A 69,984-nucleotide genomic window follows, 5' to 3' on the forward strand; every position below is an offset into this window, starting at 1 on the left:
GCACGGGATCACGCGCTGTGTGCTTGGCAAGGACACGAACGTGCATGAGGGTGCTCTTGTTCTGTCAAGGCTTTGTTTGGAGAGTGGGCTGACAACAGCAGTGTACAACTGGGATCAAGTACTAGTAAAATGTATTTAATGTTTTAAAAACTGCTTTCCTCTAAACATTCTCAACTATTGTATAAACTACCTGCACAAACAATAATTTTGCTTTCCAGCCCTGTTCTCGAGCTGTCCTTGCTAAGAAGGGGATTCTGAGTCACACTGTCTGGCAAGTGTTTCATCAGTATTCTAAGAGTTTTTTACTTCAAGATGATGTTGAGCTGCGTTAATGTAGAAATTGGCTTTAAAGTTACGTCAGCAGCAGTTAGAGAAACTCAGACTTCTTTCTGATGAGAAAGCACGTATTTTCAGTGGCCTTTTGGTAAGGCAGTTTAACAATTAAATGTCAGGGTAGAGGCCATAATCTTATTGAGTTTTGTTTCTAATAAAAGAATTCCTGTGCATAAGACTTAATGTAATTTAAGACTGGCAGAAAAAGCTTGAAGCAGTGCTTTTGACAGTACATGATTTTTTTTTTTTTTTGAGCTATTGTTACAATGGGTGAAAAGGTCACTCTATGTAGTAATACTTACTTAATCAGAATTACAGATATTGGGGTCTCATCCTGATCCATGTAAATCAGTCACATAGCTGTGGTCCTAGATTTCATCATTTTTGAGTTCTAAAGAGGAGGAAATGTATGTCTGCCTACAATGTTTCTGATAGACTTTTTTTTTGATTTCAGGTGAGAAGTTACATCTGTGGAACACCACTAGTGATGTAATAGAAGTTTAATGGCTGTAGTTGCTATGACTGCTACAACTTGCTTACTTAAGAAGCAAGCAATTGGTAAAATTTTGAAATTAAGGAGCCTTATTACTAAAATAACTTCCTTACATTACTAGGGCAGTGCGGGGAAGGCTTTCTCTATGGTGAGTATTACAGATGCTGTCTGCAACTAGCCTGACTTGTCTTGACTGAAGCAGCAATCTTCCCCCAGCTCTGAAGATGCCTGCACTGTGGGATGAGGTAGTAGGTTGTATAGTTTTAGGGTCATACCCACCACTGGGAGATAACTATACAATCTACTGTCTTTCCTAAAGCAGCAGATAATCAACAATGGAAGCTTCTCAGTTTAAGCTCAATGTCAGATTTTGCTGAACTTCTGTACCTGTAGTGCTTATTATAGGACAAAAGACTTGTGTAATAGCTGTGGGAATTGTGTTTAGATTTTTCTAGTTCTTGGAAAAGCTAGGTATCATTCTGCATTAATTTTTCTGCTCTAATGAATAAAAAAAGAGAGATAGATTATTCCTGTATGTGTATGGAGGGGTAATCAAATACAAAGTACTGGTGTTCCTCTTGTTGGGGTGTTTAACTTTGCTCAGTGACATATCAAACATCCTTCAGAATGAAACTGGGGTTGGCTGTGTGAGCTCTTTGCTGAAGTGTGTGCTTCTCTGTCAGAGTGAGGTAGTAGATTGTATAGTTGTAGGGTAGTTATTTTACCCTGTTCAGGAGATAACTATACAATCTATTGCCTTCCCTGAGGAGTAAAACAAACTGCGCTCCCTGCAGTCAGTCGTGGGCTAAAAATACTCATGGAGTGAAAACAGATAAATCAGGGTTGTAAAGCATCAGTGCCAGAATGTACAGGACTGGCAGTCAGTGTGAACGCTGCAACCCCCACAGGGTATATTTGACTTAACATGACTTGTCTCCCAAGGTGAGTGGCACAGTGCTGGCTGGAGATGGAAAATGCCCGTGTTCTAGGTAGGGAGTGGAACACTGCAGAGGGGAAGTTATTCCAAGCCAGTCAGGAGAGTGTAAAATACAGGTAGCTCAAGCTTGTACATTGTGACTTGAACTGTTTTGACACTCCAATTTCCATAATGTATTAAAATTCCATGACTCCCAACTGCTTGGTGAAAGTTGGAGGGAAAACTTAAAATTATCCTTTGTTAATAAGTCTGCACATTTTTTCTCCAGCTTTTCCAGATTCAATGCAAAATTTAAGTGTTGGCCAATTTTGGCCAAAACTGACCTCTCACCTTTCTGGGGGGTGTGAAGCTATGGAGTTTTGAGCATCCAAGAGCCAGCACTTTCCTCTGAGGTAGTATTGTTTCTGTAAAAGACTTTTTAAGCTTATTGCATTCTCTTTTCTTGCTGTCCTTGGTGTACCCAGTCTGTAACTGGTTCTGTGCTAGCATGCCCAGCAAGCAGCTTGCTGTAGTAACAAAAATCCCATGGAAATAGATGCTTTTTGGGATGGCAAGTTTAGCTTAGCCAGAGTGAAAATGGAGCCATTCACAAGTGTTACAAGGAGTGAGCCACTGTTAGTAAGTGCTGACAGTGTCCCCTTGGAGTGTGTGCCCAGCCAGGGCAGAAGACCCAGAGCAGCTGGTGAGCTAAAGTCCTCCAGAGAGTGAAGAACTGCACAGAGGAAGCATTGGGCTCCTAGGAAGAGGTAGTAGGTTGCATAGTTTTAGGGCAGGGATTTTGCTCACAAGGAGGTAACTATACAACCTGCTGCCTTTCTTAGGGCTTTATTATAACACCAGGACCATTTTGGCTTCAGCCTACAAACCTCTGCAGCTTTGGTACATGGAGAGAAAGGACTTTCTAAGCATGTTGAGGCTTAATGAAAGCTGTGTCTTGGCAGATTTGGTCCCAAATGGAAGTGCAGGAATGCTAGCTGGAATCCAGCATGGTGACATTGGGGGCTGCCACTTTGGGGACACTGGGCTGTGGTCTCCTTGGGCTGTGTAAGTCAGAGGCTGTGTTGGGAGGGCAGCTCCTCCCAGAGTAAGCTGGAGGCCCCTGAGGTTAGGATGGAGGTGGTGTGAACTTGTTAACATCAAGGTACTGGTACTGTGTGCTCACAGGGAGCTAAAATACATCTGCCTTTCAGGGGGAAAAACTCCAATTTTCCTTCCCCAAGAGAATCAGATTCCAGCTCCCCTGAAATCTGGTGCTTTTTCACCAGGCATGGGCACTCCAAGTGAAACAAGCTCTCAGTGGTGCCTTAGAGTCTTGCAGGAGGAAAGTTCCCAGTTAAAGATGGTGGTGTGGTTTCTCATGGAATTGTTGGAATGAGTCCATGTTTTCTGATGTAATTGCACTGCACCACAGCAGTAGTTGTGGTAGGGCTCCAGCTGGACACTGTTCTGTGGGGTACAGAGACTTCTTTGCTGAGCACCTTGTAGCATTAATATGCTGTGCTTACGCCAGCCACTGTTCAAACTGCAAATCAGACACAATCCTAGATCATAAACATGTTAAGTATTCCTTATGTTGAACATTTTTGTATGAATTTACTGTACTTTTTTTTGTTTAGTTAATAAAATACAGCATTTTATGCAACTGATGGTGAAATTGCCTTTACTTCTCCAAAATGAGGACATGAGTTTTAAGGAAAACAGTGCCCACATTGAAACAACTCGAGGCCATGTTTGGTCTTCACTATAATTCTATCACTAATTATAGTGTTAACTAGAATCAGTGTTAATTATTCTAGTGTTAACTAGAAATTACTCTGGCGTTAACTTCTGTTTAAGATCTTTGGTACGAGACTTCACTGTGGGTGGGGAATAAGTATTTACTGGCTGAGTGTGCAGGAACTCTGCTTACTCCAGGCCTGGTTCTGAACCATGAGTTCAAATTGCTGCACAAAAATCTAGACTTCAGTTTTAACATAGATGCAGCTGGTAAGGTATCTACAGGTGAGGCTCGGGGCAGAGAAACACCAGTGAGTTTGATTTTGGCAGTACCAAATGCCTTAAAAGCCTCCAATATACCTAAACATTTATAACTATAAGGGGTATGCTTCCAAAAGGTTTGAATGATCTGTGGCCAACCCGCTGCAGCTGCTGGTTTAGCAGTCTTGTCTCACCAGGTAGTTTTCTCACCTTGACTTCTCTCTGGATTCCACCCAGTAAATAGGATCTGCTCAGTGAGGCACAGGGTTGCTTTGCCTTTTCCAGGTGTGTATTCCGAGGGGTCCAAGGATGAGGGTGGCAGCATGGCAAGAATGCTTGTAATAAAGAGTGGTTAAAGAATGCACAGCCAGCAGTGCAGGAAGGTTTGCAGTAGCAGTAGAGACTTGTTTACCACCCATAGTGCAGTGATAGTGTCATGGTGGTCTTGGAAACATTCCAGTGTTGCTCCAAAAACAGAATACACGGCTCCAGCACAGCTCCACATCCCAGGAGGATTATTTGTGTGCTGTGCCCTTCCATGCAGAAAGGTGTGCTCTGCAATCTCCCTGTGGTGTGAAAGCTGAGACCTGTTGGGCTTTTCCATGAGAGACACCACTGCTAATAAACATCCCTGTGCTTCCAGAGGGGCTCGGGGTGCTTGTGCCATGGTCATGGGTAGGTGAACTTGGTGCATTAAAAATTCTCTCCCTTGTGTTGAGAAACTTGGGTCACGTCAGCTGAGAGCTCCCCTCTACTGTGTCCAGCTCTGGGATCTCCAATATAGGAAAGATGTGGAGCTGCTGGAGCCAGTCCAGAGGAGGCCATGGAGCTGCTCCAGGGCTGGAGCCCCTCTGCTCTGGAGCCAGGCTGGGAGAGCTGGGAATGTTCCCCTGGAGAAGAGAAGGCTCCAGGCAAACCCCAGAGCCCCTTGCAGGGCCTAAAGGGGCTCCAGGAGAGCTGCAGAGGGACTGGGGACAAGGCCTGGAGGGACAGGACCCAGGGAATGGCTTCCACTGCCAGAGGGCAGGGATGGATGGGAGGTTAGTGGCAGTGCTGGGTTAATGGTTGGATTCTATCTAAAGGGCCTTTACCAACCTGAAAGATTCTGTGATGTCTTTATGCCCAAAAGCCCTTCTTGCCTCTGTCCCCTGGTAAGCAGCAGGCTGGACTCAGTAATAGGTGCAGACAGCTTTTGCTTTACAAGACAAATGATAAAGTACCTGATACATGCAAAGGGAAAAAACCCCTTGAGAGAGAGGGAGACAAGTCTCAGATACACTGGTCAAGAGACCAGTGAGACAAGTCCAGCTGAGATTATTGCCTTCAGCTGAGCCTCCCAAAAGACCTGACATCCCTCAGTTCTAGAGACATTAGGGCATGGTGTGGCCTTCAGCCCTCGAGCTGAAGCTGTGTCTTTAATGTCATAGTTCTGTAAAGATGAGCCCTGGCAGGAGCTACTGGAGGCATCAGATGTCAGTGTGTGTGTTGTTGCAACACGAGAAATCAGATTTGTTCTTATTTGTTCTGTTGGTTGCAGTGGAATTGGATTTTTAGGCTGGTTTGTTTCAGATACTTAAAACCACTCCAAGTGAAGAGGCATTGGAAAATCAGACACTGTTCTCTTCCAGCCTGTTGTATTAAAGCAATCTTCAAAATAAAGCTATTACAAACCACATAATGCTACTAAGGACTGTATTTTTGGAGATTGAAATAGTCCTTTCTGAAATAGGAGAATGTTTCTGAAAAAATACTCCTTTGACATTAAAACTCTCCTATACAGATGATGTCAAGCTGATTAGTTAAACCCAGCACAGGATAAAAGCGGGGAGAAGGGTCAAGTCATGGAAGTCCCAGTTCTGTGAGGGAGTTTTCTACTCCCTGTGTACCTCACCTTATATATTATACACCCCTTAGTACACTCCCAGGAACTCTGTGTAAATTGGGGGAAAGGAGCAAGCAGTGGTCAATCAATGCCAGTGTCCCAAAATGCTGCCACACGTCAAACCCGATTCTCAGCTGGAAGTGGCTTCTCCTGCAGTAGCTCCCTAAAATGAGGAGGGATAAGGAAGAAAAGGAGAGGTGTAGTTTGAACTTCCCAACTCCTGCAACAGTAAATTTGTCCCTGGCTCACACTGTGCCTGGGGAAGCTGTGGCTGGTGCTGTTGGGTCCTGGTACAGAGCAACGCTGAAGGGTCTGACTGCAAAAGAGCAGCCAGAGCCTTTCCTCGATGTTTATTTTACAGAGAGTAAGGCTGGGGCTGTTTTTAGAGCCTGATGTAATTCCTGATGGGTTCTTCATCAGCTGCCCAACACTGCCCCGACTGCCTTTTCCTACGTGCTGCAAGGAAGGGGGATGCACAGAAACCAGGGGATGCACGCACAACACAGCAGATCTTCCTCGGCTTAGGGCACACCTCATCAGCCCAATGGAAAAAACCTACAGGTAAGTGAAATAGGTGGAACGTGAGGCCTGAGAATAACTAAGGAGTGTGAAATAAGCAGAGTACATGAGTATCTGAAGGATGCAAAGGCAGGAAATAGGATTCTTGTTAAAGGCTGTTAAAAAATTTCAGCTGACTGTCACAAAAATGTGCAGTGAAATATGTAAAACTACCGTGCAGAGAGTTGAAATGGGTGCAGTGCCAACGAGCAGCTCTGCAAAGCTGTCCTTTGACAGGAACAGACGTGTTTAAACCCGGGTTCAGCTGAGTCAAGGGAAATCCTTCCCTTAATCTCAGGACAGGATTTCACTTTGAACTCAGAATAATTCACAGAATCTTGAATATCCCAAGTTGGAAAGGACCCACGTGGATTATTGAGTCCTACTCCTGGCCCTGCACAGGAGACCCCCAAGGATGTCACCGTGTCCCTGAGGGTATTGTTCAAATGCTTGATTGAAATAAAGTGAACAATTAACACCTTATTACATTAGCATATTAAGAGAAGTCTTAGCTAAGATACTAATTATTATGCATTCTTAATTATATTAACATAGTATAAATTAAAATATTTTAAAATAAAATTATTAGAATTGTTAAGTTTCACATTTCAGCCCTAGCAAAACCTGTGTTCCCACTGGATTGCCATGACTCAGTGAACTCCATTGTGTTGCAGAAATTCTGAAACGTGGCCAAGAAATTCCAAGATTACCTTCTTAAAGAAAAAATACCCACTACTGCTTGTCCTTCAAATCCCATTCAGTGACTGCAGTGTTGTATTTCAAGCAGGGCCAACATAGGAGTTTTCCTTTCAACTGCTCTTAAAACATAGGAACTAAAAATCACAGAATATCCTGAGTTGGAAGGGACCCATGAGGATCACTGAGTCAACTCCTGGCCCTGCTTGGGATGCCCCAACAATCCCACCCTCCCTAGTTCCCCTCTATCTGCTTCCCTTTGGTTTTGGGAGCAGCCCTGTGTTCCTGTGAATCTCGGAGCCCGTGTCTGGATCCAGATGCAGCACAGCTGTACACAAAGTTTTCTGCCTTCTCTGCCCATCCATGCCCCTGCTGGCTCACAGAGGGACATCCCAGGTATTTGAAGACTCCACGGAGATGCAGCTCTGACAGTAGCCAAATCTAAGCTGCTCTGGAACTGTGTTAATTGGTTTTAGGGTGACTGGTGGGAGTGCAAGTGCTCAGGAATTAATCTCCAAAAATAAAGGTCTGAAGTGGCGATCAATGAATTTGGTACTGAACAGGGTGCTGCACTCAGTGGACAACAGCACTGAGCTGGTCACTGGGTAATCCCTCTCCAAACACAGCTCCCTCCATCAAAATGGGCAACAGAAAACAGTCCAGTGCTGCTTTTACATTTACAAATTCTGTGACTGGATGACAACAAAGCATCTTCCGTGCACCTCTGCTCTGGAGCCAGGCTGGGAGAGCTGGGGGTGCTCACCTGGAGAAGAGAAGGCTCCAGGGAGAGCTCAGAGCCCCTTGCAGGGCCTAAAGGGGCTCCAGGAGAGCTGGAGAGGGACTGGGGACAAGGGCTGGAGGGCCAGGATGCAGGAATAGATGGATATTGGGAAGGAATTGTGCCCTGTGAGGGTGGTGAGGCCCTGGCACAGGTTCAGATGTTCATTTCCAGCACCAAACATGTTCACCGTCAGACAGATAAGCCATGGCAAGTGTTTTTCCTACAATAAAATAACAGATCATGAAATAGAGCTGGCAGGTCTGGGTCTCCACGAGCTCTGCTCAAGCAGTGTTTGAAGCTGTGGAGCTCAGTGCTCCGGGAGAACACCCCTGCTGCCCTTTGGCCAGCGCAGTTCTGAGCACTGCTAATGACTGCACGCGGGAGGGTTTCCCTGTCAGTGCTGCCTTACAGGTGATAAACAACTCAGATTTTACTGCACGTCCCACAGACAGATTTGCACTATTAAGGTAACAGATTGCTGTGCAGATAATGCCCCAAAACATTTCCTCGAGTTGGTTCATGGCCAGGGAAGATGGCAAAGACACTTTGAAAATGAAGCGTTTCTTGCCCACCATCGATGACCTAATGAGACACAGTCATGAGATAAGGGTTTGCGTCACCATCTTTTATGTAAATTCTTTTTTAGGGCTGGTAAGGGAGTGTTACAGTTGGCCACTTCATAAAGGAAAACAAACAGATGGAGCTCTATTTTTACTCTTCTGAGAATATAACTCATAAATGCCATTTTTCCAGAGGTGATTTGTTGACTTTCCACAATTCCGCTTATGGTCAGCAGAGCTTTTAACAAGGATTTGCATGTTAAATTCATGTGACAGTTCCATCAAACCTTTGGAAGTGTTGCTTCTGATACCTAACAGAAAATACACAGGTATTTTCTTATTATCTTCTGACCTGCATCTTTGAGAGCTTCATCAAACTCGGTCAATTCCAACTAAGCATTTTGAAAACTGTTAACTACAAATAGGGTGAGCAACCAAACCAAACTCTATTTTCTCTACTACCTAAACCGTGGTGAATATAACCCTCCCTCATATTTTTAGATTCCTTACTGGACATGTTTAGTGGATCTTTTATTGCTTGGATAGTTTGGGTGGGTATTTTCCTTGTACAATAAAATCCCAAGCAAATCTTTACCAGGTGTACCTGCACAGCATTAGTGTTTTTAGCACTGTTTACCCAAATAAAAGTGATTTTGATATTTTAGGCATTGGCAGCAGCTTTACTGCCCAGGTAGCTGCTCTCAGCAGTGTTGTTCCAGAACTCTTGTGCCAGGAAAAGAAAATTTAAAAATAGGATATTAGACATGGTGAAGCCAATTCAAAGCATTTAATGCTCAAGGAAGCAGTAGCAGATTGAATCTCTCTTCTGCCATGACAGCCCCAGGTCTCTGAGGCATTGGTGTTATACATTCAAAGAAACTGTAAATGTAAGTGTAGGCTGCTGGGAGAGTTTTCAAAACAAACCAGTGTAGTCATGGTGTATGTTAACTTCTTCGAAGTCACTAGAACATTCCATTTGTGTTTTTTCTCATGAAACAGGTCAGAACTACGTACCACACAGGGAGGGGTTGTGGGACTACCATCATGTATAAAATCAGTTTGGTGTTAAAAACAGTAACATCAGTCAGGAACATCACCAGGAGCTACTCCTGGCCCAAGAGCAGCCCGTGAGCTGCCCTCTGGTCAGCAGTCCAGCACCTCACATGGCAGGCTGGGGCTGTTCCTGCCTCCCACCTTTGCTGGCCAGCAGTGCCTGAGGAGAGCTGCTCGGGCTGCGTGTCCCCAGCCTGGTGCCGGTGCAGGTTTCCCTCGGTGTGTGTCAGCACTGGGCGTGCTGGCTGCTGTTCCTCCATAGCCAAAGTGATTCCCTGAGTTTGCAGGTGGGTGTCCTGCTCCGCCTGTGTGAGACAGGGTCACAGCAGGAGCCTGCTGCCAGTGCTGTGCTGCCGTGGGGACCTTAAAACACTGCCAGCTCTCCCGGTGAAGGTGGTGAATCCAATCCAGTCCAACCTGGGGTGTTCCTGACTCCCTGGGACATTGCTCCCTCCCGCTGTGTCACACCATTGGGGAGGGCCAGACCAGCTGTGAGCCATGAGCTCACCCCTCTAGCACAAACGCCAAAGTGAAAGTGGGGGAAAAAGCTCCCAAGCAAACCCAAACCAAGCTTCTGATCCACCTTTCTGGTGCCATCTCTGGGTTTGATGCTGGTTCTGTATGTTGAGGCATACATGTGCCTGCTACAAGCCGTGGTGGGGAGCACAGGATGTACGGACAGACCCGGACAAGCACGCTGGCAGGGAAAGCAGAGCCCAGCTCTCCCAGGTGGTAATCCTGCCTGCCGGGCATATTCCCTCCCCCGTGGCCTCTGGGCCATGAAGAGAGCATGCCAAAGCCTGCCCAGGTTATATTTTTCATGTTCAGTAAAATTCGAGTCAATTTGTGCCAAAAACTTTCAGGATTCTCCCTCCCCTGTCCTCCATGAGTTATGCTTCCTTGAAAAACCACAGCCCTCTCTAAGTACCTTAGAAATGCACCATAAGCATTAAGCCAACACTGGATGATAATAAATGAGGCCAAATTACATGCCAGGATGTGCTGGTGATAATGTTTTCCACTGAAGACAGGAGCAGTGAAATTTTCCAGCACAACAACAGAGGCACTGCCCCCCACCCCACACGAGTGACCTTTACCTGACCACCCCGTGCCCATCCAGCCCCAATCCTTCCCCATGTCACGACATCCCCACAGGTGGCACACGGAGCAGCCGGGGCAGTGCCGAGGGTGGCCAGCCCAGCGCTGGCTGACCTTTAAATCCATCTTGTCTTGTTTGCATGCCCAAGAGGAAATCACATGTGTGGCACGAGCCTGACCCAGAAATATTGCAGGGAGTAGGATATTTTGTGCGAATAAGGAAGGGCAGGGTCTGCAAGATGAATCACCAAAACAATAATTATCCTGAGGAAAAACCTTGGAGGGTGGATTAGCCGTGATAACTGCCCTTTCAAGGTAACAACAATGAGAGCCGTCAGCTCTTCGCGGTGGCGAGGGACACGAAATGCTATAGCACAAAGCTTAAAAATAAAAATGATGGAAGTTCATGAGAAGAGATTGCCCAAGGAGGCATCCTTCACTTCCCAACTGCTCCAGCTTCAGCCTGCGATTGTTATACAATCTGCCACAAGAATTGCTCCAAAAAATATTTTTAGCACACCAGCAGCTTTCAGTGAAAATAAATAAAGGGCCAGACAGTTGCTATAAAGACAGGAAATAAACTTTAGAAACTCTTTAACTTTTGGCTAAGCCCAGCAACTGAATTACACAGTTCCTGAGCGTGCATGATTGTCTCAGATAAGATGAGCTCTGATAGTTTTCTCTTCTCTTTCCGATCAGCCCAGTTATAACATCACGGTCAGTGCTTTGTGACCAGGCACACCTGGAGCCAACGCCAAGGCCGGGAGTCTCGGGGTGCTGCAGTCTCTGGCGTGTATTTCCCATGGCTGTGCCATGCAGGCGCAGGGCTCACAGCCAGCACCTCCCATGGGCAGTGCTGTGCCCATTCCCAGCCCCTGGAGGGGTTTGGCCACAGCACATTCCCAGAGCAGTGCCCCTCCTGCCCAGCCCACCCCGCCTGGCTCGGGCACAGGAGCAGCGCTGCCTCCTGAAGAGGCTGGGACAGCTCTGCTTGCCTGGAACTTAAACTGCTCCCAGGAGCTTCAGGCGCCCCAAAGATGGGCAGAGCCCCGGTGGCAGCGAGGGCGACGGGACCTGGGCCCCAGCAGAGCTGGGAAGGGGCAGCAGCACCTCCAGCCCCTGCAGAGCCCACCGCGGGCAGTGCCCCTGCCCAGGCTGCCCATTAATGAGCGGCTGCTAATCAACATCGCGCTGGAGCAGCAGTGAGGGGAGGCCTGACTGGCTCCCAAGCGGAGCAATCTCGTTCTTGCGGCTGAGCCAGTCCTGTGCCCAGCCTGCGCTGCCCCGGCTCCGCGCCCCACCCTGGGCAGCCGGGACAGATGTTATACTGAGAGGTGTTATACTGGGAGATGACAAGATTTTGCTGCCTTTCAGTTGTACGCCCAGTTACCTGCCTCAAGTCTGCTTTGGGCAGCAGAGGGGCCACAGCCTTGTCCGTGCTTCACCCCATCCGCCCCCAGGGCTGGGGCGAGTGCCGGCGTTCCTCCTGCTGCCGGGCACGGGCGCTTCCCAGGGCGAGAGCTGAGTGAAAAATCCTACCTGGGGTCGCTCAGGCTCTGTCCGGCACCTGAACAGGAAAGTTCTCTGCGGTGACAGCGCTCGGGGCTGGGAGCTGGCAAACGGAACCGCCAGCAAGGTGCGCCCTGCTGCCGGGGCCGGGGCTGCTGCGCTCCGAGCATCCCCTGCCCGGCGCATCGCTCACCAGGCACGGCACAGGCTCCACCTCGCACACAGCTGGGCAGGGATGTGCTGCCAGACGTGGTCCAAGGAAAGGCTCTTCCTGCTCCTCTCCGAGACAGCTGAACCCCGGCCAGCAGCCAGCACAGGGACAGACACGGGAAGCGAAACCCCAGCAGGGCCACGGAGAAGCTGCAGAAGGCACTTCCCGGGTACTGCTCCTTCCCTCAGGCTCACAGCCCCTACAACATCCTTGTGCCCTTTGCGATCTGTGGAGGAACTTTAATAACAACAAGAAAATGAATAAAAGCATTTCCCTGCTCCCGTGGCATGTGGATCCCTTTCCCTCTTGCAGCTCCTGACTTATTACAAGGAGTAGGTAGATGGTCTCAATTTACCATTCCCAAGCCTGTTAACAGCTTCATGTGCCTCTGCCAGCTCCACTTCATCCTGAACTGGGCTGCCAGCACTCTCCAGTTACTCCCCACTAGCCTCCCCTGAACATTTGGATGTCTGCTGACTGGAATCAGGTCCCTCAGCGCTTGAAGGGTGGCCTGGGGGCAAGCTGAGGTCAAACCACTTAAACATCCTCATGTTTTATTTGCTTGCTTAGCTGTACACGGAGTTCCCTTTGGCTGCAGTAACATCCCTCCCTTCTGTTTTTAATTTAAGGTCTAACAAAATTATTTTCATATTTTTATGTCCCCAAAACATAAAAAACCCCACCTTCAGCCACAGCCCTTCAGCTTGGACTCAGCCATGCCTCCCTCAGTGACAGAATGAGAGTAAAACACCTTATCAATTCGGACAGATCAGTTTCCTTTATGGTGGAGCTGTTTTCAGCGTGCTGTGATGTGTATTACGAAAGCCAAAGATATAAATGATCAACTGGAAGCTTGGATTAATTTTTCCTTGTGTCTAAATTAGGAGAGTGAGTAATTGCTGCAGTAATCGCGGGCAGAGCCTGTTTATCAATGCCAGTGAATAATTGGCTATCAAACAATAGTGCACTTTGCCTTTGAAAATTCACAACACTCCAACAGGAAGCACACCGCCAGTTCTGTGCTCGCCTGCTGATTGATGAGAGGAGTGGCAGGATTACAAACGCAGTTTGGGGAAAAGCTTTCTGACGTGTCTCCCCCCAAAGCATCCCTATGCCACAGGAGTTATCCTTGCTGCAAGGATAAGCACACAGCAGCCTTAGATTACAGCATCTGAAGTCACAGGGCCAAAATAGCAGCAGCCTAATTCTGTAATCAATCACTTCTGGTCACAGGCAGAAGTGCTGTACCTGGAAACCACAGGCAGGAGCTGCCTCCTGTTTTCTGATGTTGTACACGCGCCCGTCTGCCGTGGCTCTGACCTCACCCTTGGTCCATCACAGCACCTGGCACTCTTATCTTCCTTAGGCCCTCCCATTTTCCGTGCCAAGCCTATCCTCTTCCCACCGTGCTCCTCATCCCTTCCTCTGACGGCTCTGGGTTGTGTCCCTGTCCCTGTCCTTGTCCTGCCGAGGTGCCACCCCCTCTGCCCAGCTGCACCGGCCCCTCTCCTCCACCGGCCCTCCGGTGCCACCACCCCTCCTTTTCTCTCCCCTCCCGGCTGTTGATGGACTCTGTGCTCACCCAGGCACCCACAGCTCCTCCAGCTCTCAGGGCCTCACCTGTGCTCTCTTCCTCCTCCAAGCACCTTCCTTTCCCTGAGCTTTCTGGATCAGGAGCAGAGCTGGTGCAAACGGTCGGGGATCTCTCCTGTTCCCGCTGCTTCCGAGCCCCTTCTCTTGCCCAGCCTCTCCCCATCCTTCTCCATGCTTGATCCAAGGCTCTTCCTTCTCCTCCCAGATTCCCACACGCACTCTTGGTGCTGTCAGGTCCTGGAGTGACAACACAACCAGCTTCTCACATTGGCATCTCCTCACTCCTTCAGTTGAGCTGCAGCTCCTGTTTGACCCTCCTGGGCACTCTGAAATGGTTAATCTGCAATATTCTGCTCTTAGCACTGCTCTTCCTCACCTCTCTGCTGTGCAAATTGTGATGTGCAGTGTGTTCTGCTCAGTGCTCAGCCAGGTAATTCAATTAGTTTTCCTCTCCTCCTGTTTGCAGGCCTCTCCTCCCTGTCCTTTTCTCAATTTGAAAATTGCTCATTTGCTTTCAAGCTTCATTTCAGTCCAGTCTATCCTGCTCTCCCAGAGTCTGGCCTACTGACTGAATTTCACTTCTTTTTTTCCCCTGGAGCTTTCAACACAGCAGAAAATTCATTCTCTCTACCTCTGTACCATTACCTTTCCAACTACAGAGCTGTAAGATCCAGCTGAATCTGAGGAAATGTACCTGCAGCTCCATCTGATGCGATTCCTCACTCGTGGCTCCCTCCTGGCTCCCCTGTTCTCCCAGGAAATAGGAGCTGACTGGTTTTCCTCATTTCTCTAGTAGGGCACTGGTCTGTTCTCCCTTCCAACAGCATCTCTGTAACATCTCACTGGCTTTCAACCTTCTTTCATCCCTTTTAATTATGCTTAGCTCTTCTCATTTAACCTTGAATTCTGCAATTTCCCCTTCACTAACATACTTTAGCATCTCCTGCTTAAGATGTATCAAATGTATTAAAAGGCCTTTGATTTCCCTCTTGTCCTTCCACATCCTGCTCCATCCCATAGCTCACTGTTTTTTGTAGAATCCTGGTGTTCCTCCAGGAGTTTCCACCCCTCACATCTTATGGAAAATTCTCTGGTGGAGATCTCTCATTTCTTCTTCTGACCATGATTTCAGTCAGCCACTTCCTTCTATCTCTGGTTCACAAGGAATTAATTTCACAATGAACAGACTTCAGCAGTGTCCAAAGGGTTCGTGTGTGCACCTACCCCCCCTTGCCACAGTTCCCTAATGCTCCCAGGAATGCTCCAGCAAAGGCTGAATTTCTGGGTGTCCCTCTGGGCTTTCCCCTCTGAGGAGCAGCACAGCAAACTGCAGCACTCCCTCAAACCAGGCCACCAGAACGTGGCTGGAGAGCTGCTCTCAGCCGAGGCAGAGCCCGCTGAGGGCACGGCTGAGAGTCCCTCCAGGCACAGAGAGCAGACACTGAACGCCTCGCTTATCCTCGGTCACTGTATGAGAGTGCGGGACCAGCACCTGGAGCTCGTCAGAAAAAGGACCAGTTTTGGCAGATGGACACTTGGAGCTGTGATTAAACTTCTGAGTGTCCTCACCTGGCCATCAGAGAGGTGGCCCCAGCTCTGGCTCCAGCCTGGGTGGCACCTGCATGGCCTCCTGCAGCAGGAGGGCAGGACAGCACTTCCAAGGCACCGCGGAGGTTTGAGTTTTCTGCCCCCAGCTCTGCTCAGGGGACCTGAGCCAGCAGAGTCTGCTCAGCCAGCCCTGGCCACCCAACCCAGCAGCCCCCCAGCAGCCCTCGTGGCCAGTTCTGATCTGCCTCCATTCCCATCCCCTCAGCTGCACGAGGAACAGGCTCGGACTTGAGTGCCACCTTTTCTGTATGGCTGGAGCCCCAGCAGTTCCAGCTGTATGTTTAATACCTGTGGAGTATTTACTCCACAGTTACTGGGGGAAATGTGTAACTGGAGACCTGCGTGGCTGGAGACACCGGGCCCGTGCTCACAGACGTGCTGGAAGTGTCTGCACAGGCAACCTTTCCAAAACCAGGAATCAGCTCGGCCAGGCGTTTTCCATGAAGGTGTTTTTGACAGATCAGTTAATACTGGTTACATGATTTAGAACTAAATGTTGAGTGCTGTTCTGCCCTTCATCTTGACATAAAATATATCTCTGCACAGGTAGATAGGGAAATGTTCCTGGCTTTACAAGGAGATAGGAAATTATTGATAAGAGCCCTGACATCTGCAATACAAGTCACTTTCCGAGGGTTCGCAGAATTGCCCCAAAGCTCTGCTATTAGCAAACGCTGTTTGAACAAACTTGGCTGGAAAACAAAATCCAGTTCAGTACTTTTCCTTTTTTTTTTTTTTTTTAACCTGCAGTGCTATTTTAAGATGAGTTTTATGGTTCCAGTTTAGGCAATGGCCAAAACGGAAGGGAAAAAAATGACAGTATTTCATACAGTTTACGTGCCTTGCTCGTGACTCTCTCACACCATGATATCACCATGGCCTCGTGCATTTCTAGTGACATCTTGACATCAAGCTTGTAAAAGTGCATCTCAAATCTTTGAATAGATGGAAAGGGAAGTTTTATTTTGGAAAAAGACATGGTTTGAGTTCTGTCATTTTAATTATAGTTATATAAAGATACTAATCTAGTCATAGTCTCAAAATGTCTTCTGCTGATTGTCAGATTTGTAAATACGCATTAGCTCAAGGTCAGACTTCGTCACAACAGAAAGTGGACCTGTGTCTTTCTGTGCCCTCCTCCCCATCATTCCACTTTCTCCACCCTTTCTCTCCTTCCTGCCATGAACATGAGTTTGCTTCCCCTCATCTCCACATGATTTCCTCATGCTATTTGTTACCCCTTCCACACCAGACTGTGCGACTCCGCCCTGCCCATGGCCAGGGAATGGACACCACCCTTGTTGTCCAGGCTGGTCCCCACCCAGCCACACGTGCTGGGCACATCACCCGGCCAGCCTGGCCAGCCAGGAGCAGCTCAGGCCACTGCAGTGACCAGTGTCCAGCACAGCTGTGCAGCTCAGGGTGCTGCAGTGACCAGTGTCCAGCACAGCTGTGCAGCTCAGGGTGCCCCTGCAGTGACCAGTGTCCAGCACAGCTGTGCAGCTCAGGGTGCCCCTGCAGTGACCTGTGTCCAGCACAGCTGTGCAGCTCAGGGTGCCCCTGCAGTGACCAGTGTCCAGCACAGCTGTGTGGCTCCCTGTGCCCCTGCAGTGACCAATGTCCAGCACAGCTGTGCAGCTCAGGGTGCTGCAGTGACCAGTGTCCAGCACAGCTGTGTGGCTCCCTGTGCCCCTGCAGTGACCTGTGTCCAGCACAGCTGTGCAGCTCAGGGTGCTCCTGCAGTGATCAGTGTCCAGCACAGCTCTGCCTCCTCCTTCTCCTCTCCCACTGCCCCCATGCTGGAGCAACTGCCAGAGCTCAGCTTTCTCCAGGGCCAGTCCCTGGTTCCCAGCAGGTTTTGTCACCAAAAGGCTCCTGCAGGATTTCAGGGCCAACACCAGCTGGCCACAGGCAGCACAGATGCACATCCACATCCAGTTTTGCAGCCCAGCTCCCTTCCCTCCATACGTGCCATTGCTGCTCCACCTCTCTGTAGCCTTGGGAGACGCTGATGGCTTTGGAACCTTCTTCTGACAGCATCCACAGCTCCATGGTTCTTACACTGCCTGCAAGACTGTCATGTTTTCTGGATCGGATCCACGATGTTTAAGACCTTTCTTTGGCAGTGAATAATCTGCTTTGACAGTTCATCTTTTCACCTCTGTGTCCATCAACAAATGTGTAAAGGAAATGTCACGTCTTTTTTTAAAAAAAAAAGCAAAAATAGTGTTTGTCAAAGTGCCTGTTGTGATAACGAAGGAATATTATTTTTTTTACAAATACAACATATTCCCCAGTGTGTTTGCAACAAGTAACACGTTATGGGGTGGGATCAGGAAAGTCTCCCAGAGCAGCTGTGCAGGAAATGAATAATTAAAAAAAGTCTGGATGAGCAGCATCCCTGTGAACAAATAGCTGTGTTTGTGCTTGTCAGGGAATAAAAGGTAAACAGAAAGAAAGAAATGAGCCCCTGTAGGTCTGGAAGTCACTTCATGACATGCAGTGGGCACCTGGTGACACTTCCACGTTGCTTGAGGGAACAGACAATGCAGTGGGGTTCACATGCTTGGTTAAAGATGACTGGCAGAAAGAGGTTTATTTCTCCAATTCTTCTGCTGACCTTAAATATTACTGCTGGAGGGAGAATTTTCTTCATGTATATTAATGATTAGCCCCTCCTCTGGTGTCTGAACAAGGCACTCCAGGTGGTACCCAGGGAGGGGGCACAGCCTGCAGGGTAGCAGGGCTGATCCCAATGCCAGTTTGGAATCCAGCCCCAGCCGCAGCCCAGGCTGTGCCTGGATGTGCCACAGGAGCCAGGGCATCCACTCGGTGCAGCCACAGCTGCTCCCAGAGACAGCACAGGGAAAGAGCGAGGGATTTGCAGAGCAGCGCAGCAACAGCCTCCAGGTTCTCCAGTGCTTTTCAGAATTGTTGCTCATGTCTTCATACAGAGAGGCACCTTCAGCTCTCAGGCACAACCAAATGAACTTGCCTGAGAAACCAGGCTGGACGGAGCTCAGGAGCTCAGGCTCGCAGCAGCTTCACCACCGTTACTTTGGTTCGGATGTAAAATATTCCTTTATTTGTACTTGGATTAAAAAGTCTGAGCAAACTCAAGCCCAGAGAAACCCTGGGCCCACAGACCATGTTTTCAGGAGCTTCTGAGGCCGTGTCCATCTCCAAAAGCCGTGAGATGTGTTGGAGGCTGTGGCAGAGGAGAGCCTGTGCTCACACACAGACGCAGCTCTGCACCACAAACCAGCTGCATCTCCCACATCACTGAACAGCCAGTAAAATCCTAAATGCTCCAACCAGAGCACCTCTTTTCTCATCGCAAACCTTCTACTGCCTTCTGATCATCCATCCCCCTGGTCATCAGGCCCCCACAGCCCTCTGAGCCCATCAGTTAGTCATTAGATGCAGTGGCAGGTAATTGGGTCCCAGGCACCTGTGCTTGCCCAAACTGCTTCTGCTGCCTGGATGCATTAACTGTGCCTGGAGCTCTCCTGGGTGGGACTGGGGATCAGAGTTCCCCTTTCAGGGGGTGCCACCCTCCCCTGGGTGTCTCTGACCCTGGCCTGAGCTTGCCAGACCCCTGTTTGTGTCACCAAATCAATTGACTGGGAGGTGATTGATCACAACAGGGCACGAGTCACCTTTTGTTACCACAAGGGTCCCAAGCCCGCCGGGGCTGGCCCTGGGGAGGTGCTGTGGTCAGTCCTGCCAGGCAGGGCAGGCTCTCACCCTGCCTGGCTCTGCCCCTCACGGAATTCACCGAGGGAGCAGCTCTGCAGCAGCGTTTTTATTGCTCCTTCTGCAGCGCCAGGAATACAGCTGTAAACTGAGAAGCCACCGTGGCTGCTGATGGTACGATGTATCAGGAATGGGCTGACAAGAGCCCAGGAAACTGCCTGGGTTTGTGGATGTTATTTATTTATTTGTTTATTTATTTATTGTATCTTTTTTTCCACGTGCTTTTAGGAGGTAGGAGATTCTTAATACAGGCAGAGTTGGGATATTGACCTCATGTTTTTGCTACTGAAAGGACTCTCTGGTCTGACTTCCACAGGAGATGTTTTGACAACAAAACAGTGCAGCTATGATTAGCCTGATAAAAGGGAGCCAGAGTTGGAGTATTGATGGTATGTGCATATAGGATCTAGTTACAAAATGGGCTTTTAACCACATTTTCCCTTGTGAGTTCCTGTTATCAGAGGCCATCTTAAAAGAAAAAAAAAAAGAAAAAAGAAAAAAAAGGCAGGCAACCTTTCTTTTTCATTTAGACAAGTTTCTTGTATTTCTTTATGCTTATGAAAAGTGAGCCATTAATAACCCTGGCCAGAACCCCACACTGAGCCTCGTGTGCTGGGCAGGTCTCCTCACTCAGCTCTGTGCTGGGAGCAGAGCAGCCCTGAACCTCGGGAGCTCCTGGATCCAGCTGCGGTTTGGTGAGGCAGCTCAGCACTCCCAAAGGATTGTACTGAGACCAGCAGACTTTTCAAGCTTCTTCTTTTTTTTTTTATTTTTGATCTAATTTATTTTGAGAATACATTTTCAGAGCTGATTAGCTGCCCTACTAAATCACTGCACTGCCTAACCCCGAAAAGCTGCTCTGACAAACAATTAACAATGGAAACACCATTGTGGCAACAAGTGATGGATGGCCCCAGGGTGTAGCTTGGGCCTAGGCTTTGTTCAGAAGAAAGTTGCTGCTGCTAAATAAAGACCTGGGCAATAAAAGGTGAGAGCAGAGAGATTGTATCGGGAATAAAACTATTTGCTCTGCTTGGGGTGTGTTTCTCACAGCACGGAGCATCTCAGGAGAGGCAGGAGAGCCCCGTGGCTCAGATCACGAGCCAGAAATTGCCAGGGAATCATGGAATGGTTTGGGTGGGAAGGGACCTTAATGCCCATCCAATCCCACACCTTCCACTGTCCCAGGCTGCTCCAGCCTGGCCTTGGGCACTGCCAGGGACCCTGGGGCAGCCACAGCTGCTCTGGGCACTCTGTGCCAGGGCCTGCCCACCCTCACAGCCAAGAATTTCTTCCCAAAATCCCACCTAAAGCTTGCCTCCTTCAGCTTCAGGCCATTCCCCCTTGTCCTGTCACCCCACACCCTTGTGAAAAGTCCCCCTCCCTTCTTGTAGTCCCATTTAGGCGCTGGGGGGATCAGCAGAGCAAACCTCCTCCTGCCACAAGCTCTGGGATTGCTTTTAAATCCTTTTAAGAGCGTGATTTTGAGTTAATTTCTCTTGCCACGGGCAATTTCCTGATTCCTACTGTTCTGTCATTAATCGTTGTTCTAAGTTTTGTTAATTTACCAGCTTGCCTGTAAGTTTTTACCCTACTCCAAAGAGAAGTAAAATAATTTATCATAATGCTCATGTTACTTATCATAATGCCTCATGTTGATTTTATTATGCAGATATTAGAATCTATTTATTAGAAGTAATAAATATAAAGATATAGTGTAGAAAAGGAAGCTGGATATGCATACCCTGTAATGGTAGGTAAGGATTAGTTACTACAGACCACTCAAAAGACATCGTGGTTGAAAGGATAATTTAAAGCCTACAGCATTTTAAAAAATTATTAAAAAGCCCAAGAAACTTTGCCAAACAAGACAAACTACCTCCTGTAATCTGCACAGGAATGTTATTTTATGTATGCTTCAAATGCATCTAGGTCACAACTTCTTTAGGAATGAACAGAGCAAGAGAAAGTCATTGATTAGTTCAGTAAATTATTTTCTCAGGAAGGTTTGCTATTTTCCAGTCTTCCTGAACCCCAAGACGATAATTTGGTCATCCTTGACCTATCCCATACCCATGTGCTGTGTTAAACAGCTGAGGTTGAATTATACTGATCATCACTAGCTTCAGCATCAGAAATAAATTTTAAAAATCTCAAAAATAAAGCATAAAAGTCTCCTTTATGTGCCAGATCACCACAGTGGGGAATATGGACTGAAACTCTGAAGCAAATTTAAAATGACCTCCCAGTTATTTCACTGTTCAAAGGGTAGATTTGCTCTTTGGAAAGGAAGTTTAGTTTCAGGATGAGGCTCCTGAGACGTTTTGTGCCCATTTCTGCTCAAGGACAATTGAACCAACGTGACCAGTTGTACTGAGGGCAACAAAAAAAGCCACAACCCCCACCTGCCTTCTGTGTCCTCTTCAGGCCTCTCACCTGCAGGATTCTGGAGGATGTTTGGGATTGCCCTGGCCCTCAGGAGCCCCAGTGATGGCCCAGGACATCACTGTCCTGCGGTAAATGCGGAGCAGAAAGGAGCCCTTCCCTCAGGGATCTGCACAGGCAGAACAGGGGCTCTGGTGCCCGGCTCTGGGTCACTTCTGCTGCTCTGCAACTGCTCCGTGTGCACAGAGAGAGAACCGGGCACATCCTCATCCTTGCAGGGCTGATCAAACTGCTGTCACCTGCTGTCCACAGCCCCGATGTTCGGGGCAGGGCCGTGTTTGGGGAGCAGGACCATCCCACCTGGCCCAGACCGCTGCCAGGTCACCTCTGGGGCAAGGCAGAAGCCGTGGATGTGTTTGCTGGAGGAGCCTGTGCTGTGCGGGCAGGGCAGCGCTCCCAAATTCCCAAACCCTCTGGTCGTTGCACGCCTGACCCTGTTGCCCCCTGCATGTGGCACTGGAGGAGAGCACCAGCAGCGTGTTCCTTGCTGGTACCGGGGGTGATGGACAGCTGCAGACTGGAACACGGCCTTTCTGCTGCCTCTTAACGGCCCTTTCCTCTGCTGGGAGGTTTCCCCGCCCGAAGAGGATCTCCTTAAGCCTTGAATTTATTCTCATCGATACCTGCTGCCCTCTACGCACACCTATCGGCTCTGGCCCATCCCCTTGTCCCTGGAGCTGGGCGTGCTCCAGGGCTGGGAGCCTTTATTGCGCTGGAGGCTGCAAAAGCCGTGGGGCAGCTGCTCCCACCGCCCCAAATGCCCCGTGGGTGCTGAGGGCTGCCCCGCTCCCGCGCTGCCCCGCTCCCGGTCCCCCTCTCCCCCGCTCCCGCTCCCGTTCCCCCGTTCCCGCTCCCGTTCCCGTTTCCCCGCTCCCGTTCCCCCGTTCCCGCTCCCGTTCCCGTTTCCCCGCTCCCGTTCCTCCGTTCCCGCTCCCGTTCCCCCGCTGCCCCGCTCCCGTTCCCGTTTCCCCACTCCCGTTCCCGTTTCCCCGCTCCCGTTCCCCCGTTCCCGCTCCCGTTCCCCCGTTTCCCGTTTCCCCGCTCCCGTTCCCCCGTTTCCCCGCTCCCGTTCCCGTTTCCCCGCTCCCGTTCCTCCGTTCCCGCTCCCGTTCCCCCGTTCCCGCTCCCGTTCCCGTTTCCCCGCTCCCGTTCCCCCGTTTCCCGTTTCCCCGCTCCCGTTCCCCCGCTGCCCCGCTCCCGTTCCCGTTTCCCCGCTCCCGTTCCCCCGTTCCCGCTCCCGTTCCCGTTTCCCCGCTCCCGTTTCCCCGTTCCCGTTTCCCCGTTCCCGTTCCTCCGTTCCCGCTCCCCCGCTCCGCTGCCCGCGGCTGCAGTTCCGGCCGTGCCCGCCAGGTGCCGCTCTGACAAAAAGGTTGCGGCGGGCGCTGCCCGGGGGCTCGGGGCTCCCCCGCACCCCGGCCCGGCCCCGCACCCCGGCCCGGCTCCGCACCCCGGCCAGGCCCCGCACCCCTGCCCCGAGACCCTGGACCGCGACCCCGAGACCCCGCACCCCGGCCCCGAGCCCCCGCACCCCGGCCCCGAGCCCCCGGACCGCGACCCCGAGCCCCCGCACCCCTGCGCCCCACGCCCCGCGCCCCACGCCCCGCGCTCCCCGAGCCCTGCACCGCGCACCCCCCGCGCCCCGCAGTCCTGCGCTCCCACCCCCCGCACTCCCGCAACCCCTGCACCCCGCATTTCGCTCCGGGCTCCCCCCCGGCCGGGGCCGGGCCGCCCGCTGGCTCCGGGGGCCGTGGGAAGCACGGCCCGGCCGCATGGAGGGGCTGCGGGGCGCCGCGGTGAGGTGAATCATCCGCCGCACCGGGGAACGCGGAGCGATGGAGAGGCGGGCTGGGACACCCCTTCCCTGCCCCGGGAACTCGGCAGGGACGGACCTGGCCGCCCACCCCCCAGGACCGGCTGCGCCCCGCTTGGACCCCCCCGGGGTGGTTCGGGAGAGCGGGGGGTCCGTGCGGACGCAGCCGCTGCCCCGCGAGAGGGGGTCCAGCCCGGCTCCTCGGGGGGCTCTGGCCCGGCTCCTCGGGGGGACCCTGAGGGATCCTGTCGTCGTGTTTTTGTTTTCAGAAAAACATTATCAGTAGAACAATTCCCGCACCACACCCCTGTTATCATTTAGGTAACCTCCCTGTTTGAAATATTTTAAGTGGATAATAAAATAGTCACCATATCCGTGTAAATTCCCGCAACGAGGAGCCGGGATCCTCCTCCCGGCCGGGCCGGCCCCCCCGCCCCGCGGCAGGCCGGCGGCTCCGCGGAGAGCCCCGGCGGCCGCAGCCCCCGGGCCGCCCCCGCCGTGGGCTCGGACCACAGACACGGACGTGAGCCCACTGCCACGGGGCCGGCGGGACCGAGCCCTGCCCTGTCACTGGAAGGATCGGTCACAAAACCGGCGGGGAGGCCACAGCGGGCACACGGGGCTCCCTCTTGCCTCCCCCCGCACCTGCCGGTGCCGCCTCGCCCCCCGGTGCGGACGGGGCGGTGCTCCGGGGATGCTGCGGCCGCCCGGAGCTCACCTCGGCGCGGGGACCGGGCGGCTGCGGGACAGCCCGCGACACGCGAGAGGCCGACCGGGGGGAGGAGCGTCGGGACAAACGCATAAAACCGGCCCCAGGTGCTCGGCGGCCCCGGCGAGCGGGCGGCGAGCGCGGAGTCAAAGCTGCGGCCCCGCTGCCGGCGCGGAGCAGCGCGGGGTGCGGGCCGAGCCGAGCCGGGCGCGGCGGCTCCAATGCCGCCCGGCGGGCCGGGGCCAGCCCCGGGGGCGTCCCCCGGTGACACCCCCCGGAGCCCCCGCCGCGTTCCCCCGGGCCGTGCCCGCAGGAGGAGGATCGCGCTGAGCCTGCCTGCAGGCAGGTGATCCGTCTGCCGTTCCTGGTTCCCCTCCTGCCCACCTCCCCGCCTTGCTCCTTGCTTCCCCCCCCGCTGGACAACTCCCTCCTTTGGAGAGCACGCCCAAGTAGCTGAAAAAAGAGAGAAAGAGAGAAAGAAAAAAAGAGGGGGGGGGGGGTGTGAAGAAGAGTGAGAGACAATTCACACTGAAGGTGGGGGCGCGGCCGGCGCTCGCAGGACCCCTCAGCCCATCCAGCGCCCGCAGCCCCGCGCTGCCCGGACAGCGCCCGCGGCCGGAGCGGGGCCGGCAGCGCGGGCGGAGCGCAGCCCCGGCGGGGCCATGGTGAGAGGCGGCTGGGGCTCGGTGCGGAGCCGCGGGCGCTGCGGGGCGCGGCGGGGGCTGCCCCGCTCGGCCGGGCGGCCGTGACCGCGGCGGCGCCGCCAGGGACGGACCGGCCCCAGCCCCGAGCGCGCCGGGCATCGTTTCGCGTGTTGGTCTGAGCCACGGCAAGCAAGGAATATGAACAGGAAAACAAGGCGCTGGATCTTCCACATCTTCCTGAGCCTGGGGATTGTGTATATCAAGATCGGGTAAGTAACTTTTTTTCCCTTTCTTTTATAACAATCGCGCTCTCTCTCGCGCTCAGCCCAACCTGCCCAGACCTGTTACTATTTAACTCGGGAAGTCTCAAAAAAAAAAAAAAAGGGAAAAAAAAAAGAGAGAGAAAAAGAAGCGATGATGGTGGAGATCACGATTATTTCTCAAAAGACAGGTAAAGCTCCCGCACCTCGGAGCGACCCTCCAGCGGGGCGAGTTGGAGGCCCCGGCGATGTGCGGGGCTGCGAGGGGCTGGGCGGCGGTCCCGGCCGGGAAGGGACACCCGGGGGCATCCCCGGGCAGCCGGTCCTTCCCCAGCGCGGCCGGCGGGCCCGGGGCGGGGTGCCCCGGCTCTCTGCCGGGTACCTGCCCGCGCCTCCCGCGGGGACATCCCTCGGCGGCTGCCGCCCGGGGAGACAACGCGGCCCGCCCCGAGAGGGGCGCAGGGAGGGCGGCGGAGCTCCGGTCCCGCAGCATCCCCGGCCAGGTGCGCTGGGTGCGGGAGGAGGCGGCGCGGCCCCGGGGCAGGGAGCGTGGGTTGTCTCCCTTCCTTCCCTCCCTCTCTCCCTCTCTCCTCTAACTGTTCGACAAGTTTGGGAAAACCCTCCCAGCCCGCTGCCTGTGCGTGGCCCGGGCAGGCAACGCCGCCGCACGCGCTTTAATTCACGAAGGAGGAAGTTTGGTCCTGTTTTGGCAGGAGCCCACGCGCTGCTTATCTCTGCCTCGGCTTGGAGAGAGGGAGAGGGAGAGGGAAGCGACAGGGGGAAAGGCGGCTGTTTTCCGGGGGCACCTGCCAGCGCCGGGCCCCGCAGCACGGGAGGGCAGCGGGTGCCGCTCTGCCTCCCAGACGAGCCTCCCTCAGCCACCGCCGGTGTCTTGTCGTTGCAGGGGTTTCTCCTCTGTGGTGGCCCTGGGAGCCAGCATCATCTGTAACAAGATCCCGGGGCTCGCCCCCCGGCAGCGGGCGATCTGCCAGAGCAGGCCCGACGCGATCATTGTCATCGGGGAAGGGTCCCAGATGGGCATCAACGAGTGCCAGTTCCAGTTCCGCAACGGGCGCTGGAACTGCTCGGCCCTGGGCGAGAGGACGGTCTTCGGCAAGGAGCTCAAAGTGGGTACGTGGCTCCGGGCTCTGCTGCCCGGCTCCGCCCGCAGGGCACCCGCGGGGGCACACGGGGGTGGCACGGGCACGGCTGCCGGGCTGCGGAGGAGCAGCTCCCGGCTCGTTCCAGCCAGGGCAGGACGGTCGCTGTGAGTGTGCGCACCTGGACACTGCTGCTGTCACTGCCAACCTGCTCCCTCCTGGCAGGGCACCTGCCTGTGCTCCCTTCCATGTGTGTCAGCTCCACCGCAGTATTTCACTGCCCTGCTCTCAGAAATCCTCTCCAAAGCGCTTCCCGTTTGTGTGCACAGGACAGCAGCCTTATCCATGTACTCAGGGATGAAAAAAGGGGTTTGGCTCTTGTTGAAGGCAGCAGTCAGAGCCAGAACGCTGAGCAGAGCTGGAATTGCACTTGTGGGGTGCAGGCATCTCCACAGGGATACTGGCCTGATGTTTGTACCTGATGGGACTCAGGCACAGCAATTGGTCTCGCTGTGAGAGATTCCCACCACACAAAATTGTTCTCCTACAGCAGCTGTATCCAGTGCCCTCTCTGCCACGAGTGGGTGTGTTCTGCTGTGAGATGTCAGGGCATTTACAAATGCTGTTCCAATCAACTGACAGAAGATCCCACTGCCATTTTCCATGTTTTCACTCATTGCAGCATTAAGAATAGCAAATGTAAATACCTGAAGAAATGGGGCTGAAGTTAAAACTCTCATACTCCCAATTCTGCAATACGCAATAGTGAAGTTTACTCGCTGTTCTTTTGATTCCACAGCACTGAGAATGCAGAGACCAAGGAATGAGTTTTCCAAATACAGGCTGGTCTTTTTTAGAGCCACCATAGAAAGCTAATCACTCACAGCACCACATTCCAGAAGTGGAAGCTGGGATCTGTGATTTCCAGTCTCTTCCCCACGTAAAATGAAGTTGCAAAAAACCAGAAACCCCATCAAGCAATGCTTAGCATGGTAGAAAACAGGGATGTTTCTTGGGGACAGCAGGCAGCACAGAGAACAGGAGCTGGAAGAGCCCTGAGCAGCTGTGGGGGAACCCTGTGGACGGGCTGGCCCCAGGCACTGCTCAGTGCCATGGCAGGATATGGCCCCAGTACCTCATTCCTGGCATTCCCGTGAAAACGCGGAGGTGCAGCCTTGCCACTCCGCTCCAGAACTCCTGAGAACACTCAGCGTGTATTTTAGCCCATCAGTGCACACTGATACGTGTTTTCTAAAACTTAGATATTTAAGGAAAGAACAGAAGGAGAGCATGTCAACACCTTTGATAATCAGAGGGGTTCAAGTAAAGAAGGTAAAAAACCCCCTGCACAACACTGTGAGACATCTGAAAATGGAGCATTTATTCAGATTAGCTCATTGTTCCTGTTCCTTGGGCTGAGCTCTTCCTGTCAGCGATGCAAGCGCTTGCCACTTATGTCGGTGAAGAGTCCATTTGGATGGCTGACAGTTTTGGGCTCATTTAGTCTGAGAGTAACATTTCCTTAAACAGAAAATGTGAGAAGGATTTTTTTCTTCTCCCAGAAATTAGAAAATTGCGGAGTTGTTGTGGTCTGTTGCGTAAACATGCTCTCAGTTCCTTCCCTCCCTCCAAAAATTGAATTATTTAGCTAGAGGGTTATATTTAGGTCCTTTTAAAGAAAGTCGATATTAAAGGAAGTAGACTTTGATCTGTCTTTGAGGTGATAACTCTTAATATGTTCTATCTATCCATTACGAGGCTAAGATGGATAGGGCAAATTCTTCGTTGGTTTCAGGGCACAGTCAAGAGTTGAATGGCATCCAAATTACAAAACCCCATAAAACTCATTTAAAGAATAACAAAACCTTCAGATTTAAACAGGCTATATATGTAAATTTTAAAGTAAACTCTGATAAAAATCACAGAGGGTTGAAATCCAATGGTGAATTTTTCTTTTGCACAGACGTTCCTGCGGTCTCAGGGATAAAACTACTCAGGCTCTCAAACAGCACGAGATATTTTAATGTAACTGTTCCTGCTCAGGTGGTCTCCTTGTTCTTCTGCCTCTTCCCTATCAGCAGCTACAGAAATCCTGAATGTCTGATCCAGCTCATCTTTCTATGGCTATAAGGAAAAGACATCTCTTGCTCTTTCCCAAGGATCTCTGTGAGGGTGTGCTCCAGGTTACCATCCAGAGAAATAATATTTGCTTTGGTTAGAAAGGGTACAGCCTATGTGCCATAAAGCCATAAGTCAAATCTGGTGCCCACAAACGGGAGATCAGGCCTGAGGGCCTTACCCTAGGTAGGAAAGAGAGAGATGTGTGACATGAAGGACCATATGCCCCTATAGGAAGCGTTTCAAGGGACAGAGCGCCAGAACAATCCAGGTTACCATTAAGTGAAGGTAATGCACCTTTGTTGCTTTTTTAATTAGACTTTGACATGGTGGGTTACAAAATACTATTCCAGCAGCCCCAGTACTCCAGTCCCTTTCCTGGCATTTAACAACTGATTGCATCCTTCAGGTGATTGTATCCTGAAGTTATTACTGGGGAGTGAGAGGGCACCTTTGTCTTGCCACTTGCAATAAAGTCAGTGAGCCACACATGAGCTCATCCCTCTGTCTCCAGCGAGGCTTCGCTCTGCCTCTGGAGTGGCACCGATGGGCTGCTCTGTGATTAGGAGATGACTTCAGAGTGACAGTGATGTGGCTGTCCTGGCCAGTGATGTGGCTGTCCTGGCCACAGCCCTGCCGGGCATGTGCAGCCAGCAGAGGCTCACAGCAATCTGGGAGGATGTGCCTGAGTAACTCTGATGGAAATAGGGTTTGTGTGTGTCAGTCCATGCCGGTAAGTTCCCTTAGATACCAGAAATTCTTGTGATCTATTTCCCAACCCACAGCTCTGATGGCCAAATCTCTTCAAATCCAGTTTCTTGCCTTTTACCCTTGCTGGGTAATCTATTTTATGACTGTTATGCAAATACACTGTAATTATTTAAATTCTCTTGTTGCCGCTCAGGGTGATTCTCCTCCTGGCCCTGCTGTTGTGTAGCTGAGGGATCATGGCCCTCTCTTCCGTGTTTCTCTTTTCTTGTCTTTAAAATGGCAGCAGGGATATTAACCTTATTGAAACACTTGGAATCCTCTAGAAGGCAAGCATCAAACAGTATTTCCCTGTTGTAACCTGTAGCGTGTATTTTTTAGAATCCCCATATAATCCATCTTCAGTGAAGTGGTCGTTTACGTGTAGAGTTTATTTGCAGAGCTACAGTAAGCAACCGTTTCAATTCATCCTAGAGCATATTTGTGGTCACAGGCTTGAGTTTCCCACTGGTCACAGCGAACTGCAGCCAGTGCCCAGCACACACTTTCCATTTCCTGGGTCGTTTTACCTGGCTTGTCCTTCCAAAGAGAGATCCTCCCCTCCTGTCACCCTGTGGATGTCTCACCGTGCCAGCTGGTGACAGCAGTGCCGAGAGCACGAAGAGAAATCACAAAGTGCCATCGGATTGCTCCGGTCAGGGCAGGGAGCGGTGGAGGCGCAGTCCAGATCGACACAAGGATGTTTTTTCTAGACAATTCCACAGACACCTTATTAATAATGTAAAGTCGCAGAGAGAATTTTTAAAATAACCATGGAGATGATGCAACACTGCAATTATGGACACACTTAAAAACAAATATATTTGCTATGGTGGTCAGCAGTTCTGTTCCTGAGGACGGCCACAGTCAAAACCAAAGTTTTTAAAGCAGGATAGGCCAAAAGCCTCCTGCCTGTCTGTCTTCAGGTGAAATGTGGTTCAAGCCTAAGGATCTGAGCAGCCAGAGATGCCTTTGATAGAGTCTGAAAATCAGATTTGGGCTCTGCTGGATCGCAGGAAGAGCAGGAGCTGTGGCAAAGGCTTTTCATCAGGTGCCTCAGTGGCCCCTTGTGCAGGGTGCCGCCCTGAGCAGGTGGTCAGCAGTGACTGCTGTTATCTCAAAGGACTGTCCTGGGACGTGCCTACATTTCATGGGATCCAGAGGACAGCACCACATGGGCATCGTAGCGGAGAATAAAACCCCATCTCCTTTTGCCCCAAGTGAGCAGCACTGTCGCTGCTAAAGGAGACAGGGAAATGTTACAAACGCTTTGGCTGCACTCCTGCAGAGGGACACAGCAGAGTGGAGACTCTCCTTAGGACAGATCTGGGAGAAGAGAGGCACAGGAGCCCTGCAGAGGCTGCAAGGACCCTGCGTGGGGGAGGATGGAGGGAGTCCCGAGGTGTGAGTGGTGCTCTGCAAAGAACATTACAGCAAAACTGGTTTCAGCCTGGGCTTCATCCTGGCCTTACTAAAATGCAGCAATTCTTTGCTCTTTTCTACCCTGGAAAATGCTTCAGTATAATCACACTGGTACCTCCACCCACCTGACATTACTCTTGGGAATAAGGAAAGCTGAAATCAAAACAAGAATCCCCACGGACCAGCTGGTCCCAAAGCTGGTGAGCACAGCAGGCTGGCTCAGCACCTCTGTACACTGTGCCCGATGCCTTTGGCCCAGGGATCACCCCAGGTGTGCCCTGATGCACAATTAAACCAGGAGGGTCTGTTGGCTTTCCTTTCTTCACTGCACTATTGGCTCCACACTGGACTGAATTCTGCAGTGATTTCTTTTCCAGATATTAAAATCAACTTTTCTTCTATAGCTTCAAACAACGTAAGGGAAGAGGGACATTCCCACTCCTGCCTATTGAAACAAATGGCAAATGCCCTACAGGCCAAACCTTCACTAACTTCTTCAGTAGCTGTCAGGAATAGCTCTCCTGCTGGTATGGAAAAGAGAAGAAGATCTAGGAAAATTTCCTCTCTGGTGGGGTAGATTTAACAGAAAAATTAACAGGAAAGTTATGAGTAAATCTTCATATTGTCACTGTGTTATAAACAAACACTTTGGAAAACATCCCAGTTCAGGTGTGTTGAAGAACAGATTCAGTCTTCCATCATTTCAGGGAGCATTTTGATTTTAAACACTGCTGCAGTCTCTTGTGTCAGGTTTTAAAATCTGAGTGTTTGAATTCCAGAATAACACACCAAGTGAACAACCACTGGTGGAATCACAGACTCACAGAATCTCCTGAGCTGGAAGGGACCCTCTGGGATCATCCAGTCCAACCCCTGCCCTGCAGAGACACCCCAACAATCCCACCTTGTGCATCCCTGGGAGTGGTGTCCAAACACTCCTGGAGCTCTGGGCAGGAAAATCCTTGTTGTTTTTGTATTGCATGGAAGATTACCTGCACAGGTCTGTGGGAAGCTAGGTTCTGAGTGCTGCTGCACTATTTGCTTTGGTCAATATTTAGAGGAATGATTGATAAATACTCTGTTTTCTGAACCACTTCTGTTATGAATCCTCCAAGATGCACAGAAAAAAAATGTCATTGACAGGAGTCTGGCTATTTAGTCAAGTAACTTGGTCAGAGTCTGAATTTCTGTGCTAGGTTTCCAGCCCTTAGAGCCAGTTTTTGCTGTCAGTGTCTTGCAGGAGAACAGTTATTTGCAGGCAGAAGTGAGGCCAGGCTGAAATATGGCCTGATCATCCTGAACTGCTTTATGCCAAAAAGTCAATCTTTCTCAGCAGGGACTGTCACTGCAAGATAAAACATTGCCCCAAGGTCACTGCAGTTGGAATTCCCATCACAGGGTTTTCATACCTGCCTTCAGATGTGTCTTGTGAGTACTTGTTCCAGAGAAACAGAGAGATTGCATCTGGCTGGGAAGGTGGGAGATCTCCACGGCAGGGGCAGCGCAGGGCTGGGGCGTGGGGGGCTCAGAGCCCTCTGGAAAGGGGAGACTTATTTGAACTCCAAAATAAAGGCTCTGATTCTTGTAATGCACGTGCCTTGAGTAGTAACTTTATAAATGTAAAGAGGTTATTTTCAAAAATAATCACTTTAGCTGGAGTGTTTCCTCTGCAAGAGTTTCATGTGTTGATGAAAGGAACTTCAGCTCATGAAAGTGGGCAGGGACTAAACCCCCCAGAGTCTTGAATGCCTCTTAAAGCCAGTCTGTATTTTATTTATTGGTACTAACCTTTGTAAAGCCACACTGTTGATTTATAGGGAACCATCCTTTTAATTTCAACTGAATACAATGTTTTAAGGCACCAACCCCCCCAATTTTGAGCAGAAGGGGAAGAAAAAATTAGGACGAGGATAATTCAAAGATTTTTTTTTTTTTAAGCTACCATTCTTATTAATCACTCATGCTAGGTTAAAGAAAGATGAAAATAAAAAAACCTGCTGGACCATACATGGTCTACCAAAGGAGGAGGAGGCAAAGCCCAAAGCAGGCAGGGGATGGGTTCTGGTCTGCCTTTTTCCAGGCTGTGAGTTATGGCCTCTATAGAGAGATGAGGAGTAATGTTTGCTGTGGCACATAATTGGCAAGGTGCGCTGTGTTTTCCATCTTTATATTTTCCCAATCATATTTCAGCTCATGTCACTGCAGATAACTCCCTCTCTGACCCTTTGGCTTTAAATAGCAGAAAATACAACCCATGTTTTCCAGTGAGATAAACAAAGATTCGTCTTTTTTTTATTTCACAGCTTAGTCAATTTATGAGGGAGACTGATAGGGCGGGACAGGCTGTTTAGAAACACCCTTAGATCCCGAACTGCTGAGCACCTACTGACTTCCTGCAAGTAAATCCATGCTGTATTTTGCAGGCTTAGACTTTGTTTCCCGAGCAACATCAAGGTATTGCACTTCTTTTAAAATCTAAGTTCCCATTTCTAACCCGTGTGAATGAAGTTTTTACAAAGTTTTCAAATTTAAAGATTAAACTTAAAACCAAATGAAGTTGGCTAAATTAAGACCAGAATGCAGACCAGTCTGTGCAGCTGATAGGCTGATCAGCCCAAACCCAGTGAAGCAAACATTCATATCCAAAATCAGAGGCGTGCACGTGAGTGCTTGCAGATTTAAGGCTGCAAGGTGGGCATGGGTTGTGTATAACTGTGCTCAGTGTTAGGAGAGCAGCTGGCCTGGTCATGTCTGCATTTGCACCCACCTGTGATCCTCTCAGTGCTTCCCCTTGGGACATCTGGCACCCCGTGGTTGACTGTGCAAGGCTCAGAGACAAAGGGACAGACAGCCTGGGCAGATGTGCAGGGCCTGCAGACAAGACTCCAGAGCTTTGGAGGAGGATTTGCATCAGCAGATGGAGCTGAAGAAATTTTGCAAGCCATCAGTGCCAAGCTCTCTGCCATCAGAGCAAACGGAGCTGCAATGTGCTGCGTACCTCACTGAAGGCCAGAAAAACACGGGAAAAGCAGGCAGATATTTCTGTCCAGCGCTTGAAGAGAAGCCCCCATGGTCACACAGCACTGAGGCACTTGCTGGGGCTGGGGACAGCCCCGGGTGCGGGTGCGGGGCTGAGCCAGGCAGATGTCAGTGCCCACGCCCGGCTGGCAGACCCAGTGCTGGGGGCGGCACTGGCCAGGCTCAGGGGGTGCCTCCCCTGCCCTCCAGGCTCAGGGGGTGCCTCCCCTGCCCTCCAGGCTCAGGGGGTGCCTCCCCTGCCCTTCAGCCCCAGCACAGCTGCACTGACCCCCAACATCCCCCGTGGTGCTGCAGCGCTGCTCTGGAACCGCCGCCGTGGCTGGAACCCGGCCGGTCACCGGCCTTGTGAATGGCCACAGCAACCTCTGACCACTGCCAGATCCTTCTCTGGAGTTCCCAGTGCTTGGAGTTGAGCTCTGGAGTGTTTACCACAGTTTGTTTGAGATAAGGAGAAGAATGTGTGATCTGGGAGCTGAAAAGATGGCTTGCAATCCTTGTACATGTCCAGGGCAGGCTGCACGGGGCTTGGAGTGCCCTGGAGTGGTGGAAATGTCCCTGCCTGTGGCAGGGGTGGAGTGAGAGGAGCTTTAAGCTCCCTTCCAGCCCAAACCACTTGGGATGCCATGGTGCTATGGCAGGTGACTCTCCACCTTTGTCTAACTTCTGTAGGAGCAGCTGCCTGGCCATACCTTGGTAAAGCCGTGTTTCCCCCTGAGATCCTCCAGGAATTTCAAATCTCTGCTGAAATCCGAAGTAGAGGAGTGGAATTTCTACTGAAATTGGCAGGAACACCCCGTGCTCAGGTTATCCCGTTTGGTCACAAACCCCTGGGACCTCGAGCACTGTCACAGAAGAGACTCAGACTGGCCTGAGCTTCCCTCCCTTGCTGACATTTCTGTGAGCCACACCAGGGTAACGAGACCTAAAAAAGTGAATCATTTATGGCAAACAGGAACAGTTTGATGCAGACATGACAAACCCACATCACTTTATCACCACTGCACAAGGGCCAAGGCACTTCCTACCTGGGTCAATTCTTCCAGGCACTTGCTTTGTTTACCTTGTAATCTCCTAAATTTGAGTTTTTAAAAGCTGCTAAGGTTTTCCCCCGAATAAGACAAACTTATAAAACAATTTAGGTAATGTAATTTATGATCAAGCTTGACTCTGGCTTCTGACTCTGCTTGTACAAACTAATTTTATATTTTCTACATTGAGTTTTTCTCCCCTCTAAAAAGCAAAAGAGCTGCTCAGCCTTTACAATGCTGAGTGTGTCAGATCAAAGTGATCTCCCAGCGTTTTTTATTCTAGATCTTGAAAATGACTTGTGCTGGAACAAAAATAATCCAATCAAAATCGAAGGGAAACAAGAACCACACATAAATTCAACTCAAAAATATTTTTGTGACAATGTCCCATGTGCTGCTTCGTGGAACAGAAACCTGGTGTGATGCATTGGTCCCTTCTGAGAGATGAAGTGGGATTTCTAATTGTACACTGTTTATCAGTGCCTTTTTTGTAGCGTTGTGCTTAAAAGATTGAGGGTATTGATGGGTGTAAACTGGAGGAGGAGCTCAACTCCAAACACACCTGAAGCCTGGGATTTCTCCTCCACATTCGGATTTTCATAAAAAGCCAAGAGTTCTAGAAAGCTTCATCTGCAACTTCCACAGCCAAAAGGATTCAGCATTTTATGATTTTTCTTTTTTTTTTGAGTAAGGAGAAACAAGGAATCCTGTGAGGAAGTCTGATAATAGACTATAAGTTCCTTAATAAATGCAGCATGTAGCAGCATTGGGGAATATTGCCTGTGCTGATAGAGGGCACGAAGTTTACTATTAACAGATTGTGATAATGTCATCTTGTTTTCCATTTTACTTCCTCGACATAAGGAAGTGAACATTTATCATTGAAAGCGACAAGTAGAGAAATCCAGATCGTATTACACGAAAGGGATGTAGCCAAGGCTGAAGTGCTTGTAAGGTTTCTTTCCCAAGTGATTATTTTTTTGTGAAATGCAATAAACAGCAGAAATGGGCTTGTTTCATGGGTAACAAGCACTTGCCAGCAGCTGAGGTCTGCCAGGACTCCACTGGTGGGCAGTTGGAGAAGGGAAGCAGATCTTCCCATCTGCACTCCCCTGATTAAGAGCCTGATTCTGATCCTACTGATGCAAGGGTGCATTTGGTCATTGCAGAAATAACAGTAGGGGCAAGTTCTTGGTTTGGGAGATCCAAAAATTTTTAAAGGGCTGTTTGACATACACAGGCAACCTCTGCAAAGCTCCTCAGGCTGTGAAGGTCCCTCTCTCAGCTGAACTGGTTCCAAAAGTCTCACAGATCCTGTAGGGTCCACGTGTGGGAAATCCACGCACCAGAATGCAACAAAACTTCAAAAAGAGAAATTAAATCTTAGATTTACAGTGAGAAGCCCCTCCCTCCAGAGACAGAAGCCTGTCATTATGGCCTTATTGCACAAAGTATTATTGGCCTAACCTCTGTCTCACAGCCCTCTGGTGAGGCTGTTACTTCACCATGCTCTGGTCACGGTGCCTACAACAGGTCAGGATTTTTTCTTCATTTTATGAGAAATTTTGAAATTAAACCCAAGACTTATTTCATTGAGTCAGCATGGATGTCAGTGTTGAAAACTTTTTGACACCTACAGTGTGAAAGAAACATCCCAGTTCAGTTAAAATGTTTTCAGAACAAGAGTCCAATGGGAAGCGGTTGTCCTGTAAAAATACCTTTTAGTGTAGAATTAAATTTCTGAATAAAATCCTATTTCTGACCCGAATTTTAAAAAAGTTGAGTGTGTGGGCATTTTAACAAATTGACCCCCAAGCCCACCTATTTTGTTTTCCTTCCTTTATTTTTGAGCTCGAGCATTTGCCCCCCTTTTGCTACAAGAAGCTTAGTTTGCCTGCTTCTAACACCATCTAATAATACAGAGATGGAGCTGCCTGAACAACGCTCGATCTCCTCCTGCCTCGTGGAGAGCTCTTGCTTTAGAGACGAGCACCCACCACAATCAGTACTCAGAAGAGCAGGGACCTGCTTGTGCCTGCAGGTTTGCAGCACTCCTGAGAGCAGCCGGGGCTGTTTGCCCGCAGGAGCTGCCCGTCCCTGTGTCCTGTGCCCCGCTGGGCTCCTGCCCGCTGCTGGTGGCCCCGTCCCTGTGTCCTGTGCCCCGCTGGGCTCCTGCCCGCTGCTGGTGGCCCCGTCCCTGTGTCCTGTGCCCCGCTGGGCTCCTGCCCGCTGCTGATGGCCCCGTCCCTGTGTCCTGTGCCCCGCTGGGCTCCTGCCCGCTGCTGATGGCCCCTTTTGCCTTCCAGGGAGCCGCGAGGCCGCCTTCACCTACGCCATCATCGCGGCCGGCGTGGCTCATGCCATCACGGCCGCCTGCACGCAGGGCAACCTGAGCGACTGCGGCTGCGACAAGGAGAAGCAGGGCCAGTACCACAAGGAGGAGGGCTGGAAATGGGGCGGCTGCTCCGCCGACATCCGCTACGGCATCGGCTTCGCCAAGGTCTTCGTGGACGCCCGGGAGATCAAGCAGAACGCCAGGACGCTCATGAACCTGCACAACAACGAGGCCGGGCGGAAGGTGAGTGTCCCGTGTCCCGAGTCCCGTGTCCCGTGTCCCGTGTCCCGTGTCCCGTGTCCCGTGTCCCGTGTCCCGTGTCCCGTGTCCCGTGTCCCGTGTCCCCGTGCCCATCCCGGGGCTGGGGTGGGGTTTGGTGCCCCGCAGTGCGGGAGAACCGTGGGGCTTCCGTGCTGGCATCATTCGCAGCACACAAGTAGGCACCTCTGCAGGTTGTTGGACCATCTGCTCGTCAAACGTTTGTCTAAATGTTACTCTTTGCAGCTATAAAAAAGAAAAAAAAAAAAAAAACCAACAACAACAAAAACCCCCCAACCATTTTATCTGGGAAGTCAAACGGTACTTCTGGTAAAAAGCTGCCTGCTACTGTGTGGGTGAGCGGGAGTCTCGTCAGGTTCAGACATGAACGTCTCACTCAGCTGAAAAGGGATCATTTTCAACCCCACTGTTCAAACCTCAGCCTTTGTGTGAGCGCTACCGCTGCTAGGAGGAAAAGCCTTCAGCAAAGACCCCGGGCTGAGTCCCTGTCGCACCGTGGTTACACTGTGGCACGGATTTGGGGTTAGCACAGCAGGATTCCCACCCCATCCCATCCTTTGGGACTGAAAGCAGCAGCTCTGGGGAAGGCAGGAATCCAGCAGCTCGCACACACAGGTTTCCTGGGATCCTGGGCACTGAACGCCCCGGGTTTGCTGCCTTGGCCGTGTTTCTGATCGCCAGTGGAGCTGGTGCGGGCACAAGACCCAGCCTGGTGTGACCTGCGCTCCTCAGATCCCTGTGGGGCAGGCATTCCCAGGCGTTCCCAGGGCAGTCCATCAGTGCTGTGGCTCCGATTCCAGCAGCTGGAATAGCCAGGGGGTGTCGGTGTGCTCCCCACAGAGCCGGGCACAGCCCAGCAGAGCTCTCCCTGCGCGAGTTTGGCTGATCCCATCTCCCAGGGATGTGAATCCTCTGCTTCCCCAGCTCTCCTTTTACCTGCTGTGCAATGGTCCTGATGGCAGCGTTATGTGAGTGTGACTTAGAGCCAGATGGGAGAAGGAAGTTGGGAGCAGCAGTTAATTTGTGGATGCTACTTTCGTTGTGGTAATTACCTGTAGGCTCTGAGACATCTCCAGTTATGCTGGAGCCAGGCAGATTGTATTGAAGAAAAGCCATTTCCACCCCAAACAAAAGCCTAACCCTTCTTTAATTGAATGCTACTGTAGAGGTTTTATAGGTGAGATTATGGGTTTTACTCTGTGTAGTATCCCAAATGCCTGTGTCTGGCTCTCTGGTGCAAAAACTTGTACTTCAACACTGGCAAAATTAACCCCAAATTCTGAGAATAACTCAAGGATTGAGCATTAATATTTGCTACGCAAATGATCTGAGATCTTTATTACTTAGCTTCTGGTAGCATGAAGGCACATCCTGAAAAGCTTGGTGAAACACCAACGCCCACTGCCTGCTCTGCTGTACAAGCACAGATCTAGCGAAACAAAAAGTAGCAGAGGAGTTTCACCTCTGTGGGAAAGCTACTTCCTTGAGAGGTCTGCTTGTATTTGATGGGTGCTGGCAGTAAAAGATTCCCAGGAAATGACACACCAGCCTACACCAGACTGCAAACATAGCTGGAACTGCCTACTGGCTGGAAATTTTTCCCCAATGCAAAGCTCAAAAATACAGCCAAGTAGAAAAGTTGCGGTTTTTGCCTCAGTTATCCCCCGGGTGTGGACCTTGGGCAGAGGAGGCCAGTGGTTCTGGAGCAGACTGTGGGAAGGCCAGCTCCAGGAGCCTCCCCAGCCTCCCCGTGAGGCTCCTTGTGTTTCTCACCTTTCTGTGCACAATTTGCTGTCCTGAAAGCTCGTGCCTGGAAGGTTCAGCTCTCCACATTGTTATCTGGGAGAGCAGCGGTTTGTGCTATCTCTGGCCATCTGCCATTTCTCCAGCAGGCTCAGGAACTGTTCTGATCTAGAGATATTTCTGCGCTTCTTCCTGCATCCCTCACAGAGCAAAATTACCGATCTTTGTTCGAACAAATCTCTGAAATCTTCAGGGGAGAGAAGGAGTAACAGGACTGAGGAGAGGCTTGTTACTCCACTGCCCTGTAGAGAATGAATAAATGATGGTTTTGCTAGACAGATTTCTTTCAGGCTTTGCTCCTGTGTGAAAGATCACAGTATTTAAAGACAATTGGCAGGGGAGGCCATTACAGGTATTTGGCACGCCAGGACTCTCACAACCTGACTCTTCCACAACAAAGACAGCCTTGTTGTGAGGTGGAACTCTCCATTTTGGAGCAGTATGGATCTTATCAGCCTCCACACAATCTATTCATGGTGGCTTTCCTCTGGGCTACAAATTCTTGTCTTGTTTTACTTGCCCATGGCTAGGTTTTGATGATATTTATGCACTTAGGAGACAGACTGGCACCTACCAGGCTTCCAAAAATAAATCAATTCTTATTGATTTCTTACCATCACCTGTAGGCACTGCTGTGCTGTTCAGAAGTGAGTTGCCTCTACTTCTTTTGTCTTGCAATGTGAAACTGTGCTGTGCCCACTCACCTGGTGCTCACCTCTGGAAAGGTCCCTCCTCAGGGTGACACCTGCTGCAGCTGGTTCAGGATGCACTCTAGGAAAGCACAGATCCATCAACATTGGGTTGTCTTCTTGAGAACCACTACTAGAATCATCCATTCCGTCTTGGTGATTGAGAATGGTCTGCTGGGTTTACTGGGAAGACTGGGAGTAGAGGGGACTGTGCAGTATGACCCAACAGAGAACCTGCAGGAAAAGCCTAATCCAGGATTTATGAAGACCTCAGTTCAAGACTTTCCACCCTCTCACAGTCCTGTTTTACCCAGGCAATGTCCATCTGCTCCCTGTGGTGCCAGCAGCAGCCTCGGAACATCCTGAACACACAGCAGGGGTACAGTTATCCAGGGAATGGGCACAGTTACCCAGGGAATGGGTACAGTTATCCAGGGAATGGGCACAGCCCCAGGGCTGCCAGAGCTCCAGGAGCCTTTGGACAATGCTCTCAGGGATGCACAGGGTGGGATTGTCGGGGTGTCTGTTCAGGGTCAGGAGCTGGACTGGATGATCCCTGAGGGTCCCTTCCAGCTCAGGATATTCTGATTCTATAATCTGTCAGCTGTTTCTGGAAATGAGACAACTGAGGGTGTCAAATGTGGAGGATTTCAAAGGTCACAGGTGGAGAACATCCATGTTCCTTCCCTTACCAGCCTGGGTAGTGCAGTGCTTGGCCAACCCCCCGTGCACACCCAGGACGCCGCGAGGAGCAGCCCCTGGGAGCAGCGCGGGGGACACGACCCATCCCAGCTGCTCCCACAGCCCAGATACAGCCGGGGTGCCTGTGGGCAGCTTCCCTCCCTGCTGAAGGACGGGGCTCTGCCTCTGTTCCTGTCTCTGTCTGGGTGACAAACCAGCAGCGCTCAGTTCTGTAGCACAGCTCGCCAGTCCTCGGGCTGCGTGGAAGGGCCGGGGCAGAGTTCTGAGCAGGGGTCACACACACCCCACGAAACTGGCCCCGAGCAGCCCGAGAGCCTCACCTCATTTGTCAAACCTACTGGAGAGCAGCGATTTCTGACCTCCAGAAGCAGAGTTTAGGGTGTCTTTCCTCTTTGAATTAGTGTTTCCTGAAGTGCTGATTCACTGCAGGAAGGAGCAAGCAGTACAGTGAGAACAGGAGGAGAATTCATAACAGCTGGGTCAGAAAAGGGAGATAAAGCTTCAATTAATTTAAAGGCATAATGCTTATTTGCCCTGCAAACTTCCATGTGAGGGGGTATAATTGCAAGACTGAATTGTCTGTTAGCAAATTTGTCTTCTCAAATATAAAGTTGATTAAATTACTGCCAGTAACACAATAATGTATGTCCGAGAGATATTTATGCTCCAGGAAATAAAAAATGTTATTTTCCAGGTTATCCTGCTAAAAAATAGCAAAGTAGATACTTAAAGGCTCTACACATTTTGGCTGTAAACATTTCATTCTGACAGCATGGCAAGGTACATGACCAGACTGCTCTCTCCTCTCTTTTTCTCTGTGACATTGAAATTCCACGAATGGCATCTTGCATCAGCGTTACATCATATTAAGTATAATGCAATATTATGAGTCATTGTTATAAATCATGGGCACAGGCTGCATTAGAAGGCTTTTGCAATTCAAGAGCACATCAAGGTGGATTTTTATTCAGCATTTCTCTCCGGAGGAACATGTAGGGGCACTAACTTTGCAATGTCTCCCCATCCTCTGAATCAGGAGCATTTCAGATTTCCCCTTCAGCTCTGAGGCTCTCAGGGGATGTGCAGGACGTGCCTGACAGAGCTGCTGCAAACAGCAAGCAAAGCTGTGAGCACCCAGGAGGCGCTTCTGAAATGGATCATGCAGGGATCATAATAGACTGAGGTGTTTAATGCTTCACCCTGTAAAAAAACTGCAGCAATGCTGAAGAGACACACAAAGCACAGAGCTCAGGGGCTCTCCCAAGCTGTCCTGGAAAGCCCTCACTTGTGTCACTCTTTACTTGCTGCTTCTCTGACCTCGGGGGGACATTGCTGCCATGAGACTTTCCTGAACGTTCTCCTCTTCTTGCGTAGTGGGCAATCACCACTGCAGATCCAGTTACCTTTATCCAAGGCAAGCCCAGTGCTGAGCCCCTGCCTTCTCTCCAGGCACTCCAGCCCCAAGGCCTGGCACCCCAGCTGTACTTCAGTGCCATTAGAAAAGGAGCCTTAAATGCCACAAAGTCTTTCCTGGCAACTTCATCACCACGCGCTGGCTGGGGGCAGCAGGATTCCCAGAAAGGCCAAGCACTGAGTTTGGAGTAAATCCAGTTCACTGAATGGGAAAGCTCCCACTGAGGCTGGTGGGACCACAGGGCACGGCTGAGTGCTTCCAAAAATCCCATCCAACTCCATCCCAAGGCTCTGCTGGGCAGTTTCCGAGGTGTGAAAAGAAATACACATCCCTTGCACCCTTACAGCATTTTGTTTGTGTTTGAAAGGATCAAAGCACTATTTATGGCCTTCCTACTTTTTTAGATAATAGTCTTAAAGCAAGTCCAAGCTTGACAGACAAGTTCTGCATCTTCTCAACAGCCCAGGGTAAAGATAAAGGGAGCATTAATGTTGGTCTAAATTATGAGAGGGAATTGGACTCCACAAGAACTGTAATCCACAAGAATGAATTTTCATTCCACTTGTCCTCCACTTTCAGCTAATCAGAAATGGTGATACATGGTCCTACTTGTATTTTGGCTTTCAACTCCCTCCTATATCTCATGTGGTTGAAAACTGAATTCCTGATTTACGCTGGAGATTAGGGGATGATAAATGCTATCACTTACCTGCAGTTGCAGTTTTAGAGGATTCTGGCATTCTGAGCAAAACATGCATTTCATGTATGTGATTACTGGAGCTGACAGTCTGTCATGCTGCTGACAGGGAGAGCAGGGACTGAGGGCCAGGCTCTCTTCATAAATAACAAAGATCTCAAATTCCAAATTTAATATCGTGCACCTCTTACAACTGCAGTAATCAGATGCTTGCTCTGATGATTAATTTGCTCAGCAAAGCCCCTGGCTGGGTCACAGGTTTCCGGACAATTCCTGATTTAATTTGGCCTTTCTCTCGGACAGTTAGCAGCGCTTCCCATGGGTACACACTTGTCATTCAGTGCTCAGAGGGGAGCATCAGCGAGACAAAAATCAGAGCTGTGCAGATTGTTCAGTTCTCCCAGGGTTTTCAGCACCTTTGGAGCCTTGGTAGAGCTTTGGTGTCTCTCCTGTTAGAGAACAAAATAAACCTTACTGATTTGAAGCAAATGCAGCTTTCATGGAGCACAATCACCCCCCAGCAGATTCCTGCTGTGTTTGGGTGTTGGAAAACTTATCCCAGTCATGGAACAAAAAACCTGAGGGATTGGAACAAGATGAGCTTTAAGGTCCCTTCCAACCATTCTGTGACTTTATGAAAAGTTGCAAGAAAGAAAGCAGCACCTGTTAACCTTTACTGTGACCTATGAGCTTGGCTGTCTCGCTTTGTATTGTTTTTATTAACCTGTGCTCTTTGATGTTTTGTTGAGAAATTTAATAAGAATCCAAGATTTTTGGGCTTCATACCTAAATTTTGGCCTAAGTTGTTGAAAAATTTTCAGAAACAGCTGTTGAGCACTGTTCTGCTTCTTCCAGATGACATTTGTCACACTACAAATTTAGGTTTCCAAACCCAAGACTGATTTCCTTGCCTATCATTGGGATCTTCCATACCCACACTTCAGCAAAACTCAAAGAAGACTGGTATTGGGCAAGTCAGCAGGAAACTAATGGCTAGGCCAGTTCACTGAGAGCACTTTTAATGCAGAAAGAGGCCGTGTTGATGCATGAAGTGTGCACCAAATTCTGGTGGAGATCTCACACCGTGCAGCCTCATTCATTACACCTCTGGCAAATTAAACCCAAGTCTCGGATGTGGGGCTGGGTCTGTGTTCCATGCTGTGTCAGCAGGGGCAGAAACTGGAATCCTCTGCAGTTACAGCCCAGACCTCTCGAGCCTGAGCTGAAAGTATCTCCAGGAACGTTTCCAAGAGCCTTGCAATGATGAGTCAGGAACATGAACTCAGTTACCTGAGCTCAGCCTGTAACTCAGCACAGGTTTTGGTAAAACTGAAAGGTAAACCAAGGCTTGGTTCAAACCTCGTCATTAACACATGGTGGCAGAGAACTCTGAAATCATGAAGCCCTGAATGCTCACCAAGAGCAATAATTGCTGGCACATGCTGTACAAATGGAACAGACTTTTGCTTTAATGGAAAGAGTTTCCAGGTATTTTGAAGTAAACAATTAAAAAATCAATGAACGAAGAACAACCTTTTAGTCCAAGGATGCAGACAAAGTCTGTTGGTACTGCAGGATGCAGAACTGAGCTATGAAAGGATAGAAAGGTTTCAGGGAACTGCGGGGAGGATGCTTGGCTCTCATGCCCAGTTAGTGCCAGAAAACGCTGGGATTAACTTGAATTAGTACTGGTTATTGAAATCAGCCTGAGCCTTCTGGTACTGACAGTGAGCTGCACCTAAAGGGTGTCCCTGGGCCAAGCAGCAGGAAGGTCATGGCGTGGATTCTAACCCAGCTCTGAGCCAGCATCCACCCTGGTGCTCCATCCAGGTTCCTGTGAGAGTGCACTGGGGGAATGAGCCTTGCCCAAAGCATTCCAGACCTTGTGCCAAATACGGGGCCACCCACAACTGGGGGGGAACCACGCACCCTCTGACAGAGCTGCTCCCACAGGAGATGTTAACTGAGCCACAGCACATGCTGCTATCTCTGGGGGTATAAATCCTGCAGCTGTTGAACAAGTAACTATTGAGAGGGCACAATAGCCTGTCAATAAAGAAGTTCAATAAGCAGTCAAGAGAATGTGTCCACAAAAACTTGGATTAAGTCTTCACAGAAGTTTCTTCAAAATGTCTACACTTTGTCATATTTAGCTGAAGTTACTTTGAAATTTCCGGTGGGAAATGAGAAGGCAGAAGGGAGCCAGACACCAAGTGAGTGCTTAGGCTTTGCTTTCCCAGGGAATCAGCCTGAGGTGTCTGCCTTGTCATACTTAGAGCAAATTTAGACTGAAAGGTGTAGTCAAAGTCTAAAATATTTTCTAGAAAATTGTAGATTTAAACAGCTATGCTAAGGAATACCTTAGCATTAAGACATATGTTTAATTTGATCCAACGGACTTTTGCTTTATATTAAGGTACCCCTTAATGATAGATTTATAAAATTGATATCAGATTAATACACTAAAGGTGCACCACAGACGTGTAGTTTCTTTCGCTGATGGGTTCATGTACTGGTGGAACTGGTGTTTAGCTCTGTTACTGGCATCCTATGCCCTTCTGAACTGAAGACCTGGAGCAATTGTTTAACCCTTTGTTACAAACACCCATCTCAAAATGAAGACTCACTTGTGCATGGCTTATAAAGAGGAACTGTCAACGGCATTGCTGGCTGCTGCTGCTGAGCTCGTGTACAAGTGGTGAGCAGGGAGATCTGCTCAGGAAAAGCAACAGCCCTGTGTGGTGAGAGGGTGAGCTGACCCAGGGGAACCACATCCATCCACACAGTAAACGCCAAGAGCGAACTCTGTGAGCACATGATTGCTTTGTAAGACAAAAACTATTCAACTACTGCTTAAAATGACAGAATCACAGAATCACAGGATGGTTGGGGTTGGAAAGGACCTTAAAGCCCACCCAGTCCCACCCTGCCAGGGGCAGGGACACCTTCCACTATCCCAGGTTGCTCCAAGCCCCGTTCAGCCTGGTCTTGGACACTTCCAGGGATGGGGCAGCCACAGCTGCTCTGGGCACCCTGTGCTTAGACTGCACTGGGCATTACACATAAATTTAGGAAATTCCACATTCTTCTGCATAGAAGCAAATTTTCATTGAGAACAGGCCAGAAGATCCTTGTTAAAATTCTTGGCCTAGGTCTGGGTGTGCTGCTCTTGGCAGCTGTGGGGCTGCAGAGAGAGGCTCTGCTGGTAGGATCTTATCTCTGATAAGTGGGAGCTATTTGAAAACATGGAAGCGTGGATCTATTGTCCCACTGCAACTGGAGGGGGAAAACACTTTTGTATTAAACTTAATTGGAAAGTCATCTTCGTGGAATAACTATTCTCACAAGAATATTGCAATTAACACCAAAATCATGTTACTTTATGATAACGTGAATATTTTGAATTGTAAACACAAAATGTGTGGAAGTCTGTTCACAATACACACTCTGTCATCGTGATCCAGCTTCTGCCTTACAAAACTGACATAGTGGCACAGTGATTAACTGGAGAGCAATGAGAAATTTCTCTTAAACTGGTAAGAATGGCTCTCACTTCCCTGAGCAGCTGTTGCTTGATGTGCCAGCCTGGTGAGATCCCACCCAGGGTACAACCACCCTTGGCAATGGGCTTGGAGCCTCTGCCACAGCCCAGGTCATGTTTTCCCTGGGAAACAGAGGGGCTGGGAGTGGGAAGGGAATGGGAGTGGGTGTGAGGTAGCTCAGGTGCTCTTCCCAGCTCAGTAAATGGCAGGTGGGCAAAGCAGGCCGTGGGTGCATCCCCAGTGTCATTTACTGAGTGGGGACCAGTGTCAGGACTGAAGTTTAAGTGTCTCTCTGTACCAAAAATGAGCATACCTCCTGCTTCTTTCTAGACCAAAGGAGTCAATCAAGAAGCTGAGCTAAGAGACATTGTGTTTTTATAAAGGCAGTACTGGAAAATTGATGTAGAATTACTTTGACATTACCTAAAAAGGTCGATAGAATTGAAAAACATCCCTTTTCAACTAAAACTACTGTCTTGGAGAACTAAAATCTATAGATATTTTTCAGCATGATGAATAATGTCCTGTGCAGTATTATCTGCTGGGTACCTAAGGGTTAACTCTCACAGTTTGGTATGCAACTAATGAACTATAATTAACTGTGTGTGGCTATTGGTTGGAAATGTTTGGAAGCAATATGAAGTGATAATATTCTGCAGCTCATGCTCCTGCCAGTACCTGGCTTTATTAGTTTAGCACGAGAGGTGTTTCCTGATTGGTTGTCTGGAACCAGCGAGGCTGCTCTCTTGGTTTCCATCACTCTTTGGAAACTTTTCTCTCGACAGCTGAAGCATTTGTCAAAATGCTCTACCTGGTGGCTCCCAGCTCTTTATACACAGTTCCTCACTGCCAGCACCACCTCACAGGAGAGCTTCCCCTCCAGTGGGGAGAGTGCCACGGAAGGTGAAGCTCAGTGGGAATGAGTCAGGCCTGGGTCATTCCTCTCCGTGTGCATCTGCTGTGACGAGGACAAATTCCAGTTGCGTCATTTCTTGTTTTCCCTGCATCTTTTTTGTGTGAAGAATGACTCAGGCTCCATGACAAATTCCAAAGTGAGGGGCAGCAGTGACGTCCTTGTCTGAATAACCCCAAGATTTAACTCATTGTGTTCCCAAACTGAGGAGCATAATCAAATCAAGTTCCTCTTATTGGGAGTGTTTCCTGTTTCTTCAGAAACATCACGCTAAAATGCAAACTGTTAGCACCATTACCTTCCTAGTGACATCTTCATTCAGATGCCCAGAGAATGGATGAAGATCACTCTCCCAAGATCAGAACTTAAACCAGACACTCTGGACAGAGGATGCTGGAAGGATTGTGTTGACTTTGAAGACGTCAAGGTCAGCAGACATTGTTCAGTTTGGATTTCATTGACTTCACTGTTCTGATCCATGCACTGACTGCAGGGATGAGCTTGTAGGGTGAAGCAGGGATTAAGGAAAAGGATGTTTTTAACAATGGACAATCATGACATTTTTAATATGTAGCAAAATGCCACACAGATCACTATGTTAGAGAGTCCTGATTGGAAGTATCAGTACCTTGGAGTGATTTTTAATTGGTGACCAGAATGTAAGGAAGGTAGCTATGGCCTAAGAAGAAATGTTACGTGGGTAGCGTGTCAAAAGGCAGAAAAATTGCTGTCTCATTTTCTTTCTGAACTGTCTTAGTGTCAGTGAACACCAGGCTGTTTCTTCATTTCCAAAACTCCTCAATCATCATCTTTTATTCACTTCTGGCATGAACATTCTATCCAGTATCTTTTTGGAAAGGAAGAAATGTACTGTGGAAAACTTATGCAGTGATAGGGAGGTAAGCTAGATAATATAACCAACAACTCTATCTGTAATTCTGTACCACCTCCCCCATTCCCAGCCCATTGCAGCTTCATCCTACAAAGTGCCCAGGTAGGCCAGACAACGTGACTGTTCAGTATTTCACAAGCTAAAATCCATCATGTCCACAGTGTCAGTTTTGCTTGGACAGCAGCAAATAACAATCCTAGACAAATTTTCCCTTAATCTCACAATCCCATTTCAGTAACGGGCTAGGAAATCACATTTTCATTTAAATATAGAATATAAAATCACATGTTGAATGTCTTTCAGACAATTCAGCTATATTCTAATAGTAACAAGTGAAAGCACATTAAAAGAAACCAGATTTTTTCAGAACTATTTTTTCCAAGTTCCTTTTTATGACAGACCTTTAAACTTCCTACATGATGACACTTACTTGGCACTGCATTGATCCAGTCTAATCTAGGTGATAATGTGTCTCACAAGAGTTATTTTTCAAAAACAAGTAGTTTATCAAACCCATTGACAGTTATGTTTTCAAATTATTTCCATTTTTCCCTGTTAAAATATTTGCCTTGCTTTTAAATAGAAAACCCCACAGAACCAAAAGGCAAGTGGTGTTGTAGGCAGCTGTGCCCAGAAGCCATCACAGCAGTGACCCCTCAATAAGCTGCCAAGCCACCTTTCAAGCAGTGAGCCTTTGCCATCAGCAGCTGAGGAAGCTCAAAGTGCCCCACCAGGACCCCCCATTTCCCAGCCTCTTCCAGCAGAGAGTGGGGAAATGCTGCTCTCAGTCTCTTTCCTGGTGTAAAACTTACCTAAGCCTCAGTTTGGATGTTTGTAGTTGAGAAAAGCTTCACTAGCAGGACTTCCTTTCAGGGGGTGGGTGAGGAGGTTTTGCACTGGACGTGACTCAGAAAGCTCTGTCACAGCCACGGGAAACTCAGCCTGAGGCTGCGGCTGCAGCTCGGGAGTTCATGGCTTTGATTTGAGTTTTGATGACCAAAGAGAGATGAGAGGGCAGGTCCCTTCTGTCTGGGGAGAAGGGGAATGTGTTCAGGAGAGAGGTGAGAAGGCGAGGGGTACCAGGGTCCTGCAGCTGTTATCAGATACGGTGGGAAGGGGAGAGGGTGAGGGAGGAGAGGAGAGAGCACCTGGGGAGACCTGGGCAGGAGGGCCTGACCCCACAGGGCAGAGGGGATTTCAGGGGTGTCACTCCTCTCAAACACCTACAGATGGTGAGCTGTCAACATCAGGGGCAGCCACATCATGCCCACTGTCTCTGGAGGCAGGATCCTGATGGAGATAAATAAAAACTTCAGAGCCTCATTTGACTTTCATAAAGCTTGATTAGAGCAGCAGAGCACTCAGAGAGAACTGCTGAGCACTGGGCAAGCTCAGAGCCCGAGCCACATTCATGGAACCCACTTGCACAGTTACTTTTGGGAAACCAAGAGTGTTTGGGTAGATTATCCCAGGAGCAGCTACGGTGGCAGATAACGTGTTCTTCTGGGAGGAACCCTCAGTGACAGAAAGATGAGGAAGAACTCGAATTGTCAGGAATAATTTCTTTGTGGAAGAGGTTGTTAAACATTGGCAGGAGCTGCCCAGGGAGGTTTGGGGTCCCTGTCCCTGGAGGTGTCCGAGGACACCCTGGAGGTGGCACTCAGTGCTCTGGGCTGGTGACAAGGTGGGGATTGGGCCCAGCTTGGACTCAATGGTCTGGGAGGGCTTTTCCCCCCTAAATGTTTCTGTAGCTCTGAGGTATTACGACACCTTGTTTCATTTCACAGAGCAGTTCCTACAGATGAAAAAAGGCAAGGGCCAGGACTTATGGTTTGAGGAGAGCATTAATTAGGTCATGTGAGAATCCATCTCATTAAATCTCACCTTTTGAAACCAGTTATGTCCTTTTTGTCCCAAGTTCAGCTATTCTTCAAAAATAACAGCTATAAAAGCATTCTGTGAAATTTATTTTCTGGACCCCGAAGTGGTGATAAATTGATTTAGTGTACAGCAAGTCATGGAGGTTATCAGAAGTATAAGAAAAATATGCAGGAGAAAATATTTTTTGCTGCATTCCTCTCTGCTTTTACTGGCCTTGCTCTTGCTCATTTGCTATTCTGCTCACTGTTAGTGACTGAAGGGCACCAGCTCTGTGATTTAAACAACACAACTTGCCCAGGGAAAGAGGAGAACATCTCGCTCTGTTTGCACGTGCTGGCAGCAGGGCGTGAGCACTGGGAGCATGCAGAAAGTCTAACTAACACTTGTTCTTTACTTGTTTGACATACTGTGGAAACAGAAGCTGCATTTCCAAAATAATTGCTGCATATGATCAATTTTTCATTATGGTGGAGTAAAGGGCAGCTAATGTTCCAGGCAGAAAGTACAAAAATAAATATGAAACTCTATGTAAGGGCATATAAGAAATGAAAGGAACCTCCTGCTTTGGGTGGCATGGAGAAAAGTCACAAATAGGACACAAAAGGTTGAACTTATGAGAGTATAAAATTTCTGAAGTCTTCATTTTTGAGGGTATCATGCCTTCAAATCTGGAAGAAGTTTTTCTGCTCTTTAAAACGGGATATCCCTTCATGAAGGTAGATGCTGGTGCCGGGAAATCCCACCCAGCTGTGGTGTTTGCAGCAGGGTGGCATTTATCAGAACGCTCCTGGCTCTCTTCATAATCAGTCCTCAGAGCAGCATGTTGCCTGATTTTCCTGAGACACCTTTCCTTTTTCCAAGGAAAGTGCAAAGGTGGTTTGATTGATGTAGGTCACGTGCTGTGGTGATTCCCCACTCGTTTTTTTATTTAAAACACAAAAATTCCTGTAACAAGAAAAATGGTTCAGCCTGCCTGGGGTAGCAGGATTTCTGGGGCAGTCACAGCTCATGGTGCTCAGGAGCAAAGTTGTTTGATACTGACTTCAGATATTCTTTTGAACAGATTTGCTTATCAAAAACATGAGGAAAAAAATTCTTTTGGCTGTGCTTAATAAGATCTTCACGAGATGTTCAAGTGAGGTATCAAAGCCTGTCTGGATGAGTCACTCAGTGTGGGACACAATCGTTTCCAAGCTCATCCCAGTCAGTTTGCCAGAGGGTATCAGTGCAAAATGTGCTCTACAGAGCACACTCGACAGCAGCTCTGTGTGTATAGATGGTGGCCATCCACTGATGGGAATATTTTCCATCCTTTCTGCTTAAGTACGCCTCTGCTAATTTTGAACTTGCATTTGGGTGGTTTTTATGCAGTTTTTTACATTTCTTAAAGATTCCATAGGATTTGTCTCTGGCAGTAGGGTTTCCTTTTTTGTGCTGTCTCCTGTTCTTTTTTTTCCAATCAAAAAGCACCAAGTATTGCTTGTACTTCCCTCACACTTCAGAGCTTTGGTGCTGGAACAGTCCTGCAAGTTACCTAAGCAGTAGCATCCTTTTGAGATTGATCCAAACTTGGATAAAACAGGTGGCAGAGATATTTCCTAGTAACTTTAAGAGACATACTCCTTTTGCTGTCTGTCCAGTCAGTGCTACACATCCACCCAGTGCCCTTTTCCATTTCTGGTCTCACTCTACACCTCTCTGCCAGTTGCTCTACACATGACTTGGTTCTCAAGTTATTTTGTGGAAAGACTAAATAAGACATGGCTTTATTCTAGTAGCTTAAAACATTATTTTCATTCAATGAATCCTTTTCAATAGAAAGACAAATGCATCTCAACATTATTCCCGAAGTTTGAAGAGCTTTGTCTTATTTAAGGAGCTGCCATTTCCTCTGTAATAATAAAAAGCACAAATCCTCACCTTCCACCAGCTGAAAGGGCCACCTGTCCGTGGCTCTCCCCAGCCCAGAGGAACGTTGTGGCCTCTCTCCAAACCCTGCCTTGTTCTTCTGTGGTGAAAATCTCACTCGTTTTGCCAATAGTTGTGCTCTCCTTGACCTTTAGTGAAGGTGTGTGTGCAGACATTTGCGGGAGACAGGCATTTCCTGACCCAGGTGATCTGATGTCAGGCAAAATTAGGCAAGATCATGGCCCTGCTGGGACAGGAGTCAGAGTCTGTGTCTCACTAATTACCTGGGCTGCACATGCAGGCTGGGGCCGGGGTTATTTTGGCTGCAGCAGTGGAGGGTCCCTGGCCCCAGGCCCTGTGGGGCTGGCCGTGCGTTGATCCCATTTCCGTGGGAATCCTGTTGGGGGTGGGATGATTTCCAGATTTCAGTGTAGGTCCTTCAGCACAGCTTTGGCATCGAGGGCTGCAGAGCTCTGGTGGCTGAGCCAGGGCTGGGCAGTCCCTGACCCCACAGGCATGGAAATGTGGGGTCCTTTGGGAACTCAGCTGGTTTGGGTGCTGGGAACCCAGGACATAGCACTGAGCAACTCAGGGGCAGACCCTGAGCTGAGAAAAGCCTGCCTGGGTGTGAGCAGTGTTTCTGAGCACGCCAGGCACAGAACCAGCTCTCCATGTGCCCCCACAGCAGGGTGGGACTCCCCAGGACCCCTGGCTGAGGCAGCTCCAGGACCACAGCAGGACCACGGAGCTGGAGCCAGCCCCTGCAGCTCCCAGGCTGCAGCTGCCACCCTCACATGGCCAACCCTACAGATTCCCTGCAGAACTAAAGGGGGAGAGAAAACTTGTTGTGCTCCTAATGGCAGTGCCCAAAGGTGCTGCATCTGCAGATAGCATCAGCAGGGAGAGCCAGCCCGAGCTCTCCCCACGCAAACTATTTCCCAGAGGCAAATGGCAAAGGGAGAGAGAGGGAGAAACAAGTACTGACAGTTTGCTGTAGGAGCTCAAAGAAAAAGTGGACAAAGCTAAAAGAACTCCAGCTCTTTGTCTGCGTTTAATCCAGTTCAGAGCATTCACTGGTGCATACAGATTTACTTCCCATGGCTTATGGAGCTGGATATAGTCATTTGGTAAGAAACAGGGGATCTGGGATTTAAATTTTGTGCCCTCCAGGCTCTTACATTTTAGGAAAAGTCAGTCTGTAACGTACCTAAAGTTTTAATCTAGTGTAAAAAGTATGAGCTGCTGGATAATCCCTTCAAAGAAACAAATCCTGATATAAAAGGTGAAGAAGGGTTTCTGGTTTTACCACAGACCAAGTTTTAAAGGGAAGGGTGCTGCTTTTGGCTCATGGAAACCAAGGAAAAGACTGTGGCCTGCTGTCCCTACCCAGAGAATCCCATATGACAGGCACTGATTCATCAGAGGGTACTGGAATAATACGATAGTGTTAAAATACCACCATGCACGTATTTCAGTGTGAAACAAATAATCCAAGCACCCGCTATCAGAGCACACTAAAGCTATCAAATCACCGTGGCAGGGCTTGCTTTTGCTGAGGACAGACGGTTCCAGTTCCATGTAGCCCATTTTCTGCAGGCTCTGGAGTCAATTCGTCGCTTGCTGCATTTGCAGAAGACGGCCCTGAGAGCCCGGCGAGGAGGATGGATTTGTGTGCAAGAGCAGAAGCAACAGAAGGGGTTGTGAGGCACAGGTGGAGAGGCTGGGTCAGAGGGGGCAGACCTGGACGGGAAAGCTCAGTGGCGGAGTGCAGGGACCTAAATGAGGCAGATGTGCCAGAGGGATTCCAGCAGGGAGGACTGGAACCCCTGGCACCTCTGACAAGTGCAGAAGGAAAGGGAGAGGTAGCCAGCAAACCTTAGGAAAATACAGAAACAATAAATGGAAAAGAGAACAATGAAGTAGCACTTTCTCATCCCTCTGCTCCTTCCCGTCCCCCTCCAAGTGTTTTTGGACCTCTGGGAAGGACCCCTGGCACTGGGGCTCGGCTGGTATCGCTCAAACTCCTCTTCAGGCAAAACCAGACCTTTCTGTGCCGAGTGCCCGTGCCCAGGCTTAGCTGAGACCTGCCGAGCAGGGCTGGCTGTGTTTGGCGTGGTGTGGCCGGAGCAGGAGCCCAGCCCGGGACACTGGACACAGCCCAGCCCGCTGGCTCAGCTCCTCGCCCAGGAGCGCTCATCCCTCAGAGAGGGCTGGCTGTAAAGGGGATGGTAATGAAATAAACCAAAAGGCAATTTAGGCTACTTAACTACACTTCGGGAAAAAGCCCCTGCCTGGATAGATGACACATGATGTGTTTTGTGTTAATGTTGCAGCCAATTTGGCGGATCCCCACTGCAGGCGAGCTGGAAATATTTTGTTGCAAGTTTGAACATCGTACCAGGATGTAAGGCCAGCCCTTTCTACAAGGGCAGTGATTGAATTAGGGCTGAGAAATGTATCCCTGGCTAGTTTCAATTTAAAAAAAGAGAGCTTTTAAAAAGGTACAAATGAGGCTAAAGGAATTTATGTTATTTTTCCGGTTTCTGTGCTATAACTCCTTTTCCATCTCCTCATCTATCTTCGAAGTGTCCTGCCTTATGAATGAGTGAGCAATAAAAGAAGTATGCAGTGGCTGAGAGAGAAACTCAAGATAACAAGATAAAGCCAAAGCTTGAGCAGAAGTTAAGGTGTAGATCTGAATGTGGAAGTTTCTCACATCTGAGTTTTAGGGCAGTCATTAGATAGTTTGCACGAGGAACTGATTTAAAACCAGTAACACAAAACGTGGCCTAGCATGTGCTGAGTTCACCTGTGTCAAAGGCTTGGACCTGTGTTTTCTAGGGCTGTGATCCTGTCTTCAGACCACATGTGCTGACAATCTGCTCACAGACTAAAATAAAAATAAAGCTATTTCATAGAACCACAGAATGATTTGCATAGGAAGAAGTCTTAAAGTTCATCTGGTTCTAAGCCCATCCCATGGGCAGGGACACCTTCCTCTCTGAGAGATCAGTGCTCTCTCCTTGCCACCCCCAGCTCCCACTGCAGTTTTAAGCTCGAGGTCCCCACACACATGTCCAGCCCTGCAGCTGGACTTGGCTCCTTCAGTGCAGGCATTTTTCTGCTGAAAATGGCCAGTGGCAGTGTCTGCTGTTTCCAAACACCCAGAACTGAAGGGAGAGGCTGTAACAAAGGGTTATTTCCAACTTCCATGTCACTGACCTCCCTCCAGCCTTCCCGGCTGCCCAGGTTTGGAGCTGCATGGATCAGCTGGGTTTTCTCGGGGGAAAAATTATGTGGCCACTCCCTGAACCCTGATAATCCCTCTGGCTGGGCTTTCCAGTGCTGTTCTCTGCCAGGTTAGGCAGAATTTCATCATCAAAATTATTATGGCCTCTTTCAAGTACAGGCCAGTGGTAAATTAATTGCTGGAATTAGGTGTGTTTGCTTGCGTGATCCCAATGTCGCTGCTGCTCGGGGTCAGCTGTGGGGCTCAGGACACAGAGCAGGGACTAAGCTGGTCTCCAGTTTTATTTGGCAAAGACTGGGCTGATAAACAGCAGGGGAAGATACAGGGACAGAGTTTCAAGGGATTTGAAGGAAGGGAAGATGAAGCTTATTGTCTTTGAAAGTAGTGACAACTCAGGCATGAGAGACCCCTGCAAGGGAGAGGACACAAGACAGGCTGGACAGAGCCGTGATGTTGAGGTGTTTGAGATGCTTTATAGTATGAAAGCAGTAGAAATTTTTTAACAAGAATTGATGACAAAATGTGAAACCGATTCCTCATCTTCACCCTTTATGCTCTAAGACAGACCCCTGCAAGTTTTCTTGCAAAGTGGCTGTGGTGTTTGTGTGCTCCGTGTGACAGGAGGCAAATTACTTCAGACCTTCCAGAAGTGTGCTTGACTCTGGTGTATCAAAAGTAATGCTTAGATTTCCAAACTGGAGCATGAAGTTGTAACATTTAGAACTGCTGATGGCTGTATGACTAAATAATCATCTGTTCTACACTGCTGATTAATGTGAAACCCACAGCGGGATGGGCACTGATAGAGCTTATCTGTTTGTTCCTCTCCTGCTCCACCTTATGTCATTTTCATGTGCAAGGACTGAGGCGCAGTTCATTTTTGAACCTTTGTTTACAAAAGTAAAGTTGTGGCCCCTTTTGTTGACCTCTGCAAGCATTCTGCGAGGGGCATCTCAGGTAAAGGTGTGATTTTCTGCCAGTTCCTAATTTCACTGCCCTGTGCCCAACATTGCAAGACCAGACAAATATGAAGCACTGGGCAATCATGTTGGAGCAAAGCTGTGGCTGAAGAGGGTCCCATTTTAGCTTTGGTCCCTTGGCTGTGAGGTTAGGCAGAGTTATCCTCCCTGCTGAACTCGCAGTGCAGAAGGGGAATCAGCTTCACAGGCAGAACTGGTTCATACTGATGAGCATTTGCCACCTGGGACAGCAGCATGACCTGTGTCTGGTGGCAGCTCCCACTGCAGAACCAACCTGTCCCTGAGTGTCACCCGGTGTCCATCAGACAGCCCTGGTGTTCTGGGGAGAGTCTCTCTGGTATTAACGCATCCTTCTTTGTTCTTCCCACCACAGATCCTGGAAGAGAACATGAAGTTAGAGTGCAAGTGCCACGGGGTCTCAGGATCCTGCACCACTAAAACCTGCTGGACAACCCTGCCCAAGTTCCGGGAGCTGGGCTACATCCTCAAGGACAAGTACAACGAGGCCGTGCAGGTGGAGCCCGTCAGAGCCAGCCGCAACAAGCGCCCCACCTTCCTCAAAATCAAGAAGCCCCTTTCCTATCGCAAACCCATGGATACAGACTTGGTGTACATAGAGAAATCCCCCAACTACTGTGAGGAGGACCCGGTCACGGGCAGTGTGGGCACGCAGGGCAGGATGTGCAACAAGACGGCTCAGCAGTCCAACGGCTGCGACCTGATGTGCTGCGGCCGCGGCTACAACACCCACCAGTACTCGCGGGTGTGGCAGTGCAACTGCAAGTTCCACTGGTGCTGCTACGTGAAATGCAACACGTGCAGCGAGAGGACAGAGGTGTACACCTGTAAGTGAGCCCCTGCCTGGGCTCCTCCCAGCCTGGGATACATTTGCACATGCACTCAGTGTACCTGAACGGAACTGTGGGGAAGAGCTGCTCTCCCCGAAGAAATGCTGATGAATGGAGCCCTCTCTTCTCTTCTCACGTTTCGTTGCTTATGTGGATACACATTTCAGACTCTTATAAAGTCAGCCAAGAAACAAAAACAAACAAACCCCACCCCGGGCCACCAGACACACAAAAGAGAGAGAAAAGGATCATCTCGGTGAGCCTGCACCTCGAAAGGAAGAAGCGTTGACTGCCTTGCAGAGAGACACCAGCCAGGGAGAAACCTCTGGGTGTGGCAACTGACTCTCGGTTTGGGAAAGAGATGGTCAAACATTTCTGTGTGCAAGGAGCAGGGAGGGGTCGGGGAGAAGTCCCTAAAAAAGGGCTTTGCACAGGATGGGATGGCCAGAGCCTCCCTGTGAATTGCCCGAGGGAGTGTGTGGATGGCACAGATTTAGGCTTCTACACTGGTGAAAAGCTTCTACTGGTCTTGCCCCTCTTTCCACTTCTCAGCACTTGCTGCAGCAAGATGAACTGTGGAAGGGTTCTGTAGACACTGCTTTATCTGCCTTTCTCGTGTGTGTGTGTGAGCTGCAGATTTTAGCACAGGGATTTGGGACACTTGGGCATAATAATAGCAATATTTAACAATTTATTCAGATAAAACTAATATTAATTTATTTAATTAAAAAAAAGAACTTTACCAACCTTTTTTGGAACTATTCTGCAATTAAAGTAGATAGCTGGCTTTCTTTGTGGAATAATTTTGTAGGATCAGCAAGGAAAAACTGGAGCTGTATATATTGTTCTTGACTAGGATATTTCTATTAGTTGGACTTGCAGGATGTGTTCTACAGTACTGGATATTTGAGGACAAAAGCTGGCATCTTTATATATATGTACATACACAAACACACTGTATTTTGGGGTTTTTGTTTGTTTGTTTCCTCCTGTTTGCTGCTAGTTGTCTGGAACAAAAGTGGAGTGGTAGGGGTTACAAATCTTTACCAGTTTTTGTGTTGTTGTTTTTTTTTTTTTTCTTCGATTAAAGAAAGAAGCATTAATAAAATCCGGTTTGGAATATGTCTAAAAATAAGAAAATCCAGACAAAATTCCATCTTTTGGAAAAATCAACCATAGGATAAGAGAGTATATTTTGTAAGAGACTATTTTTATATAAATATTTTATTTATACTACGTCTGCTTGTTCAACCTGTACTTTTTCTCAAAACAGGCATACAATTTGTAATTCTTAGGCTATTTAACAGAGAAAGGGTAATTAGTTTGTGAACACAACAGCAGCAAGCTGGATGCATTCAGCTGCAATTGGTGGATGTGTCAGAAAGCAGAATGAACCTTCTCTCCGGATGTGTGTACAAACTGGCTCTTTTCCTGCAGCTCAGTTTGCAGAATATGCAAAACAAGAACAGGGTATGTAGCATCAATTTTGTCACATGGCTAGAATTCATGATTGGTATTAACTGGATGCTCATTTATCCCATTCAAGAAAAAAAAATCCGAATTAGCTTCCCACATGCGTCAGTCATTAAACTGTGGCGTTATGACTCGCAAATGTGCTGTGTGTGCTGTCAGTTAAACCTCTGCATTGTGCTGCTGTCAAATCTGATTTCCATCAGGGGAAGACTGTAGACTGTGACTGTAATAACTTGCATGACACACATCGTCTGATTCTCATAGATAGGATACAAAGCTTACTTTTTGTCCAGCTCCTTTTGGCATTTACATTATTCTTTCCCCCCAAAAAGGCCACAGCCCAAAAACTCCAGAAAAACATTCGGACAAGTTTAAAGAGGCAAATTTAAAGACTGCTCACTTATTTTTCAGAGCCCAACTAAGCTGTTTTGCATTCCCTTTATGGTATTTCCTTTTCATCACTACTGATTTCCTCAGACATTCAAGTGGTAAATATTTCTCTGCATTTAGAATAATTCTGTTCCTCCTGCTTAACTAATTTGTGATTGATAAAATAATATCTCTAATTTTAACACTCTTTTTTGCTGGGTAAGAAACATGGCCCAGCATTACAGAAGATATTGCACATTGTCTGGGGCAGATCAGATTCTCTCCTCCTTCCAGACTGCAGGATGTCCCCAGTTAACGAGGCTTCAGCGATGGGAACGTGTCATTGACTCCCTGCACAGCAGCAAGTGCCACCAGGAGCAGGTGGGACAGGTCTGCCCTGTGTGCACTGATCCTTCTCAGGCAAAACTCCCACCTAGCACTGCGAAAACAGGATTTCTGAGAAGGGGAACAGAAGCATCACAAAAGATGCTGCAAAGTTTGACAACCCACCTGTTAGGACTCGGGTTTTAACTCACTCCTTGTATATACATTTACCTCAGAACACAAGCCCATGCAGTACCTAATCCTAGCAATGGATAGTCAGGGTTAATGCAGTTTCTTTGCAGACCTGCCACTTAACGCAAAATAGAATTTTTGTTCAATTCAGACACCAGAATGGGGTATCAAAATAAAGTTATTAATGCAATTTACTTTCAAACTTATGACTTGTCAGTATAAAAGCAAATTTTTATTGGTCATTGAGTCACTGCTTTTAGTCCTTCTAAATTCCACATGACAAGATATAAAATGCAGCCACATACAGTAGGGATGTTCATTACAACTCTGTATTGCGGTCTAATAATTCAGATCTAACTTTTACTCTTGGAATCTCCCCCCCAGTTTGTATTGGGTTTTGATTTAGTGAATACCGTATCATAGTTAAAACTGTGTTCTCCTCACTGATTAGAGTTACTTTACAAATTATTACTTTTGCAGCATGTTTTTACCATAGAAAATTAATGTGTAAAACTCCTGCTTCCTGTAAATTTCCGTATGCAGTGATGTGCCATGTACAGCTAGCAGAATAATTATTGAAGGACAAATATCTTTAAACAGTTTTACTCACAATAATAAAAAACTGGATGCACAAGGAGTTCAATTTGGTACACATTTTCCCTATATTTTACAATATTGCTGGTGAGAAAATGGAGAGAAAAAAAGGAACAAAATGTCGGTTTGTTTAATAACTGAAATAACAGTTGGGGAACTATGAATTAAAGAGCAAAGGAAACCAAATGCTGCATTCAACCAGAAAGTATTCGGAAATTCAGCTGTGTCATCCCAGCTAGGAGAAGTCTGGCCCATCAGAATGTGCCATGAGCCTGGAGTTAATTGGTCATTCGCTAAGTGGGCTTGAATGGCACGGAGAATAACCAGGAGAAGGGAGAAGATTTACTGGTTTGTAGCTATTCCTCCCCCTGACAACAGTTTGGGCTTTGTGCTCGGAGATAGAAGAGCTCTGTTTTCACGTGGGGAAGAGCCACACAACAGCACTGAAATGCACACAAGTGCAGGACAATGCAGCCCTCCAAGGAAAATACATCTTTTCATGTGTGCTGCCAGGGGAGCGCAGCGCTGCTGGGCACGGGGAGAACCTGGATGGGGCTGGAAAGGAAACACAGCCCAGGAGCAGGGGCAGGAGTGGGAGGCAGAAGGGAAAAAGCCTGTCTGCAAGTTGGGAAGCTGCTAATTATGGAGTCTCCCTTCCTCATCCCATAGTGGAACCCCAGTTTGTGGAAATGAAGCTGTTCTGCCTCAGGATTCCTAAGTAAGTTTTAAGGACTTCACCTGTTGGCCTTTCTAAAAGGACAGCTAACCTGAATTCACGCAGCTTGATACTAGAAGCACTTACATAAAACATGGATCAGTCAGTCATTAAGTTTTCTTTGCCATGTATGCACAAAGCTAATGGAGATATGTCTTTCAACAGTGATAATTAAACTGAAAACATCCTTAAAATGTACTCTTAAGTGGCTCATTTGGTAAAGTTATTGTAAGGGGACACAGTAACTTAGAAAAGGCAAATAATGGCTGCATACCTTATTGCATAAGGCTCTTAATGAACTCTCCTGTGGATTGCAAAACTGTTTTTAACTGACCACACTTTAAAATCAATTTGTTAAACAGAGAAACGTGGCAGACTGCAGTCAGGGTGCACAAATTCAAATTAAGATGCTGCATAAGTATTTCTGACAATATTTTCACATTTGTCATTATAACAGACAGGAGGAAATACCCACTGTGACTGTCCCAGTGTGCATATTAATCAATACTGCCCCTCGTCCCCAGCTTGGAACCAAAGAAGCTGATGGAGCAAGAAGGTCTCCAAGTCTGAACTGCAGGGAATCTTGGTGGATGGAAAGTTGGATATGAGCCAGCAGTGCCCTGGCAGCCAGGGGGGACATCCCTGTCCTGGGGGGCACCAGGCCCAGCATGGCCGGTCGGGCCAGGGAGGGGATTGTCCCACTCTGCTCTGCACTGGGGCCGCCTCACCTTGAATATTGTCTCAAGTTTTGGTCAGTGCAATATAAGAAAGGTCTACAGCTCTTAGAGAGTGTCCAAAGGAGAGCAATGAATATGTTTAAGGGTCTGGAGGGGCCGTACAAAGAGTGGCTGAGGGCTCTTGGTTTGCTCAGCTGGAGAACCGGAGACTGAGGTCAGAGCTCAGGGGGGCTGCAGCTCCTCCCGAGGGGCAGCACAGGGGCAGCTCCGATCTCTGCTCCCTGGGACAGGGACAGGACACGGGGGAACGGCTGGAGCTGGGCCAGGGCAGGGTTAGGGTGGATATCAAGAAAAGATTCTTCCCCAGAGGGTGCTGGGCACTGCCCAGGCTCCCCAGGGAATGGGCACGGCCCCGAGGCTGCCAGAGCTCCAGGAGCGTTTGGACAGCGCTGCCAGGGATGCCCAGGGCGGGATTTGGGGTGTCTGTGCAGGGCCTGGGGCTGGACTGGATGATCCCTGAGGGTCCCTTCCAATTTAGGATGTTCCATAATTCTAGCTAGGAGACAGAAAAAGACATTTGAAAGATAAAGAAACTAAGGGCCTGTAACAGACATCTTTCTGTAACAGAAATCTTTGGAATACAGAGGAAAAAGCATGAGAAGGAAAACCCCTGAACAAATCAGTGCACGGAAGGCACACCACTGAGTCCACTGGGGAACAGAAAGGGCTTGGCAGAATGGACAGATCGCAGCCAAAGCTCAGCCTGCCCGCTTGCTACACAGCCACAGTGCAATTTCATTTGGATCAAGCCAAGTCCAAGCATCTATTCCCTTGAATCAGCAAGAAACCTGTTTTGTGAGTTGTTTCTCACACTAAGTTTTTTACCTAGCAGCTTTTCTTTTGCACATGGGCCCATGGAAATATGCACCATGGACATCACATACAGCGTATTTTTGAAGCTATTTAAATCCTACAGAGAATGTTAAATACTCATCACCTTGAGAAAGAAGTCAGTGGAGAAAGACAGAGAAGATCTGGTGCAGGCAGTAGTGTTAGACCATCATGCCATCACACAGGACTGGAATATATGTCATTTACTTAAAAAAAAAAAAGAAAAAGTATTTTCTATATATATTAAAAAACCTCAGGATTATTCTTCTTGGCCTTCCCCAATGCTGTGATGTCAAGTCGTACAAATGTTCTGCGCTGAGCCCGGTCTCAGCCAGCCACTATTATCCCTACAAACAGACAGGAAATCAGGAGACACAGAGCCCAAGAGGGTTGGCCAGTGGGCACAAAGGCAGCCTGTGAGAGAATCAGGACTACGGCCCAGATTTCTCAGCTTCTGCCATCCCGTTTTAAGGAACTCAAGTAACGACTGATTCGCCTCCTTGTATGAAATACATATCCAGATTTGAGAGTTTGGGAGATGTATTCACTGCATGCAGTGATTTCCCTGCATGCTCTGTGTAGCTGAAGAGAGGAGACTCCTTCCCAGGCTCATTAAATGCTGAGCACACAGTAATTAATATAACCTCCACATTAAGTATGAGTCATGCACCAGGGAAATGGAAGAAACCTGGTCTCATGTTTTGTCTCCTTAAGTCAAGTGATTAGCAAAGCTGGGAGGCAAAGGAGATAGCAGAGCAGGCTTTTTGAGTGAGATGTGGACAGCAGTTCCACAGGGAACAAACAGCCTCTGACAAGCTAAAACTCAGCTCAAAGTCTCCACAAAGCTGGGGCACATTGCTGTGATGCCATAGCCCTGGAAGCATAGGAAAAAGTTAAGGAAAGTGTTTCATGGGACAGTGTTAAAGCACATGGCATTTGCTGCCACGGAAAGAGGGGGATGAGAGGTGACTCACTGGGGTCAACCAGTTGCACCAACTAAGTACAAATTGTGAGAATTAGAACAGAAGCTAAAAAAATAATAAATGGATTAAAGCCTTTCTGAGAAGTTAGAAAGGCAATTTATCTGCTCCTGTCTCTCCTTTTGTGCTCAGCTCGGGCCCCTGTCAGAATATTTTGACGCTTGCCCATCTTTAGTCGCGAGCCACATGAGCTGAATTCAGATGAAACAGTAAAGAAAAAAAGCATCCCAGAATATATATTGTGTTTATTTAGGCCAGAGCAGCTTGGACGACAGAGCAAAATCAATCAGAGCCTAAAAGGAAGCTGGCAGACTGTCAGTGCCTCGGCACATCCAGGCTGCACTTCCTCAGAAAGACAACGGAGAGGGGCTGGGAAACTCTTGGTGCTTGTAACATACCCTTGGTTGATATAATAACGAGATGAGATAAGGGGACACATAGACCTGAATTAATGGCTACACACCAAAGTTGTCATTTTGATGACTTGTTTGGGCAGGAGTGGCAGTGGCCGGGTGATAGATTATTCTCCCTTTATCCTGCCACAATGACATCTGCTTTATTCACAGATCAGCCACCAGTTGCTACAACAACGCCAGTGTGCTTTAGAAAATGTTGTTGAGCTGCTGAGAGAATCTTGGCTACCCATTAGCAAAATGTTAACTATGCAAAACCAAAGAGCATTTGGTTTTGTTGTAGGAAAGAAGTCAATGCTCTGCAATAACTAAGAATGTCAAAAAGAATTTACATTCAAAAAGTAGAGAAGGGGTTTAACCCATGATATCACCATGATTCAAAAATCCCCCTGGAATTCATTAGTGAGACATTAGGTCTGAAGAATAGAGAAAATAAATGATGAGTTTTAAAAAGAAAGAACAAATACACTTTCCTCCGAGCAGGTTGTTGTCTGCAGCATTTTAACACGTCCGTTGCCCTTCACTTTTTCCTCTTCATTGTCTCGGATTTTTACACGGCAAACCTCCCCTAATAGGGGTTTATTTATTTTTATTTATTTCTTTTCTGCCCACTTAGCACTTGCAGGAGATGCTGGGTGCTGGTAAACCATGCCAGGACACTGAGCAGGCTGCCAGCAAAGCCCCTGTGCCCACCTCAGTACAGGGTGAGAGAACCTCGCCCTCCAACCTATTCCGTGGGAAGCCAATTCCAGGGAAGCGTTTGCCGGAGGAATGGCTTTGTCCTGCAGCCAGATGAGGCAGCCCCGTGTTCGAGGGCCGTGCTGGGGGCAGGAGCCACGCCGGGAGCAGGTGAGCATCCCTGGCAAGGTGAGCATCCCCGGGGAGGCAGCAGTGCAGACCTGTGCACAGAAGCACAGAAAGCTCCAGCTGCTGAAGCGGCTGCTCTGAGGGACAGGCATCCGAGCTGCAATATTTGGAGTGAAATTCCTCCAATTGCTAGGAAGGCGCTGCCTGTCGTGCCCAGGTGATGGATGGGGGGCTGCCTGCCACTGAGGGTGCTGGTGATCTCTGTCAGGCAGCATCCTCCACTGAGAGAGGCTTCCCTGCTCCCTTTGCCTTTGAAATACAATGGCTCTATCTGTCTTGGCCATAATTTTTCATCCACTTCAAAGTTAAGTGAATGTAATTCTTAATTTGTTTTCCAAATGACTCCAACAATTTTCTTCCCTTTGTCTTCCCAACAAGATCAGATTGATTTTACAATGTGTTGTGCTTCAAATTTAACTTCATTAAATGTTTATAACATTAAGAGGCTAATGACATAAGCCTTGTCTGTGGTATTTATAGGCTTTATGAAGAGACTGAAGACCTGAGGGGGCTGAAGTTCAGGTTAATTCTTTGAGAATGAAATTCAACACCTGGTTGGAGCTGTAGTACACAAACCATCAGTACTATATCAGAGCTATCATGTTAATTTAATTTATCAGCCATGTTTACTGTTGAAGTTGGAAGTCTCAACCCAGCCCACAATAGATCATAGGTGTATTGTTTTCCTGTCACAGTAAATAGGTCCCAAATGCTGATCTAATGATCTCGTTACATAACCAAGCTCAAGATTTGTTAAGCCACTTATTACTATGTGAAAAACTGCCAGCAGCCATTTTTGCCACATTCCAAACATGTGTTGGGGTGCCCTCCCCACAGTGGTTTCCTGGGTTCTGTCTGCCCCAGTCTCAGGTTATAATTGCAAAGCCACAGTGTTTAATGAAGAATTCAGCTACATTTTGCTGCTCACTACCACCCTGTGCAGCTACCATCAGTCTGGTTCTCCTCCTTGGTCCTGAGCTGGCTTCTCCCAGAGATCCTTCCTAGAGCAGGTGATCTTCAGTCCATGGGAATTAAAGGGACGTCACACATACCAGGGTTAATGCTGCAGTAGCATTCGTTGACTCAAATTCCAATAATTTTCAAGGGAGTACAGGTGAGGAGTGCTTTAGGGGTTTTTTGGCATTTTTAGCGGGGTTTTCTTGCTTTGTTGTAGCTCATAGTGTAATCAGAGCTTCAGAACTGCCAGTAGAGAATGGTGTTCAGAAAGTGATGGCTGCAGGAGGACACACCTGGTGCACACACACCATCACATGTGCACATGAGGTGGGGGTGGAACATGGTGATCTTTAGGGTTTTGAAGCCATTCAGTGATTCTCTGCTCACATGAGGCACTTGGAAGCAGCTCAGAGCCTGTCCTGATGGCCCAGGGAGGGCACCTTGGAGGCAAAGAGGTGGCATAACCTCTGGCACTGCTGCTACCAGCACTCAGAGCAGCAAGGAACAGGGAAACAGGTGTAACAGGGGTCTGATGGGTTGCTTGAAGCTTTTGAATATGGTGGATCATACAGCTTTGCCCAGGAATACCAGCAGACATTTTGTGTTATCCTAAACTCCGATTTCAGTTGCTCTCAGATCTGTCTGGAGCGAGCATGTGGGACTCTGTGCTGTTCTTTGAGCCTTGGTGCAGTTCAAGACCAAGCCCAGAGCTCAGCACACCCACCCCATGCACCCCGGGTTTCACCTTCTCAGGGGCCAGAGTTCACTCTCGACTTTAGAGGAAGAGCACGGCACAAGAGGTGATTTTTAAAAGGACCCTTGTATCACAGGTACAGAGAACAGCAGCGCTCGCCAGCATCGTTGTCATGGCTACAAATTGCAATCTCTATCTTCCACATGTATGGAATGTAATCTGGGAAGAGTCCAAAGAGCATCCTTAAAAAGCCACTGCCCTGTGATGGCAGCCTGGAACGAGCAGCAGGTCCCGGAGCCCTGAGCCCCCCCAGGCCATCAGCAGCCATCCTGCCACTGTCCCCAGAGCTCTGTGCAGCGCTGGCAGGGGGCAGCTTCTCTCCCAGCTATCCAGTTAATCCCACCATGTAGCCCTGCTGCCCTAATGTCGGCCAATTTGAGCTAATTATACACTAGGAACTTTATTTCCTGAAAATGGATATTGCCTTAGCAAAAGGTATGGATAACATCTTCATCTGCCAGAAACAGGATTAGTTTTGACAGAGTTATGTTTACAAACACAAAATTTATCACCTTTTTTTGTTTTAAATAGCACCTGTGTACACCTGGAACAAGACAGTAGCTAATGATTTATGTTGGATGGTAACAAGGGCTGGTTTTGCTGGAACTCTGCCATAACTGAGTGTCTGTTACTCTGCCCTATTGGGTCAAGACAACACATCAGTCAAGTAAATCACTTAAGTAAATTATTGAGGACTTAAATTGACTTTTTCTACATAATATGTAATTACTTCCTTGAACCAACATTCCCTTACATCACCAATCTAAAAAGCTTTCTATTTATTTTTTAACTGAATATTGATTGAATTTAAATTAGAGCCAGCATGTACTATTTATCTGGAGTTCGGATTCTAGGGAACAAACTTTCCAACAGCGTTGTCAGCCTTGCAGGCCCTCGCCACCCACGCACCCCCGTCACCCGGCTGCAGCCTTGCCCACGGCGTTCACAGTGCAGGAGCCAGCCTGGTGCATCTGCTGAGCCCTGCAGAGCCAAGGCACTCGAGAGGAAATGGCTGGGAGGCCTGGAGATGCTGAAGTGTTGCAGCAGCGCAGGGAGAGATGAAGGACAGCTTTGCAACACCGAGTTCTCACCCTGCTGTGGTGAAACAACGAGGATTTCTACTGTAGCCAGCACAACTGTTCAAGCCAGAACTGAGAATTCCGAGTGTAAAATCTCCATGGGGACTGCGGGGATTTAGAGCTCCACAAGGCTGCACCTGCTGCTGACTGTGCCTGTGCTCCTGTCACAGTTCTAGAAGAAAAGCCAAATATGCAGAGATTCCTCTGTCATCACAGAAGGACAGCAAGAGAGATTTTGGCAGATCACATTTGGCCTCTGAGCTCTCTGCTGCATGTCAAACACAGGGTGCTCGTCTGTGGCATTGCAGTGGAGTCAGAGCTCAGCAGCCCTGAGACAGAGAAACCTGCCCAGGCCACCTGCTGCACACAGAGCTTCTGCCCAGGAACTGTGTGACAGCAATTCAGCTCGTAGGATGTGGGCCTGTATCACTGGAATCATCTCAGATGTCAGGAAAAAATCCTCTGAGTGCAAATATCCTTCCTGTCAGACAGTTTGTGTGTCCTGTCCTCCGTCATCCTCCCCAAACCACCCTTCCAAAACCTATTAAAACCCCCCAGCCTGCACAGTAATTTTCCTGCTTTAGGAGACAACCAAGTGGAAACAAATACCGATCATTTTCAAAAGTGTCGGCATGCAAGTTTGGTGGAGGGCAGCAGAAGCAGGAAGGAGACACTGCTCTCAAAGAAGGAAGTTTTCAAGTTGGAGGAGTCTCACAATAAACACTGTCACACAGGCAGGGATCCCACATCCCCTCCTGCTTTGGGCGTAAATAAAAAGCCCTTTAAATTTGAGTTCGAAACTCAAGGGACCCTGGGCTGCAAAGTATGCCTGGGTTTGAGAAAAGGCTGAGCAGGAGGCTGCTGACCCCAGCAATGATGAGCAGGGATCAGATTTGTCAATGTGCAACATTTAATATTCCTTAGTCAGAATCGTTTCCGGTTAAGATTGGCAGAAGTGGTGAATATAATTCTCTTAGTATTTTATTAGTGAGATGGGAAGTTAATGGGAAAGGGCAGCTAAAAGTAGTTTCGCTAAGGCTAGAAAATACATTAAAGTCAGCGTTGTCATGGATTACACCCAAGGTCACAGGATTCAGTCACAGGAATTGATTAGTGGTATTTACAACTCAACAAATTGCTTTAAGCAAGAGTGACATCATGGCCCACACTATTTACCAGAGGAACTACACGCAGGGAGGCTGTGGAACAGCACATCAGCCTGTGGGTGGGTTAATGCAGTTGGTGTGGGCTTCAGCTACAGCCAGGAGAATTCTGCCCTCCCCGTCACGTGTTATGTGCGAGGCCGCGCTCTGGGAGCCCAGGAGAGCAAGGAGGCTGTTGTTAGGTGAGCACTGCTGACCAGCATCCATAGCCCTCCTTTTCATTCAAATGGGAGATTAGAGAAAGCCACTTTCTACTAAATGTGGCTAATTGCATTTTAATTAAGAATAATTTCAGAAATCAAGGTCCTACTTGTGTCTGTTGCAAGAACATGATGCTCCCAGCACACGAGCAGAGAGAAGAGCAGGCTGTGGCCAAGCCTGTGCCCTGAGAGCTCCTCCTCAGCCCTTACAGGCACTCGGGCTCTTTCTTGCTTAGTTCTCTGCTGGGTGAGTTGGACAGGAGCTTTGAAGATGTGTATTAAGGAGTTGGGCTCTGTGATCCTTGGAGGTCCCTTCCAGCTCAGGATAGTCCCTATCCTATGATTCCACGTCAGCACAGACAGAGACCAGGGAATCCCAAACCAGGAGTCATTTCACAGGTCTGTGAAGCGCAGCTGGAGGAGGAAATTCTCCACCTGCTCCAGGGTGGGGATGTAGTGGCAAAGTTCCTCCTCATGTGCCCCAGATTAAATGGAGGTAGGAGTGCCACCCAACCCCATAGCAGGGACACAGAGCTGCCTTTGGCTCCGAGCACCAGTGGCCAAGGGACCTGTGCTGTGTGACCACCCCACGCTCTGGTGTCACACAGCCCCAAGCCCCGAAGCACCTCCTCATGCCCTCCCTTCCTCACTCAGCAGGGCACACTTTTCACTGTAAAGGCCGTTTTCTTCCATCACCAAAGGAGGCAAATCCCCTTTCATGCAACTGCATGTGCTTCAAGGTGCTTGTGGACTTTGACCAACCGGTTTGTACAACCAGACTTTCCCCCTCCCTGCTGGAAGCTGTCATTCCCTAATGCATTACTTTACATAGCAAATTGAATGTGGGTTTGTGGGTATTTTTGCCAACCTTTATGAATCCTCTTGAGTGATCTGTGGATGGGATCAGCAAACAAATTTTATTCTAGCTCTCCAAATCCCGACACATGAATTGATTTCAGCAGGACACATTAAGTGAATGATGGATCTCTGCCAAAAGGGCATGTAGGATTTTGCAGGGGGGAGGAGGAAAGACGAAGACTTTGCTTTCTCCCTTTTTTCTCCTTCTTATGCGGTCTTGTTAAGAAAGGGCAAAAGCACTTATATTCATTGCTCTCAGAGTAAATTGGTTTTCTTTTCTGCCCTCTCAGAAGTGCTTTTCCTCCCAGGATTACCCAGTTGTTGCCTTCCTCAAAGCAAAAAGAGGCGAGATGCCTGCTCAGCCCCCAGTCCCCCGTCCGCCCCACGAGCGGCACCGCGGGCCCTTCCCCGGGCTCGGCTTCCCCTTGGCACTGCCACCCTCCCGTGCCCTGCCTGAGGCTCCGCTGACACTTTCTCAAGCACATTAGGGCTGGCAACAAGAGCGGGGCTGTTTCAATAACTGACAGTGGGATCTGGAGCTGGAGGGAGCCTGTTCCTGTCGCTCGCAGCTCCCGGGCAGCTCTCAGAGGCTGCTCTGTATGCCGAGCCAGCCTTTGGATGCTAATTTGTTGGCACTGCAAACTCCCACTGCAAACGATAGATCCCATGACCTTCTTCAGTTACAGATAACACAAACTACAGTTATGTTTAAGTGGCAGATTGGTTAACCTCAGCGGCTCGCAATACGTTCCTTTGACTCCATTTCTATCGTTAATAAAGGGTTGTGTTACAAAGGCACCTTGGAGCTTCTCGCAGGGAAATCTGGCCAACAAGTCCTTTCTTGTGAGCAGCTTTCTGCACGGAGCTCCTGCTTTAGGCAGGCTGTGCATTACAAATGCCCTGAAGCACCAGCAGGGATGAAGGCACCGCTTCGGGACAGGTGTTGCGGCAAAACGCTCTCCAAATGAGGTGCGCTCC

At 48.9% G+C, this 69,984-nt stretch overlaps 2 protein-coding genes across 2 annotated transcripts; one reads left to right on the forward strand and one right to left on the reverse strand.

The window, feature by feature from the left end:
- Nucleotides 1-22,133: 22,133 nt before the first annotated feature.
- LOC120410669 (collagen alpha-1(III) chain-like) lies at nucleotides 22,134-24,812 on the reverse strand. The gene is made up of 3 exons (XM_039559145.1): nucleotides 24,537-24,812; nucleotides 23,946-24,462; nucleotides 22,134-22,957 (listed from the first exon to the last, which is right to left on the reverse strand). Exons 1-3 carry the CDS (start codon nucleotides 24,810-24,812, stop codon nucleotides 22,134-22,136), a joined length of 1,617 nt encoding a protein of 538 aa, XP_039415079.1.
- On the forward strand, nucleotides 24,657-60,253 carry WNT7A (Wnt family member 7A). The gene is made up of 4 exons (XM_039559171.1): nucleotides 24,657-24,922; nucleotides 25,818-26,044; nucleotides 36,674-36,945; nucleotides 56,026-60,253. The coding sequence occupies exons 1-4, from the start codon at nucleotides 24,852-24,854 to the stop codon at nucleotides 56,503-56,505; spliced, it is 1,050 nt and encodes a 349-aa protein (XP_039415105.1). The 5' UTR covers nucleotides 24,657-24,851; the 3' UTR covers nucleotides 56,506-60,253.
- The last annotated feature ends 9,731 nt before the right edge of the window (nucleotides 60,254-69,984 follow it).

Source organism: Corvus cornix, chromosome 12, assembly GCF_000738735.6.
Source record: "Corvus cornix cornix isolate S_Up_H32 chromosome 12, ASM73873v5, whole genome shotgun sequence".
NCBI classification, from domain to species: Eukaryota; Metazoa; Chordata; class Aves; order Passeriformes; family Corvidae; genus Corvus; species Corvus cornix.

Excerpts from the sequence above, each read along its gene's own strand:
- WNT7A (XM_039559171.1), top strand. The coding sequence starts at position 24,852 with ATGAACAGGAAAACAAGGCGCTGGATCTTCCACATCTTCCTGAGCCTG. Across the intron at positions 26,045-36,673 it reads CGGCAAGGAGCTCAAAGTGG|GGAGCCGCGAGGCCGCCTTC; the intron begins GTACGTGGCTCC and ends TTTGCCTTCCAG. Across the intron at positions 36,946-56,025 it reads ACAACGAGGCCGGGCGGAAG|ATCCTGGAAGAGAACATGAA; the intron begins GTGAGTGTCCCG and ends TTCCCACCACAG.
- LOC120410669 (XM_039559145.1), bottom strand. The coding sequence starts at position 24,812 with ATGCCCGGCGCGCTCGGGGCTGGGGCCGGTCCGTCCCTGGCGGCGCCG. Across the intron at positions 24,463-24,536 it reads GCCGCGCCCCCACCTTCAGT|CTACTTGGGCGTGCTCTCCA; the intron begins GTGAATTGTCTC and ends CTCTTTTTTCAG. Across the intron at positions 22,958-23,945 it reads GGGCGAGGCGGCACCGGCAG|GGGTGCGGGGCCTGGCCGGG; the intron begins GTGCGGGGGGAG and ends GTCTCGGGGCAG.